Genomic DNA, 72,089 nt, shown 5'->3' with positions numbered 1-72,089 from the left:
ACATCCTTCTCTTCAGGAGTTGTACAACAAAGTCTAAAAGAAGCCTGGGTTCGCCCTCTCATAAAAAAACCTTCTCTAGACCCCACCTGCTCCAACAATTACCGCCCCATCACCACTGTTCCCTTCCTTATAAAAATCCTGGATAAAGCCGCTCACATACAAATCCAACAATACCTGAAAGGCAATGCCATCCTAAGTAGAAGACAATCTGGCTTCCGCAAAGGACATGGTACAGAAACCGCCCTCTTAGATCTAAAGAACCAAATAACTAAAATAATGGACATGGGCAAACCTGCACTCTTGCTCCTCCTCGATCTCTCCACTGCGTTTGATCTTGTTGACCATGATATTCTCACCTCCCACCTCTCCAACGCCGCCCAGTTCTCTGATAAGGCCACCTCTTGGATAACCTCCTTCTTAGAAGGAAGGGCCATGAAGGTCTACTCTGACCAAGCCAACGCAGACCCCATGACCATCAGCTGTGGAGTCCCCCAAGGATCCTGTACGGCCCCCACCCTCTACAACCTATTTACCAAACCCTTGTTTGACCTACTGAATGCGCTCGGCATAGCTTTTACAAACTATGCCAACGACACTCAAGTGCTCCTCCCACTCACTGGAGACTATGACCAGGATACCACAGCCCTCCTCCAAATCTATACCACCATTCAAACTTGGATGGCAATCAATGGCCTCTGCCTAAACGTGGACAAAACTGAGATTATCACCCTGGGTCCCAAGGAAATCCTCGACAAACTAAACAAAAAATACACTAATTTCACCATTGACAACATAATTATACCAGTCTCTACTGGTATAAGACCTTTGGAGTCTACTTAGACTCAACAGTCTCAATGACAAGACAGGTCAGCACCATCTCTTCTACCTCTGCCCACACCACAAAATGTATAACTGCAATTTAAACATTTCTAACCACCCAAAACTGCTTGTCCATAGTCAGAGCTACAGTTGGAGCCAGAATCGACTACTGCATCGCCCTTCTGGCAGGTACATCCACTAAGAACATCAATAGGCTCCAAATAACGCGAAATAACGCACTGCGTGTAGCTCTACAAATCCCCAAAAGTGACCACATATCCCACGCTAGATGTGAAGCCCACTGGCTTCAGGTCAAGGAAAGGATTAACTTCAAAATCCTCACCCTTATGCATAAATGTATCAATCTTTCCGCCCCATCATACCTTTCTGAAACTTTATCCAAAAACACCTCTACCCGCCCCACAAGAAGTCACCATGCTAACCAACTCTGCGTTCCATCCATAAAAAGAGCCAACGCCGGAGGCATCAGCTTCCCCCACATACCGCCGAAGCTCTGGAATGCCCTTCCGAACGCACTTAGAGCAGAGCCCTCCCTACTTGCATTTCGCAAATCCCTCAAAACGACACTACTCACATAACCTTATCCTCACACTGATGCCCCAGTCTCTTACACTGATGAACCCCACCAGCTGTAACATGTCTGCTTTCATGCTATCCATGGGTATTCCTATAACCTCTAAGATGATCGTCTAAGAATGCAAATTCTCCTTGCTTATACCATGTAACCTCAAAATATGTTGCAAACTGTAAATATAAATGTAACCACTATGACTTGCTATGTATCCAGACATGTAACCACTATGACTTCCTTTTTATCCAGACATGCTTAGATGTAACAGCGCCACGATGCCTCTGGGCTGCTGTGCGCTTTAAAAAAAATTTGAATAAATAAATAAAATTGCCCTATGGAAGTAACACAGGCCGCCTGTGATTCACTGCATTTTTCTTTTTTTTTTTTTAAGATTGCCCTTGTTTCTGGATTGGAGAAATACATTTACGTGCAAGTGTCCAGCCTATGCAAGCAGTTGTTTCTTGCTATTTCATAACTACAAATGATGCACACATTGCTGATTAAGTTGACGTTGTCAAAAGAGGACAGCATCCCTCACTTTGGCAAATAAGTTGTGTTAATTGAATGTCCGTGTGACAAGTCAGCGTTAGACTTTACACTGACCCATGACATGTTTACGACCGCAGCATTCCTGCAATCCTAACCTTACCGTATTGTATTACCTAATTATGATTTCCATCTTGAATGCTGCGAAAATACATACATCATGGTGTATATCTATCACACTTGTCAATTTATCTACGATTCATGCACGAGCCCAATGCTATCTGCCCAGGCTTTGTTCCTTGCTACAGTAATGGTTGACATCTTCCGCAGAGCCACGACGATTGGGTCATGCCCAATTATTTTCACTCGGACCCAGATGTGAATCGGATGTGTGTTGTGTGTCTCATCGCTGTAGACAACACAGCATCCCCTGCTGTCCAGACAAAACAGGCTTTCTGCTGTCACAGCTCGTGTCTCCTCAGACCCCTGGGCCCCGAGCGCCCTTATCTGGAATCCTGTATCGTCTTAGCCATGGCTCCGATTCCTTCAAGGAATACTATTTTCGGTCTGCAGTCGGTGAAGTCACAAGCAAGGAATGCCATGACTTGCGATGCTTTACCCTACAAGACAATGTTTCCGGCGTTCTCTGCGGAAGCAAGGGGAGACAAACAGCGTGTAACATTTCGGTTACAAAGCAGAACAAGGGGTGCATATTCCACGCACCCATCCATTCTCTTTAAAGATGCTGCCCGGTGGCATTTTGCGAGCGTCTGTCTGGCGGAATGGCCATGGGGGCTCTTTTTTTCTCTAAATAATAAATCTGAGCTGGGAAGCACTGGAGGCTCCAATTGCAGTGGATACTGATGGCAAACTTCTTGAATAACTGTTAAAACGATAGCAGTGTGAAAGTTAGTCTATTTAGAAGAGCTATATCAATTCTCTGGCGAGACTGGGACCTTCATATTCTGCACTAATCTTCTTTGCTACACAAACAGCTGCAAAGAAATAAACATGTTTTTAACATCATTCCATTTTAAAACATGAACAAATAAAACTCTGAAACTTAGGAGAGGACCCCAGTCCAAGATGGCAACCATACGCTCATTAACCAATCAGGGTCCGAGATCCCATATAATGTCCTCTGCAAGTAGTCCCTCATCCTCTTCTTTGCTGCTAATCCAGCTGATAAACTTCTTTCTACTGTCGAGCATATTCTATTATAAATGTGTGGCTACAGTATTGTTTCAATGTGTGTTGTGGTATTGTTTAGGCCTGGCGTGTATAACTTAGCATCAAATAGCTTGATTTCTGTGCCGAGCGCGAGTTCGCCTGGGAGCATTCTGCTTGTGGAGAGCGGTCAGCGTGAGCATTCACGTCACCGTGAGGAGCTTGCACTGACTGTGTGGGCGCGCTGCACTGGCACATTTTTTTCACTGGGTGCAGCACTTTAGAAACGCTAAGGAGTGGGGGCATGGACTGGCAGGAGGCTGATGTAGTCGTGAGACCCGTGGGCTCCTCAGCTTGGCCGTGGGCTAGGCATCCTCATGGTGCCCCACGACTACTATAGTCAAAGAATACAGTGGATCTGGCTGTAACACATCCATGACCAGATCTGGGTGATATTTCTTTTGGATTATCCTGCAGTGGCTGCAAGACTTCGCCGGAGCCCCCAGTCGAGGAGACGGCCTGCAGATCCAAGATGGCCACACACTCGCAGTGGCTAGCATGGGATGAGGCCTAACCGCCACCATATTCGAGCGGAAACCCTGGACCGAGTAGACAGGGGTGCAGCTCGACTCGCTTCCCCTCCCGGGGATCGAGATTGTCGGCTGGACTGATGGCAGGGCCTGGGCTGTGCAGCTGCCAAGACAAAGTGCTGATAGTGGTGGGGACAGAGGAGCACTCGATGACCCGCTGGGTATCTGTTGGGCGGCCCGGTGTCCTCAGTGGCCCTGCTGCTGCATGTGGGCCCCACCACGGCCTCACAGGATTATCGGTCTAGTCCCTTTGTTTGAACGCAGGCGGGCATGATCGCAATAGAGCCTGGGCTGACTCTGTGAGAGCCCATAACATAGCGATGCAGCACTGCAGTATCCGTCCATCCAGGGAGGGTGCCGGACACGGCGCTCCACTGAAGACTTGGTCAGCAAACTTGAAACACGCATTGCTGGCTGGTGCGTTTTATGAACGTGGAGGGCCCCCTGCGAAGTTCTGATTCAGTGGCGTGGCAAACCCAGAGCCACTAGTGGAAGTGATCCGTACTACAGGTGCCTCGCAGACTCGGAGACTTCCGTCGCCTTTCTGCTGTATTGATTGCTGGTTCCTTATAGATTTCGCTGTATTATTAATGGTGCTGCTGAAACTACTATCCTGAGCAAACTGGTTTCACCTGGTGTATGCTGCACACATAGAGTGCAAGCTGGACTTTGACAGAAAAGCAGGCTGTGATGTCTCTGGCTTGCTTTCTCTTCTGTTCTTCCCAACTATGGCCTGGTGTTAGCCCCCTCCTGCAGCTCCTGGACCCCTTTATATAGGTTTAATAAGGAGTAGCCAATCTCACCTCGACTATGAAATCTGGCAAGAATAGGGAAAAAGCAGTGTCTTCCATTAAAGACCTGCCACAACCATCTAAATCAGTCTTGGTGGGCTCTGCAGGTATGGCCCTGCCTCCCGTGTTGGATCACAATATGCAGCCAGCACTAAAGGTGACATTGCTCAGCTGCTGCAATATATGCAATATATCCAAAAGGAGATGGCGTCTACCCTGCAAGAACTGAGAGGGTAATTCCAAGAGCTGGCATAGAACGTCCAACATGCAGAACATTGACTGAATGACATGGAGATGGCTTTCTGTGACAAGGTTAATTACCAGGACCAGCTTCAGAAAAGGGTGGCAACGTTAGAGAGGCATAAGGTGGCTACAGATGAGCAATTTGAACTGCTCCACAAGAAATAATATTCGGCTTCGAGGTATCCCACGAGAAATCCTGGACCGGAACATGTAGCTGTATGTGGGCGATCTCTTTCGCAGCATCCTGCGGGTAGATGAGCAAGCAGATTTCACCATGGATCACACACACACAGTTTTTTCAGACTTCCAGCAGCAGTGCCAGAATCTCCTCCCTGATGTGCTGTCCAGAGTCCATTTTTTTCGAACCAAGGAACTGATCTTCCAGAAAGTCAGGGCACAGCGCACTATTAGGTTCAGGGGAGCTGAACGCCAGATATTTTAGGATCTGGCACAGGGGACGATCCAGAGGTGCTGACAGATGAAACCGCTCACTCAATGGCTGCTGAAAAAGGATATTCAGCTCAGGTGAGGTTACCCATTTCGTATAGTGTTCACCTATGAGGAGGCCCAACGCGAATTTCTGTCAGGGGCCACTGCAATGGAAAAACTGAGGATTCCTTCGTACAGAGCTTCAACTGTCACCTGAGAGGAATGGTCCACGAGACGCTCTAGGAAAATGAGGCAAAGGGATAATAGGCGGCTGTCTACGGACAGGCAGGAACGAGGCGAGAGCTCAGGCGGACCAAGATGACTGCTTAACACAACCCAGATGTCATTTTGTCACTGGTTTGTGATTGCTGCTGGCGAGTTGATCCACTGTTGTTGTTCTTTCTTGTTTAACTGATTCGTTAGAGCCCAAGAGGCTTTTTATTGCTTCTGTGTTCAAGGTTCTATGGGTAGGCCGGCTGGAGTACTCACCCCCATTGGGTTGGTTGGTGACCCGATGTATGTCCCATACGGGATGATTTTTTCCATTTGTTTCTTTGTTTTATATTTATTCTCTACAGCGCTGGGGCTATGGCCCTGACATTACTTTCTATCTAGGTGGTTCCTGTCATTTGGAAACTGATGCGTGTATGGGAAATGATTTCTCTACCCGAAACTGTGATGTATCTGTGATAAATGTCGAAGTGTATGTTGGAGATGTAAATGGTTGAACTCAAAGTGGTTTAGCTAAATGCACAAGGGTTGAATTCTCCCAGAAAGAGGACGAGTGTGATACCTAAGCTGCTTGAATTGAAAGCCAATGTCGTCCGGTTACAAGAGATGCATCTACTACAGACAGACTCGTACAGGCTCTCCTCTAAGTGGTTTCCTCGCCAGTGCTCTGCATCCTCCTTGACTAAACGTGCCGGTGGGGCTATTTTGTTTGCTCACTCCCTGAATTTCACCCTGGTAAAGTCTACTAAGGATCCGCAGGGGCAATATTTAGGTCTTCATATTCGTTTTGGGGATGTGGAACTTCTCCAGCATGGGGTCTGGCATGGATTCACATGCTCATGAATATTCCCCGTCGTCAGGCTGGGAATCCTCGGTAAAGAAAAAAACAGTTTCGTTTCTGATCTGACTTTCGTAGTAATAACCAATCACTGGTCTCTGCGTCATACTGACCACAGCCAATGACTGCCCTCTACCTAAGCCCCACCTCTGGCAGCCATCTTCAGATTTTTACCGCACGTTCATGTGTTGGGATCCTCGTGCTATTGCTCTCGAGCGTTAGTGCTATTTTTTTAACGTTTTTTCTCAAAAACTTAGTTTTTTCGGTCAAAAGAGCCTCAAGCTCCACCGACTCTCTATCCGATCAACGGGGACCCGTGTCGGATTCGTCTGCGCCCCTCAAGGGTGAAGATTCGTCAAGCTACGCTTTTGGAGGACTCCAGAAGTTTCTCAGGCCCGGTCATGGCCCAGGAGAAGGGAAGCTCGACGCCCGGAAAGCTGTTGAGGGTCTGCCCTGGATGCCAGCTGCAGAACGTCTTCAAGGAGGACGAACACTCTTTTTGTCTCTACTGCCTACATGAGGACAAGACGCACGTGGAGAAGGACTGTGCGTTTTGCGGCAACATGTCGGAGCGGACCATGAAGGACCGCCATCAACGTCTCGCCAACTGGCTAGAAGGGAAGAGCCCGTCCGGCGAGAAGAAGAAGAAGAAATCTGAGCGGTCTTCTAAGACCTTTTGAGGACGCCCCGGCGACGGGGGTCCAACATAAGGCCAAGCACCGCGAGTCTGCTGGCACCGGGAGCGCCGAACGGTCGGGCTCTACGGGCGCCAGGCAGGGCGCACCCTCCCCGGCACCATCAACCACGAGCCAACGCTCTGGGTCGGGTAAGAGGAAGGCCGAGCACCCGGCGAAGCTCCTGGAGAGGCCCCGGTCGAGCTCGAAGGCCCCATCGGAGGGGGAGCGAGGCGGTGTCCCCCCCCTCAAGGATAAGGCGGTGAGCGCACCTAAGGTGGTGAAGGCCTTAATCCATCCGGCCAAGCCCTCTATCGAAACTGTCGCGGCGGCCCTGGCTCAGCCTGTGCAGGCTACACCAGTGGTGGCGACCTCGGGGCTCAGAGTCTCCCTGCCACCTCGGAGGGAGTCCTCTTTTGTGCCCATCGATAGAACCCCCGTGAAATCCCCCGAGGGGAAGAGAAAGGGGGGGCAGGGCGTTGTCGTAGATTCGGCTTCAACCTCGGAGGAGGAACTGGTCGAGGTCTTAAGCCACGGCCTCGGCGTGGAAGAAGACCGGCCCGTCGGGATGGATCCCGACGCAGGTGACGACGAGGGTACCGACGGGGCCCCTGATCGCCCGTCGGATTCCCCTCTGCCAGCACCGCAAGACAACTCGGCGCCCATTTTGTTGGCTATATAGTCCTTATGCTCAGAGATAAGGACGAGACTACCGTTGCCGACGGAGGAACCTCTCCCGTCGGGGGACCCAGAACCGGGACCTTCTGGTGTTCCCCCTACTAAGAAAAGAAGGATCCACCCTCCACCTCCTTTTCAGCCGTCGCGCCCCGTCCAGCCCTCCTCCCCGTCCACCCGAGGGGATGATACGGGGACTGACACGGCAGCGACGGGTACGGACGACGAGGTATACGACGAGGATGTACCGTCGTCGCCTCCCACCAGGGCTTCTCCGCCCGACGAGATTGGATCGTTCCACTCCATGATCACCAGGGCATCCGAGCTTTTTCAACTCTGCCCTGAGGAGAAGAAGGAAGGTTTCCTTTATCAGCGGCGCGAGGCCAAGAGGAAGACGGTCCTCTCAGTGCCTCTATTGGACGACATTTGGGATGAGGGCCTCACCCTCCTCAAGAACCCTTCCACGACGCCAGCTAGAAGAGACCGGTACGAGAAGAAGTACCGGGTCCCGGACACGGCCCCCCTGTGCCTCCGGGCGCAGCCTACCCCGGACTCCGTCGTCTCCGCGGCGGCCAGGAAGAAAGCGGGGGGGGGGTGCGGCCTCCACATCGACTTCCCCACCGGACGGTGAGGGAAAGAAATTGGACGCTATGGGACGCAGAGTCATCTCGTCGGCAGCGACGACGATTAAAGCGGCCAACGCCTTGGCTATCGTGGCCCGCTACGACAGGGAGCTCTGGTACAAACTGGCTCCCCTGCTGGACTTCCTGCCGGACGACAAGAGGACAGAGGCCCTGGAGATCCTGCAGGAAGGTGAGGTGGCTTCGGACCACGCCATTACCGTTGCGACGGACATCGCCGACACTGGGTTCCGCCAGTTGGGCAATGGCGTTTGCCTTAGGCGGCGTGGATGGCTCAAGGCTACGGACTTCCGTCAAGACGTTCAGACCAGAGTCCTGGACATGCCCTTCGATGGGAATAACCTGTTTGGCAAAACAGTGGACGATTCCCTTCAGGCCATTAAAGCGGACACTGAGACGGCCCGGGCCCTGGGAGTTCTGCAACAACGACGGACGCCCTTTCGGAGCAGCAGAGGCAAGGGTGCCTCCAAAGGTTCCGGCGGCGGTTTCTCCACCTACCGTCAAGCGGCCCGCTCGTCGTCTCAGGAGGCCTACAGAGGACGAGGCAAGTCTGGCGGACCCCGCCGTCGTCGCCAAGGAGGTCAAGGCGGCAAAGCCTCGTCCAAGCAGGATTGAACCGGCCGTGGGGTCGGGCCCCCACCGAAGCACCCCGGTGGGAGGCCGGCTGGCGAGCTTCGTCAGCGTGTGGGAGTCCATCTCCACCGACCGTTGGGTGCTGGACGCCTTGGCCCGGGGCCACGCGCTCGAGTTCCAGAGAAGGTGCCCGCGCGTCCCCCCCGTGGCCAGGAAAGAACTTCACGTCCCTCAACTTCTCCTGGAGGTAAAAGCGATGCTCAGGAAGGGCGCCATCAAACTCGTCCCAAAGAGGCTTCGGGGCTCCGGAGTCTACTCGAGATACTTCCTCGTGAAGAAGAAGACGGGGGGATGGCACCCCATCCTGGACCTGCGACGTCTGAACAAGTTCATCAAGGCGCAGAAGTTCCGGATGGTCACCCTCCAGCACGTCCTGGGTCAGCTGGAGGAAGGAGACTTCCTGTCGTCGTTGGATTTGGAGGATGCCTACTTCCATATTCCCATCCTAAAGGGGCACCGAAAATTCCTCAGGTTTGTGGTCCAAGGGCGTCATTACCAGTTCAAAGCCCTCCCCTTCGGACTACGGTCGGCACCCAGGGTATTCACCAAGTGCCTCGCACCGGTGGCGGCGCAGCTGCGCCGCGAGGGGGTGCACGTCTACCCCTACCTGGACGACTGGCTCATCCGAGCCAAGACGAGGGAGCTCGCCGTGGTTCACACGGCAAGGACGGTCCAACTTCTCACGGACCTGGGATTCTCCGTGAACTACGCCAAATCCCACCTGGTACCCGCGCAAGACGCTCTGTTTCTGGGAGCGAGGCTCAACACAGTGTCCCTTCTGGCCTCCCCGTCGGAGGAGAGGACCAGGACCATCCTGGGCAAGGTGCAGCGGATGTTGGTGGCCGACGCGGCAAAGGTGAGGTCCATCAAGTCCCTCCTCGGAATGATGTCTTCCTGCATCTACCTCATTCCCATGTGCAGGCTCCGGATGCGCCCGTTGCAGGAGTTCCTGGACGCGCGCTGGATCCAAACGACGGGCAGCTTCGAGGAAAGGATCACACTCGACGAGAGTTTCCGACGAGCGATCCGGTGGTGGGGCACCCGCGCGCATCTGACAGCGGGCTTGGACTTCCAGACCCCAGCCCACCAGGAGACAGTGACCACGGATGCCTCCCTGGAAGGGTGGGGAGCGCACACCGAAAATCTGCACGCAAGAGGCCTTTGGCTCCCGACGGAGAAATCCCTACATATCAACGTCCTGGAGCTCCGTGCAGTGTTTTGGGCCCTCAGGTCCTTCCTTCCGTCCCTCAAGGGCTAGGTGGTGAGGATCTTCACCGACAACACCACCACCATGTTTTACATCAGGAAACGGGGCGGAACCAGGTCCCCAGCACTGTCCAAGGAGGCGCAGGACTTGTGGCATTGGGCCATCGCCCAAAGGATATTTCTGGTGCCGTTTCATCTGGCAGGGATAAAAAACACCATCGCCGACTCACTCAGCAGGGAGCTGCGCTCGTGCCACGAGTGGGAGCTAAGGCAGGATCTAGTGGATCGCCTCTTCCGACGGTGGGGCACACCCCAGATCGACCTGCTCGCGACGGCGACGAACTCCAAGTGCCGGAGGTTCGCCAGCAGGTTTCCCCAGGCGAGGAGCATGGGCGATGCTTTCTCGTTCCCCTGGGAGGGCCTGTTCCTCTACGCGTTCCCTCCTTTGCCACTGCTAATCCGGCTCGTCAACCAGCTCAAGAGGTCACGGTGCAGGATGATCCTCGTCGCACCTGCGTGGCCGAGGCAGATATGGTTCCCGGACCTTCTGGACTTGTCGGCGTCCCCGCCAATCAAGCTGCCGGTGGACGCGGATCTACTCTCCAGAGAAGGAGGCGCCATCCTCCACCACGACCCGAAATCGCTGAACCTGCAGGCCTGGCTCCTGCAGCGCTAGAGTTTGGAGGATACGACATACTGGCCGACTGCAGAGAGGTTCTTGCAAAGGCCAGGGCGTCCTCGACTCTTAAATGCTACGGACACAAATGGAAGAGGTTCTCTGTCTGGTGCCACGCACAGAAGATTAACCCTCTACGGATTACGGCCCCCCAAGTACTGCCGTACCTGCTGACGCTGGCCAAAGCTGGACTGGCACACGCGTCCATCAAGATTCATCTTGCTGCGATCTCCCAATACACCAGAACCACGGGGCGGACGTCCTTGTGGTCTCATCGTCTGGTGAAAGAGTTCATGAAGGGACTGTTCAGATCGTTCCCGCCGGTGAAGGCTCCGGCCCCGGCGTGGGAGCTCAACGTGGTGCTGACCAAGCTCATGGGACCTCCGTTCGAGCCTCTGCACTCAGCTCCGTTGAAATTTCTGTCGTGGAAAACAGCGTTTCTTGTGGCCATCACCTCCGCACGACGAGTGGGAGAGATCCAGGCCCTTTCCTGCAAGGCCCCGTACTTGACTTTTCACGACACGAGGGTAGTGCTCAGGACGCACCCCTCCTTCATGCCCAAGGTACCGTCGGACTTCCATCTTAACGAACCCTTGGTGTTGCCTGTGTTCTTCCCGTCGCCTTCGTCGCCGGCTGAGAGGACTTTGCACTCGCTGGATGTGGCTAGAGCGCTGAAGTTCTACGTGGACCGCACGAAGTGTTTTCGGAAGACGTCACAACTCTTTGTGAACTTTGGACCTGTCAATCAGGGGAAGGCTCTCTCGAAGGCTTCCATTTCCAGATGGCTCTCCGGCTGTATCGTGTACTGTCATCGGTTGGCAAACCGACCGCTGCCTGGCCGTCCGAGAGCCCATTCCACCAGAGCGATCGCAGCTACCACGGCGTTCCTATCTGGTGTGCCCCTGCTGGACATATGCAGGGCTGCTACGTGGAGGTCGACACACACCTTCACGAAATTCTACTGCGTCGACCGGGATTCTAGGGAGGAGTCCAGGGTCGGCCAAGCAGTGCTGCGCAACCTGTTCGCCTGAGGTGAGCTTGGTGAGGAGGTAAGATGCTTAATGTTGAGTTTGATGTGATGCTTAATATTGAGCCTTTGCCACCTCCTGTGGTTGTGCATGTGTGTACTGCTATGTATTCTTTATTCATGAGCATGTGAATCCATGCCAGACCCCATGCTGGAGAAGGAACAAGTTACTTACCTGTAACTGTTGTTCTCCAGCATGGGTCTGGCATGGATTCACATGCGAACCCTCCCGCCTACCCCTCTGCGGCTCTTCACTTGGTCATACTGCCACTTCACGTGCTTCTAAATCTGAAGATGGCTGCCAGAGGTGGGGCTTAGGTAGAGGGCAGTCATTGGCTGTGGTCAGTATGACGCAGAGACCAGTGATTGGTTATTACTACGAAAGTCAGATCAGAAACGAAACTGATACTGGTTTTTTCTTTACCGAGGATTCCCAGCCTGACGACGGGGAATATTCATGAGCATGTGAATCCATGCCAGACCCATGCTGGAGAACAACAGTTACAGGTAAGTAACTTGTTCCTTACTTTATTTTCTATCAATGGTCTCAATCAATCCCATGATGCATTTTACAACCAGCTGCTTCCGCACATTGCTCAGTTTCAGACGGGTGAACTTATAGTGGGAGGGGACTTTAATGTAGTGCTCGATGAGAGGATGGACAGGTCTGCTCTGACCAGGGGGTCTGATGCAACTAGATCGGACTCACTCAAGAAAGCTATTGAGGTCTTGCAGCTGGCAGACATTTGGAGATTACAGCACCCTTAGGAAAGGGACTATACTTATTTCTCCCACGTGCACCATAGTGACCCCTGGCTGCATTTCTTCTTAGCATCCCGATCCCTAGTCCCCAAAGTAAACGCTACCTTCATTGGATTGGCAATGATCTCGGACCATGCTACGATTTTGCTTCTGGTGGATGCTTTAACGATAGGGGCTAGGAGGACCTCGTTATGGAAAATTAATGCTTCCCTACTTACTGATGTAGCCTTTAGCACCGCCATCTCTGAGCGAATTGACTTATATTTTCAGGAAAACCTTACTGGGGATGTATCCATTGTGACTGTTTGGGATGCGCTGAAGCCCACACTGCGGGGAGAAATTATTAGCCTGCCTTCTGCTAGGAAGCCTCACTTGCGATCTCAGAGGGAGGCAGCTGAGATGCGTGTGCTAGAATTAGATTCCCTGAACAAGAGAGGGGGTTCCCAAAGGATCTATAGACAGCTTCAGGTGGCTAGATCAGAACTCAAGGACTTATGGGCATCATATATTTCTCAGAAGCTACTCCAGACAAAATGTTTCGAACCAACTCAGGAAAGTTCTGCAGAGATGTGTGCAGCTGTTTCCAGGGGAAATGTATAGCTGCGTTCCAAAATGTGCACTTACACTGAAAAGTGCCATAGGGATTTTCTTGCTCTCACCAACAGGAAAAATGCTATAAGAATGTATTTATTCAAAAGCAGAATGCGTAGGCGGCACTCACTGTCTTCAATTAGTCTGGTGAATATACAAATATGGTCAGGTGGAGCATGTTTTTATTCAATGCCCTTCTGGACACAGTTGGTTAGTGGAATAAACCCCAAAATGGGCAAAATATCCCAGAATAATCCTGAAATATCCATGTGTCAAAGTCCACAGCGAATAGTGAGATGGGCCTCTAGACTTGGGGCTGGTTCAACAAACTTGCATTTCTGTCAAGAAGACATCTGTTAATGCCAATTGATGGTAATGTTTTAGATGTTATTTAAGCAATAACCCCCCATCCGGGGTGAGGGCATTAACTGAAGTGGTAATGCCCCCCTGTAAGGAGCTTATTGCTATTAGTACCCCAGCCCAGTAAAAGCATTGTTGTTTCTGTTCCAAAACGCAATGGTTAAGGAACTGCACGTAGTCCCTTCTTCCTTTCCATGACAGCCTGTCAGAGATCAGGAGCAGACGCGCTGGGGACAGAAGTGTCCTAAATGGACTGAAAAGAAGGTAAGTGGGGGTGGGGGCAGGGAGGTAATTCTGTGGATGGGGTCGAAGGAAGGAGAGAGAGGGAGGACCACACTTAGCTCATTCCCCGGCAAGGGAAGATGGCGGCCTGCACCCATGAGGCGGCTCAAAGCGAGGGATTACTGCTGGTAATGCCCCCGTTCTGTCTCCTCATTTGCTGAGAGGCTTCCACACACACTCCCTCTGAGTACTAATGCCATTTAATCTGTGTTCTAAACACCAGTGCACATCAACAGTCAGTTGTAAATCTAATTTCTTGTTCATTGCAATTCTGACTTGCTAAGACAAGTATGGTGTGCTTGCAACTTGGAATTGTCCAGCAGGTATAGCAGTTGCCATCAGGTTAAATAACATTTTCTTTTCAACAAAATAGAGTTAAAAATGTACATTTCCCAACGGTCTTCCTAGGTTTAATGCCTTTTTTCATCAAGAAGTATGTATATATCGCAGGCACCTCAACCAATAACCTAAACAAGCTCCAAGTAGTGCAAAATAATGTGCTCTGTGCCGCCTTGCACATCCCCAAATATGACCATGTATCTCAAGCCAGATGAAATGCACACTGGCTCCCATTGAAGGAAATAATCAACTTCAAAATCCTCACCCTCACTCATAAATGCATCAATCTAGCTGCATCTTCCTATCTATCAGAAGCAACTGTCAAGAACTCCTCCAACTGTCCCAAAAGAAGCCACCATACTAACTAACTCTGCATACCCACCATAAGAAGAGCCAAAGCCGGAGGCATTGGCTCCCCCTCCCCCTCATAGCACCTAAGCTCTGGAATGCCCTTTCCAACTCACTCAGAGCAGAACCCTCCTTGTACACTTTTCGCAAATCACTCAAAACCACACTATTCACCTAACTCTCTACGTCCGCCCGTACCCTAACCACCTCACCCCCACCTTAAAGCTGTACTGTACTGTACTGAAACACAACATGTCTATATCACTTTTTTCTATTTATTCTAAATGTTCTTAAATGCAAATATCCATGTAACCACCATGCCTTCCTTGTAATCAGCAAGATTGCTATTTCTGTAACAGCACCACGATACCCCTGGGCTGTTGTGCTCTTTAAAAATATGAATAAATAAATAAATATTTCTTATGTTCTGAAATTAATGCAGTATAAGCATTTGAGGACATAGAGTGACTTCCCTACAAAATTGCACAGGGGAAGCATCACTATTAGTGTGCGCTGGCAACCAATAAATCGTACCCTATCAAAAACCACACATTTACAGTAGTAGTACATGCCACGTGCAATCGAGTGTATTTTGTGAACATGTGCATATCAAGGACTGTGTGTAGGCAATCACTGTGCATTGGTCTCTAGAATTCCAGTGCATGCACAATCTCCTTGGTTAATTTTAATAATGCTTTCCAGGGTTAGATGCATACTGTAGGCACATACACACGGGGTCTCTCCAGCCCAACAGGCCAAACCAGACTTAATATAGAAGGCCCCTGCTAAGAGGATGCCCTGCATGTACTCTGTTGACGGCTTGCAAAGACCAATCTGCAGTATTAATCAGGGATTCTCCCAAGTAAGTCCTGATTTTCACAATGTTAGTGCATCCCAGCAATCTGGCTCCACTCTTGGGGCAGTCAGGGTTATTAAGCGCAGCTTGCAGACACACATCAGTGAACAATATAGGAATGGCCATAAAAGTGTGCTTACTAAAAATATACTCTTTATGTAGAGTTGTGTATTAAATAAATATCAAAAGTAGGAGGCCAAGATGCCAGCCAGATGGGAGCAGGCGTAATGTCTGTGCCCTCCCTCTGGGCCCCAATAAAGCATTCTAATGATTCACATCCAGGGCCATAAACAATTCTACAGTGTCGGCGGAGACCCCCAGATGTGGATGGCTGTAAAGTGAAAGGTCGGGAAGAAGGGACCGCATAGGCGCCTGCCGCGCTGTGTCCTAGAGTAAGGAGAGACACCAGGGCCGGCACGCATACGGTGGCCGGCGGCGTGGCCTGTGTGTCCACCGGACACACCTGGGAAGCAGTGGCACACTCGCAGGAGAAACTAGGACCTGGACTTGCCGGATGTGGCAGCCTCAAGGTACGGCACTGTTGAAAGCAGGAGCCGGCAATGAAGCGAGAGCTGGTAGGGAGGCGGCCCACTCTGGGGACATAAGGCAGTGGGTACGGGCGCAGGAGATTGCGGCTGGGCTTAGCCCACCTCCCTGTATGCAAAGGTGAACTTGCAGAAGTGGTCCAATGGAGAAGAGGTAGGCTGGGAAGTGCAGAGCACGCACCCAGTGACTCGTGCCAATAGGGGCCGAGGGGGCCAAAGAGGACCAACAGCTATGGCCTGATTCCTGCAAAGAAGCTGGGGCACACAAGTACATGGAGGCCCTGAATACTTGGGATATTGCTGCAGCAGGAGCAGGCTGGTGCATGGGGAAGAGCTGGGGGCGCTGTTGATCGCAACCTGCATTTACAGTGATTGAGACTCCCTGAGCCACCCAGGAGAAAGTAGAGGAAATAGAGTGTGAACTCATGGAATAGGAGAAGTAGGTCAATGTGTGAATGTAGATAAAGGGCAGATTGGACTTGTGGTGCACTTTTCGGGGCTATTTAGGGGTGGTGTGAGACCAGGGGAGCGAGGAGAGGGCTCTGCAGGCAACAGTAGAGCCCCAGGGAGGTCCAGGACCAGCTGGGGTTTGGCTGATGCCATGCATGAAAATGAAAGTAGTCCAGGGGAGTTTGAGCGATACCCCTCCACAGCATCTGGCACCCAAGCCTCTGGAATGTGGGCTTCAATGTTTTTGGAGAAAGAAGATGGCTGGAGAAGGGGATAAGGGAAGACAGGGTCCCCCAGGATGCAGCCACTCAGCACTGCTGGATGAAACATGGTGGCAAGTAAAGACGATTTATTCCAATGTCTGAAAGATTTCCAGGAAAGAATTACATCATCTTTTCAGGACCAGTTTACGCCATTGAAAATAGAGATCAAGCAATCCCTCAAGGAGCTGAAAGCAAAATTGGGAAATTGATCGAGAGAGTAGATACCGCAGAAGGGGCTCTGCCGGACCTGTCAGATGATGCCAAAAAGATGGATGAAGCCTTGGATCACTTGGCAACTGGATATCCAGCGTGAGTATCTGGAGAACAGATCACAAAGATCGAATATCATGATTAAAGGTCAACCCAAAGATATCACAGACAAGGATCTTAAGGACACTGTTCAGCACTGCTTCGGGGAACTGATCACTGATCTCCCAGGCAAAGATATTGGCATAGACAGAATCCACAGGGTGGGCCCACAAAGATCCAAACCTGGGGCCAGACCTTGGCTGCTATGACATCATACGATCAGAAGATCATTTTGAGAGTGGCACGAATGGTGCAGCATCTAGCAGTGAATGGGACGGAAAGCTCCCTTCAGCAAGACCTTGCACACTCTACTTTCAAAAGAGAAGAGTGATGGGGCCAGCTACCAAATATTTTAGACTGAAAAACATCAGATACAGATGCACATTGCCATTTGGTTTATTATTCATGTGGGTGGCAGACAACAGCAAATTATAATGGTGAAGGAAGGGGAAAGCATCTTACAGCTCTCAAATGACGGCACAAGACTGAAGAAGCCCAGGAAACTGATGGGGCTGGGAGTGGGAACTTAACCCAAGGAAGGACAGAGGGAGTGAAGGTGTGGCATGACTGCGTGAATTGATGGTGAGATCGCCGGCCAAGGAGGTCCGGACATCTGACACTTGCAGGACTTGAGGGGATGATATTCAAAACTCAAAGAAAGTGTTTTTATGTTGAATGTTATCTTTTGCTTTGGTTGCAGGAATGGATAAGAGGACGAAGGAGGTAGAAATGTGTTGTATTTCAGATTCATGTTTGTTTGGAGTTTCCATGTATCTCGGTTCCCTGCCTGCACGAGCGAGTGGAATGTTTGTGTATGGCGTGTGAGGAGGATTCGATGGGAGTTAGAGAAAGGGGGAGGACGGCAGTGAACGAAGGAGAGTGGTAGTGCAGGGCGCTGGGTTAGATATGCATTGCTAATAAAAAGAAGTTATTCACCGCAAGTGTTGTTGTCGGCATACTTCAATTTGCGACAAGGAGCTGCCCGGCATCCTACGAACCCATAAGGAGCGAGAGTGGTTGCTCCGAGTGAACGCACACTTAGCGTTTACTTGTGCTGTACTTCTGCAGCTTCCAGGGGTTGAAGCAAGAATTTTGCAGGTGGCGCTTTCGCAGGAGTTTCATGTTTATGAACTAAAACGCAGATTAACATGTAGAAATCTGCTCAACGCATACGCTCAAAGTCGAAGTCCCCGCTTTAGAGTAAAGGACCCTCTAAAGCATCTCACGGTCACGTGACACGTGTTTGTACTGTACCAGGAAGTCAGGCGAGGGTGAAGGAAGAGTAGGGGCCTCTTCATCCTCGTCCTATTGGAAAAAAAAATTATCTTCCAGTGCATTGATAATGAAGAGATCTCAAACAAATGTTGGATGTTTATATTAACAAGGATATTACGAGATTGGAGAAAGAGAAGCTCAATCTATTGCAATCAGATTTCTTCTTGAACATTGCCAATATTATATTAGAATCCTTGGGTGGCTATCCGGGAGTTGATAATGCAAGGCATCAGTATTCAGCCACCAGCAAGCTTCCTGCCGACTCCAGGTCAACCAGTAGTTGCTTGGTCTGAGTGGAAAGAGTTCTGGTTGAACTATATTCAGACCGTAGAACAAGAGGGACTTACATCTCACAAGAAGAAGTTACTTTTGCTTCATGCTCTAGGTTTGGAAGGACAAAGGAAATTCAGGGAGTTGGCAGATTTACCGGGAGATGAAGCTGGTGATACCGATGAGCATGAGAGAGCCATAAGACAATTGGACAAATACTATGCTCCGGAGACAAATGTAGCCATAAACAAATACAACTTTTATACTAGAATTCAAAGGGAGCATGAACGTATGGAAGAATATGTATCGGCATTAAGGCTCTTAACGCGCACTTGTCATTTTGGAAATGGAATCACTCTTGATGAGTTGATCAGGGACCAGATCATTATTCATTCAAAGGACAGTTTAGTCCGGGACAGGCTGTGGATGGTAGGTAATCCGTCCCTGCCAGAGACTATTGCCATTGCAAAACAAGTGGAAAACAGTCATTGTGCTCCAAGGAAATGAGGAGCAAGAAACAGGAAATTGTACAGAACATGCAGCAGCAAAATACCAGAGCGGCACAAGAACCAGAGGAGCAAGGTTTGGTCAGCGCGCTACGAACCAAAGAAAGGATTAAAGCCACTGTGTTCAAAAGCAATAGAGCAAAAGGGTTTGAATACAGGGGAAATTCCTCTAGAGGGAGGAATTGGGGGAAGAATGAGCCTATATTTCAGAATGTTCAGACTAAAGATGGAGACAGGTGCTATAATTGTGGTAGGTTTGGCGACTATGTGTATACAAAACAGTGCCCGGCAATAGGGCAGACATGTGGAAACTGTGGTGTGAAGGGTCACTTTGCCGTCACCTGTAGATGAAAGAAGAAGGTTTCAGCTATTCAAGATGAAGAGGAGGAGTCGGAGGAGGAGAAGGTGTTCATGATCCGTGAACCGCCGGGTGGAGAATTTAAATGCCCGAGTTATGAGGTAATATTTGATAATTGGAAACTCAAGGTGAAGGTGGATAGTTGTTCACCATGGACTATCATCACTAGAAGAACCTGGCAAAACCTAGTGGCATGTGGTCTCAGAAGTAAGTTGAATGCATCAGATATAAATAATCCTGGTGGATTCGAAGGATCGAAGATTAAAATGATTGGATGGTTCTCAAGCATTATTCAAAACAAGGACAGGCGTGCTCAATGTAAGAGGATTCAATTCAGCACTACAGCCAAGTCAACGCCTAGTCTAGAATACTGAATGAAAACCCTTATTGATATATCTTTATGTCCAGTTCATGCGTTCTGGATGACTACCCCTATATAACACCCCTCTCTTGGAATCCTCCTGACCCCACTGAGCCAAGAAGTAGTTCTGTTTTGCAAATTAAAAGGTTTATTTGAGAAGTAAAGCAATATATATCTATCACACTTTATAATAAATTAATAATTGAATATCACACTTAATCTGATATGATAAAGATTAACAACGGAGAATCTGGCACTAGCACACTTCTTTATAATCACTAAGGAGTCGACATGAAATGGATAAGATAGCACACTGGTAAATAGGGACAGAAGAATAATGTGGAAGAGAATGTTTTATAGGGTTCAAGGAAATGCAAGGTTGAATGAATGAAATGCAGTATAGAAAATACTCAATATGATTTCAACAAAACAATGTAATCACTTTTCTCTGGCAATTCACCCCCCCTTTTATGCAATGCAAGGAAATGGAAGGAAGCACACAGTTCTCAGAAATGCAATTCAAATGTAATTCAGTTCACCCAGCAACTTAGACTACAGAAGTTGAAAACACAGGCAAAATGCTTTTAAATGTGCTGGAAATGAAGAAAAAAATATGCTAAAATGCTTTTAATTCCCTTTAGAGGTTCAGGGTGAGTGAAATCAAGTTAATATTAGCTCAGGCTCACTCTAGCAGTGATGCAGGGATAGTTTTTATGAGGCAAACGATTTTTTTTCAGAGGAAAGCAAAATCAGCTATCTTTTTGCAAGTGGAGAAATTTTCAAATCGCGGCAAAATTCGCGGATGCGTCTGGCGCGATTACAGAGGAACTACAAGGACTATCACTATCGTTTTGGGGTCCTAGGAAAGCCTAGGATCTCAGCTTCCAGATGAAAGTTACTGCAAGTCTCTAGCACAAACGGTCACGGGGATATGAGCGATTAAATAAAGGTCGTTTTTCAGATTTGAAATTTTAAAGTTCAAAAAGACAAGTGCAGCTTGCAATTAGTAAATGACAGGTGACAGCTATGCAAATGACAGGTGACAGTTAGGAGACAGTTCTACTTAGATTAAGCTAGATTGAATTATATTATTTTAACTAGGAGATTGGTTCTGCACAGTTTTCTAGGTACTCACACTATATTCTTGAGTGAAATGGGCCTCGCCATGGATCTGGTCAGGTTTTAGACGGGACTCTGGTCTCTGCACTTCACAGTGATCTGGGTCTGCTCTCTCTCTCTGGATTCTGAAGATTGAGGGATTTAAAGTCTGGATCTTTCTGCACAGCTTTCTCTGGAGATTGATGGAGGTAAAGTATGGATTTTCCCGGCAGAGCTTCCAGCTGCAAATGGATTTGAAGGTCCCTATCTGTCCTGTCTGTCTGCTTTTATGTGTTTAGAATGTGGGTGTGTTCTAGCATCACTGACCCTACCTCTCTCTCAGCTTCTAATTGGTCAAACTTCCATTTCTCACTTGATTGGGGGAGCTAAGTTGTGTCAGAGTGATGTCATTTTACAGCCTGCAGAAAGTCCACTCCTCCTGTCAACTTGCACACAATCTATATTTGATAAAAAAAAACATATTTGCAGAGGTACATATTGTTTTAAAATCATATGCACCCATCATGCATTACAGGAGGTATACCCTGTCCAAATCTGCTCTTCCTGAGGGCTTGCATTCAGAAATGGCACATATTTCACTTTTTAACTGATTTTGCAATTCCGGACATTGACCCAAATTTACACACATGTGCGCAAGGAGTATGGACATTAGTTGATGAAGTGTCAGATTTTTCACATGCACACATTTTGAGTAATATCCTCTTTTCCGCTAAAACCCCCCTGAACATGCCACCGGTTCTAAAAACCTCTTAAAATGTGGGCAGAAAAATCACAAGAATTATGGTGTCATTTATACAATTTTCACATGTCCGCTCCATGAGTTATTCATCTTTTTCTAAAACCATATTGTGGCTATAGAGGTGTGTCTTTTCATGTCACATGGTACAGAAACCAGTCTTTCCAGTTTCTGGCAAGCTCAGAGACCCTGCCCCTCCCAGCTTCTGCCAAGAGGAAGCTCCATTTACGACTCCCGCCAATAAAACATTTGCCTGAGTCAGGACAGGGCTTTGTTCAATTTCCTGCAGAGCCCAGGTAATTCAATCAGGGAAGTGTCATATCCCTTTTGGTGTGAGCAGCAAAAGGGCAGCTAGGCCTGGGAACACAGCTGTGACTCAAGTTTCACTCCTGATGGGGGTAGTTGCCAGGCAGAATTGGAATCTCTTTAAGCCAGTTTTTAGATAAAATGTCACTTTTTGTTTCCCAGTTTAAGTCAAGACAATTTTTTTACATATGCAGCTAGAATGCTGATTCTAAGTTCAAAACTATGACATTTAAACAATTGCAACCTATGTGACACTCAAAGTAGGTCACTCATTTCTCTTAAACCTTGAGATTTTTAATGTCTTTCAGTCCAAATTTACTTAAACTGCTGAAATCCCCAGCTCAGCCAGTCTTGTTATAAACCTTCAAGTCACTTCAGAATATAACTTTACATTGGATCCACCTCTCAGTAAGTCTTTCTTTGGCCTGTTTTGGGTTCATTTATTCAGTTTTCTACAAAAAAGTAAAATCTGGTGGTTTTAAAACGCCGGGTTTTGGATAGTGGTGAGTACTGGTACTGCACCCCTTTTTGGGATTTAAGAAAATGAATTCTCCACAGTTATGGGTTTGCTTTTGGCAATCAGCATTGCCATTCCCAATGGTTTCAGACTACTGTGTGGGTAGTCCAATGGTGGTTTTAGGCAGTGTCCTTCTGTGCCCATAACATCGGCAAAAATGAGTGGCAGCCTATTCTTCATGCATTTCCCTGTGCATTTTCTGGGAAGCTCTGGCCATCATGATGTTCTCCATGTCAGTACTGCACAGTTTTGAGGTATGGCTCGGATGCATGGGTAAATACATCCCACAAGCCCCCCTCTTGCGATAGCCATTCTATTTCGCGAATGGGACTCGCAAGACCTGGGATGTTTCCTCATCTTCTTCCAATAGATGGCACAGTTCAGCATCTTTTTCTCCATCCGGTCGGATCGATCGGTTCTCCTCGCCGGTCCTGATGGGAAAATTGGGCGGTACCCCGGGCCCGTTGCGTCTCTGCTCCCGGTCTCCGGATCGTCCTCCTTGTCCTGTCTCCAGGTTTTCTTTCTCCTAGGACGACAAAGGAAGAGCGGCAATACCTATTCATAGACGTTTTTCCACCACTGTTGAGATAGTGGGGCAGCCTATGCATTTCATCATAACGAAACATTACATTCTTATTTTGACAAAAAAAACAGTATAACTAAGAGACAGTTTCATGCAAATCACAATATTTTAGAGACTAGATGTGGTATGTTTTATGGTTGGAACTGAATTAGTCTGAGACAGTGCCCGCTAGGATTCCAGAGGATTCCTCCAGTTGTTGCAGAGTGTGCCTGGGATGGCAACATTTCAACTGGTTTATGTGGACCCACTTGTCTTCCCCCTCTGCCGAACCGCCTTTGGGGATGCGGATCTTGTAGGCCACAGGGGAGATCTTGTCGATGATCTCAAAGGGTCCTTTCCATGTAGGCAAAAATTTGCGCTGCGTGGCCTGGTTCCTTTGGAAGTTGTATAGATAGACCCGGTCCCCCACCTGATATTCCTTTCTGGAAGTCTTCAGGTCATAGTGGGTCTTCATGCTATCAGCCGATCTTTCTAGATTCCGCTGAGCATAAGCAAAAGCATGTTGAAGGTGTTTCCTTAAATTCTCCACATACTCATGAGTTGTGGAGGCATTTATCAGTGTCTGCTCTTGGGTCCTGTAGAGCAAATGCTGCGGAAGCACCATCTTGCGCCCAGTCATCAACTCAAATGGTGACATTTTGGTTGCAGATGAAGGGGTAGATCTGATGGCCATTAGGACCAGAGGTAATCGGATATCCCAACTTGGCCCAGAATCTGCCACAAACTTCTTTAATATGCTCACAATTGTCCGGTTATATCTCTCTACTGCCCCAGAAGAAGCTGGCCTGTAAGCAATATGCAGCTTTCTCTTGACCCCCAGTATCTCCCACATCTTTGTCATTACTTCACTGGTGAAGTGGCTACCTCTGTCTGACTCAATCCTTTGAGGTAGACCAAAACGGGAAAAGATGTGGTTAATCATCAAGGCAGCTGCCGTTTCTGCCTTGCAGTTTGGGGCTGGGAGACATTCCACCCACTTGGTGAACAAGCATGTGACAGTCAACATGTACTTATTCCCCCTAGCAGAGCGAATCACGGGGCCTACAAAGTCGATTTGTAAATCTGACCATGGCAGTGTCATCCCCCGCTTTTGGAGAGGCGCGCGGTGCGTGAGGGATGATGGCTGAAATTGTGCACACACGAGACACCCCTTCAAGTATTGGTCGAGGTCCTGCCCCATGTGTGGCCAGTATGAAACCTCTCTTAAGATTTCCAGTGTTGTGTGAAACCCCCTATGACCGGCGGTGGCCGCATCATGGGCGTGACTTAAACATCAGGCTTCGGAATGAGGTAGGAACCACCCACTGATCGTGGCCAGCTTTGGATTTCCTTACCAGCAAACCATCTTGGATTCGGAACATTTTTGGACATTTCATCAACACTCTTAGGTCCTCTTTCCCAATGTAATCGGTATCCGTCAGGGGAAAGTTCTCAGGGTCCTCAAGGTGCTGGTAAAATTTATTGGATCCCCCTTCTGAGCTGTAATCAAATCAGCATCAGGGGTCTCCTTACTCCATTGTGCAATTGAAAGGTCGTTGTGAGCATTTGTCTGGGACCTAGTGATAGCAGTGACCTGGATTTCCCCCAACAGGGACTCAATCTCAATTAGATCCCCTTGGATGGCCCCGGTTTTGGCCAGCTGATCAGCTAAGTCATTTCCAGTTTTGTCTGGTCCCTCTACTTTGGAATGACCCTTGATCTTTTTCCAATAGATGGTCATCTCATTCGAGGTGACCAGATCATCAATGTTTTGGATCAACTTCCCATGTTTCAAGGGTTTGTTGTTAGCACATAACATGCCTCTGGTTTTCCAATTAACCAGGTGCTCCACGAACCCGTTCCGTACATAATCCGAATCTGTGATTATGACCAGTTCGTGGAGTTGATGCTGGACAGCAGTGAGGATGGCCTGATGCACAGCCATCAATTCTGCCACCTGACTACTTCGGGGACCAATTTTGTATCCAGCGGAGGGTTCTGGGAACTCATTCACCCATGCATTCCCTACGCCGGCCACCAGTTCTTTCTCCCCGTTGTTGTCAACATGTAAGAGCATCCATCCACATAGACAGTGGGCATTCCCTCACACTTGTCCTCTTCAAAGACTTTGTGTGGGGAATTAAGGTATGCCTCTGTGTTGTCCTTTATTTTTAGACTCTCGTCCTCGAGACAGTTTTCTCTGGCACAATCATGCAAGTCAGCCAGACCTTGCGCGAGGGGACTCTTCTTGTTTTGGCCATATCTGACTTCCACAGGAAAGCCTTGCATTGACAGAATCCAGGAAGTAATTCGGGAATTACTCACATTTCCGGCCCGGATTCTGTCACTTTGGAGATATTGCAGAGGCTGGTGTGGAGTCTCCACTATGATGTGCTCCCCCTGGATAAACGGGCGGTAATTCTTCAATGCCCACACCGTCGCCAGGAGTGCCTTCTCACAATCGTTGAATTTCTCCTCCACAGAGGATAAAGTTTTGCTCGCATATGAGATTACTTTATTGACCTTGTCATGCTTTTGGTATAATACTGCCGTCAAGCACGTATTAGAGAACCCCGTCTCCAGGAAGAACTCCTTGTTTCTGACAGGGTAAGCTAGGCAAGGCGCTTGTGAGAGGCTTCTTTTGAGTTGTTTTACTGCCTCGGCTTGTTCTGGACCCCATTCCCACTTGACCCCCCCTTCAGGAGATGAATCAGGGGTCTGGTGATCTCTGCGTAGCCCTCAATGAACTTTCTGCTGTAATTAGTCAGTCCAAGGAGGCTCCTTAGTTCCCGCAGAGTTGTGGGGTCTTTCAGTTTCTGAAGTGCTTCCACTTTCTTTTCCTGGGGACAGAGACCCTGAGGAGTAATCTCATGCCCCAAGAAATTAACACGGGTTCTACACCACTGTGCTTTCTGAAAGGAAAGGTTTGCTCCGGCGGCTCTCAACTGGGTCAGAACATAACGGATCTCCGCTATGTGTTCCTCCACAGATGAACTTTTGATGAGGACATCATCTACATAAGCCAGGTTACCCCTTGCACCCATGTCGGGCATGGCCTTATGTAGGAAAATATTGAACTCATTACCGGAGTTAAGGTATCCGAAGGGCGTCCGGGTCCATGTATACTGTTGGCCCCCAAAGGTAAAAGACAGTTTGTATTGGTCCTCCCTACTGACAGGCACAGTCCAGTATCCATTGGTCAGGTCTATTGCAGTGAATACCTGTGACCCCTGAATCTGGGCCAGCCCTTGGTCAATGTAGGGCAGAGGCCATCGGGAAGTATGGACCCGTTTGTTGAGCTCCCTGAGGTCAGCGCAGAGTCTCCACTGGCCGTTTTGCTTCAATATTCCCAGCACCGGATTATTGAAGGTGCTGTGGACTGGACGGATTATTCCCCGGGACTCAAGGTTCTTAATTATTTCAGTAAGGGACTCCATTGATGCGAGAGGCAAGCGATATTGCTTCACAAACACAGGAGTCATGCCAGGGTCCGTGGGGATTGTTGTTGTGTGGATGTCAGTGCGACCACAGTCATATGAGTCTACCGCAAAGAGATCTTGGAAATCCAAGAAAACTTGTTTCAACTTTTGCTTTTGTTCCAGAGTCACACAGGCATCAGCTAGGTTGACTCTCTCTTCCACCATCTGCCTGAAGCCTGGAAAGACTTCTGGTTTGGCTATTTCAGCGGCCTCCTCCAGCTGGGTGGAGAAGTCCCTGGTCAGAGTGCTGATTTGGACTGGAGGCTTCAGGTGGGAAAGGCAGCCCTCATGGACCTGGAAAATCACCTCATCCCTCCTGAAGTCACAAGTCACATCTTCCTTACCATAGGGGCAGGAAGTGTACACCAGGAAGTTCCCCCCCATGCCGGGTAAAAATCCTGTCTGGTGTTGTGTTGTCATCACTGTCACTGTCAAAGCAGTCCTTGGGGATTGGCCCTAACAGTTCATTTCCAAGATCAATGGAGAAATGTCGGTCATCAACCGCCATTCCAATAATGGTGCCTGCGGCTAGAGTAATACTCTTTAAGTCGCTGTTATCCACCTCTATTGGAATGGTGTCATGTTCTATGTTGACTAATGGTGTTGGGTTTACCCCTAACCCTTGCTGTTGGAGAGAAGCATTTAGATGTATGTAAGCATCAGGGTTTTTCAAATGTTGTCCTCTTTTAACTTTCACTTCCAGGGAGAATTGTCGGGTCCTTTCTGGGATGGTGACTTCCTCTTTAATCTGAATTTCAACTGCATAAGGTAGCAATTGAGCTGACCTAAATGCTTTTTCTGGATCATCAAAGCCCATGGGATTATCCGCTAATCGGGACCAAGCTTTGAAGTTTATTAGGTCCAAACTAATGGCAAAGCGATTTAGAATGTCGCTGCCTAAGTAAAAGGCGGCAGGGACGTCTCGCACGACCCAACAATTATGGACAATGCTCTTGTTGCCAATGGAGATTTTGAGCATACACCTGCTTGGCAGGAGATGTTTGGAATTAGGGGCTTCCAGGTCCATTTCCCATTTGTCTATCAGTTTGAAGGTGGGAATGGCTGGATCTTTTGGGAGTTGGCGGAACATGGCTTCGCTGATGAAGCTCTTACCGTTGTTCACACACACTCGAGCGAGAACAGAGTCCTTCCCATCATTTAACTGGACAGGGATGAACAACTGCTCTCCAATTTGCTGAATATCAGCCAGGCTCTGAGCTGATTTCGCATCTTTCTGGACTATAGGAGTGGGAGTTTCAGATTGTGGATTAGTATAGAATCTCAGAGTGTTTCCTTCCAGCGTGGAGTACCACTTTAGACTGGAAGGAAGGTTGATTTTCAGAAATAGAGAGGACCCTGCATCACCAGTCTGTTGTCCTAATGCTATTACTGTCACGTCTGGAATTTGGCTATTCTGGAAGTGAATTTCTACTTGGTCAGATTTTTGTTCAACCATGTGGCAGGTGCCGTTTAAACTAACATGGTTGATACTCTGTTTTAATTTTATTGGTCGGCTAGTCTGGGTCCAGAGGACCTTGTTTACACAATCTATTAGGGGTGACAACCTTCTCAGGAGGTCATTCCCCAGTAAACAAGGGGTGCCCTCTGGAGTCACAACTATGACCGGGTGTTTCAACTTGTGTCGCCCAATTTTAATGTCCAAGTCTGCCGTCCCCTCGACGGGAATTTCCTTCCCGTCAAAGTTCTGCAGTTGTCCAGGAAGGGAGGTGAGAGGAATTTGGTAATTCTCTCCCCTTCCTGCATTCAGTTCGTCAAAGGCCCTTCTGGACAGAAGGGTAGCTTGAGATCCCGTGTCCACCAACGCTGAAATTGTACCCTGCCCCTGTACTTGTACCGGGGCATAGTATCTTCCCTCCTTCTCCTCAAGGGGGCACAGATAATGCACATTTTTGGACAACTGGTGGGCTAACTTTCTGGTTTTGGACATCGCTAGCGAAGAGATTTGGGCAGAATTCTGTGGAGAGCCTTGGGAATCTGAAAGAAAAAGTTGGCAACTGGAGATCAGAGCCATTTTGGGTTCCCCTGGCTCCGGTTCTGGGCCGCCCCCCCCCTTTTTGGAGGCAGTCACCAGGATGGGTTTGAACCAGGGGATTTTCTTGCTGTTGGTTCTGGGATGAGATAGTGGGCGGCGGTAGCTCAGTCTCCACATCTCCCCAGTCTGGATTTGCATCCCTAGGGACCCATTTTTCTTTGGGAGGAGTTCCCCCCTCTCTGAAGGAGAAGATCCTTTTCCCAGGATCCTCTGAGGATCCCTCTCCCTCAAATTGGAAGACCTGTACCTCCTCCTCAAACTGAGTCTGTTTGGGTCTTATGTTTCTCCTACCCCCCCTCTGCTCCTTAGGAGGCAGACTTTCAGGGGCAAGAGATTTTGTTTCCGGTTCCTGGGTTTCCAGGGGCTGTTTACAAGTGAGGAAGGAAGCTTCCTCCAAGGCTTTACACCCCCCTTCCCTTTGTGCCTCCTCCCTGGGAACCGGTGAGTTATCGGGGTGCTGCCCCCGTCATTGTTCTGGGGCACCAGGTCCAGAGTTGGGTGCGTTCTGCGCCGGCATGCCGGTCTGAGGGTTCTGCTGAGCCCTCAGTATGTGACCCAGATCCCGCGCCATGTTTTGAACCTGGCGCTCTAACTGGGAAACCCGCTCAGGCTGATACGGGGCCCTGTTTTCTCCCCTGGGCTGATCCCGGGAAGGGTAGCTGTCCCTCCTCTGGTAATACCCCGGGTTGGGAAGATTTGGGTACCCCTCCACCCTTGGCCTCCCCTCTCCCGGATTAGGTTGTCTGGGCTCAGGGAATTGGGGAAAGAAGGATGGATGATTTTGGGGTTGGAAATTGGGTGGATACCTGGGGAAAAAGTTCTGCCCAGGATTTGGAGAATTTCTGCCCTCCTGTGGGAAGTTGGGAGGGAAGTTCCCTGGGTTAGGTGCTTGGCTGGATCCCCCCCCTTGGGCTGGAGGAGTCCACACATAACCCAGGATGGGTCGATTTCCCTTGTAACGGGGACTTACATAATCAGGAGAGCGAGGGACCCCATTTGTGGGGCTGGCTCCCTGTCTGTGACTGGCCCGAGGACCTTCTGGGCCTAGCATTATTAGGTGCAGGTAGGTTTTTAGGCCCCCCCATCTCCAACTCTAAAACGGGGGTGACCTTTACCTCTGCCACCTTGGCAGCAGCAGGGGTGCTGTTGGCTTTGGGGTTTTTCTGAGCATTATTTTTGCTATCTACCGGTTTCTGCACCTCATAGATCCGGGTAGCCTGTTCAAGGACCCAGTCTAAAGATCTTTTCTCGTGAAAATCCCTCACGAGCTGGGTCATTATGTATTTGGGCAAGGCATGAAAAAATGTATTGATGAATTCTCTACTGTCTGTGCGCACCCTTCTGGTGGTCTGCGCAAAAGCACGTTTCAGTTCTTGCACAAATTCTTGTGGGGCCTGATCCTCCCCACATTGCAAATTGTAGGCTGCCTTGCGAGCCTCTTGAGGATTTCTATGAATGGAAAAATGTTTCAAGATGGCCGCCTTATAGGTGGACCATCTTAAATGATTTTGGTCCTCCAGCCCCGCAAAGAAACTGGAGTATTCCGGGGAGAAGGTCCACTTGACATATTGAATGCAGCTTTGGCTGTCCTTCAAATGGAAAGTCTCCATCATTTGCTCAAACAACTCTAAGTGCTCCCAAACAGAATACTTAGCGTTCTTATGGTAAGGCGTGATGACGCTCCTGATCGCCTTAATCTGCTTTAAGGGGTCCTTAAGCAAGGCCCTTTTTGCCTTATTGGCCTTTTTGGTTCGGGTAACTCTTGTCCATTCATCCTCTGACTCAGAGGCACTGCTCCCAGAGGTTCCCGTCGGATCTTCCAGGTTTTCCCGGATTCTGCGAGCCTGGGAATGGCTGGCAGAATGTGGGGACCTGGTCTCCTGTTTCCTGTACCGCTCAGAGGAGTCTTCAGATCCCTCCTTGCTGCCAGGATTTGCTGGGTACCCCCCCCACTGACCTAACTGGGCAGAGGTTTTCAGGATGCCCTTAATGGGCCTACTCTCCTGGGGTTCCCCACTGAACTGTACTGTACTTGGGTGCCCATACCCGGATGCCCACCCCTCCATTCCTGAGTGGTACTGGCCTATGAGCCCCATACTTTTAGCTGGATAGTAATCTGCCATCCCTGTGGCCCTGTGCTCATGTGCGCCAGGGGACATGGGGGTGGTAGAGTCCAGGGACTGCGAGAGATGAAGGCCCCTGGTGTTAGGGCTCCTGAGGTTATGGTCAGGAGTCTCTCTTTCCCAGCGGACCTCATCTCTATCCGCACCTGCTCCCTGTTGCAATGCAAGAGCCTGCATTTGTGCTTTCAGTTCCTCAGTCAAGGCCTTACTAGACTCTATCAGTCTTTCCTGCATCGCTACCTGTTGTTGGAGCCTATCATTGTGTTGACAGAGGGCCTCATTTTCCCTCTGTGCTTCCTGGTTGGTCCTGGAGAACTGGGCCAGTCTTTGCTGCAGGAGGTTTACCTCCTGAGTCCCATCCCTACCGGCCTGCTCCTTTCTTGCCAGAGCATCTTCCACCCTTCTGGTGTGCTCTACCAAGTTCTGGTTTTCTTTTTGGAGGTCACCCAGCCCCTGGAGGGCCAGGTGATTTTCTTCAATTTCCTTTTTTAAGTGGCAGACTTCCTGGCCTAAAGTGTCTCTTTCCTGACTGAGAGCCTGCATCTGTGCTGCCAGGTCGTCCCTCTGCCTTTGAAGGGCACCAGCTTTCCGGCGCTCTTCATCAATCTCTGCCTGGGTATCCAGGTCTTTCAGAATCAGTTTATTGCTTTCTGCCTTTTCCCTATCTAGGTGGCCTTGCAGGGTGACTACCTGCTCAGCACATACCCTGTTGAAGTCCAGTTGTTGTTCCAGCTTTTTCTGGCTTTGCAGTATGGAGTCCAAACCTTCTTGGTGTTCCTTCTGCAAGGCCCGAAATCTGGTATCCTGTTCTGACTTTTCCTTTTGCAGCACATCCATATCCTCCTTTATTTTAGTGATGTACTGTCTGGTCTCATTTTCTGACTCCTGGCTTCTGTGCAGCCTTTGCTCAGAAGAGTCCAGATCAGATTGGGCCTTCTCTAACGCCATCTGTTGCCTTTTTGCCAGATCATGGCCTTCAACACATTTATTCTGTATGGCTCCCATATATAAATATAAATATGCCGCTATCCTAACAATCTTGTCGTGTTCATCTTTGGCCTTAGGAGCCATATATAGTTCACTCAGGGCCACATGTAATGGACCCTGATCTCTCCATAAGTCTGACCCTGTTTCAGTGGCCTGTCGCGTGATGGCCTGCAACCAGGCCTCCTGGCCCTGCTCAGCCCATTCACCTCTCACAAATAACTTATGTAAGAAGTGCTCTCTGGCTATTTTCATGTCTACTAAGGTCGTCATTCTAGAGATTGGTCTCTGTCCTGACTTACAGAAGTTTGTATTTTATTTTTGCAGAACAGAACTTTTCTTGGAGTGTCCCTTTTGAGGAATGCTTTACAGCGTAACACAGCGTGGTGATCCGACCGGATATGTGTATCTGGTCAGCTGGCACGCTGTATTAATCTGCACAAATGGTAGATTTAACCCAAACGTCCGGCACGAGCCCCCAATTTGTAAGAGGATTCAATTCAGCACTACAGCCAAGTCAACGCCTAGTCTAGAATACTGAATGAAAACCCTTATTGATATATCTTTATGTCCAGTTCATGCGTTCTGGATGACTACCCCTATATAACACCCCTCTCTTGGAATCCTCCTGACCCCACTGAGCCAAGAAGTAGTTCTGTTTTGCAAAAATAAAATACAAAATTAAAAGGTTTATTTGAGAAGTAAAGCAATATATATCTATCACACTTTATAATAAATTAATAATTAAATATCACACTTAATCTGATATGATAAAGATTAACAACGGAGAATCTGGCACTAGCACACTTCTTTATAATCACTAAGGAGTTGACATGAAATGGATAAGATAGCACACTGGTAAATAGGGACAGAAGAATAATGTGGAAGAGAATGTTTTATAGGGTTCAAGGAAATGCAAGGTTGAATGAATGAAATGCAGTATAGAAAATACTCAATATGATTTCAACAAAACAATGTAATCACTTTTCTCTGGCAATTCACCCCCCCTTTTATGCAATGCAAGGAAATGGAAGGAAGCACACAGTTCTCAGAAATGCAATTCAAATGTAATTCAGTTCACCCAGCAACTTAGACTACAGAAGTTGAAAACACAGGCAAAATGCTTTTAAATGTGCTGGAAATGAAGAAAAAAATATGCTAAAATGCTTTTAATTCCCTTTAGAGGTTCAGGGTGAGTGAAATCAAGTTAATATTAGCTCAGGCTCACTCTAGCAGTGATGCAGGGATAGTTTTTATGAGGCAAACGATTTTTTTTCAGAGGAAAGCAAAAGCAGCTATCTTTTTGCAAGTGGAGAAATTTTCAAATCGCGGCAAAATTCGCGGATGCGTCTGGCGCGATTACAGAGGAAATACAAGGACTATCACTATCGTTTTGGGGTCCTAGGAAAGCCTACGATCTCAGCTTCCAGATGAAAGTTACTGCAAGTCTCTAGCACAAACGGTCACGGGGATATGAGCGATTAAATAAAGGTCGTTTTTCAGATTTGAAATTTTAAAGTTCAAAAAGACAAGTGCAGCTTGCAACTAGAAAATGACAGGTGACAGCTATGCAAATGACAGGTGACAGTTAGGAGACAGTTCTACTTAGATTAAGCTAGATTGAATTATATTATTTTAACTAGGAGATTGGTTCTGCACAGTTTTCTAGGTACTCACACTATATTCTTGAGTGAAATGGGCCTCGCCATGGATCTGGTCAGGTTTTAGACGGGACTCTGGTCTCTGCACTTCACAGTGATCTGGGTCTGCTCTCTCTCTCTGGATTCTGAAGATTGAGGGATTTAAAGTCTGGATCTTTCTGCACAGCTTTCTCTGGAGATTGATGGAGGTAAAGTATGGATTTTCCCGGCAGAGCTTCCAGCTGCAAATGGATTTGAAGGTCCCTATCTGTCCTGTCTGTCTGCTTTTATGTGTTTAGAATGTGGGTGTGTTCTAGCATCACTGACCCTACCTCTCTCTCAGCTTCTAATTGGTCAAACTTCCATTTCTCACTTGATTGGGGGAGCTAAGTTGTGTCAGAGTGATGTCATTTTACAGCCTGCAGAAAGTCCACTCCTCCTGTCAACTTGCACACAATCTATATTTGATAAAAAAAAACATATTTGCAGAGGTACATATTGTTTTAAAATCATATGCACCCATCATGCATTACAGGAGGTATACCCTGTCCAAATCTGCTCTTCCTGAGGGCTTGCATTCAGAAATGGCACATATTTCACTTTTTAACTGATTTTGCAATTCCGGACATTGACCCAAATTTACACACATGTGCGCAAGGAGTATGGACATTAGTTGATGAAGTGTCAGATTTTTCACATGCACACATTTTGAGTAATATCCTCTTTTCCGCTAAAACCCCCCTGAACATGCCACCGGTTCTAAAAACCTCTTAAAATGTGGCCAGAAAAATCACAAGAATTATGGTGTCATTTATACAATTTTCACATGTCCGCTCCATGAGTTATTCATCTTTTTCTAAAACCATATTCTGTCTATAGAGGTGTGTCTTTTCATGTCACATGGTACAGAAACCAGTCTTTCCAGTTTCTGGCAAGCTCAGAGACCCTGCCCCTCCCAGCTTCTGCCAAGAGGAAGCTCCATTTACGACTCCCGCCAATAAAACATTTGCCTGAGTCAGGACAGGGCTTTGTTCAATTTCCTGCAGAGCCCAGGTAATTCAATCAGGGAAGTGTCATATCCCTTTTGGTGTGAGCAGCAAAAGGGCAGCTAGGCCTGGGAACACAGCTGTGACTCAAGTTTCACTCCTGATGGGGGTAGTTGCCAGGCAGAATTGGAATCTCTTTAAGCCAGTTTTTAGATAAAATGTCACTTTTTGTTTCCCAGTTTAAGTCAAGACAATTTTTTTACATATGCAGCTAGAATGCTGATTCTAAGTTCAAAACTATGACATTTAAACAATTGCAACCTATGTGACACTCAAAGTAGGTCACTCATTTCTCTTAAACCTTGAAATTTTTAATGTCTTTCAGTCCAAATTTACTTAAACTGCTGAAATCCCCAGCTCAGCCAGTCTTGTTATAAACCTTCAAGTCACTTCAGAATATAACTTTACATTAGATCCACCTCTCAGTAAGTCTTTCTTTGGCCTGTTTTGGGTTCATTTATTCAGTTTTCTACAAAAAAGTAAAATCTGGTGGTTTTAAAACGCCGGCTTTTGGATAGTGGTGAGTACTGGTACTGCACCCCTTTTTGGGATTCAAGAAAATGAATTCTCCACAGTTATGTGTTTGCTTTTGGCAATCAGCATTGCCATTCCCAATGGTTTCAGACTACTGTGTGGGTAGTCCAATGGTGGTTTTAGGCAGTGTCCTTCTGTGCCCATAACATCGGCAAAAATGAGTGGCAGCCTATTCTTCATGCATTTCCCTGTGCATTTTCTGGGAAGCTCTGGCCATCATGATGTTTTCCATGTCAGTACTGCACAGTTTTGAGGTATGGCTCGGATGCATGGGTAAATACATCCCACATCAAGTGAATGTCTACATTGCAGAAAAGGGTGTGAATGTAATGGGTTGGAGAGACCAAGCTGGTTTGAGAATCAGATTGGATCCATGTGAAGAAGAGAAAATTCTGGTTGTAAATAGTAGTCAAGGACAAAGAGACAAAATGACAACGAAAAGGAGTGAAGTCCAACCGAAGTTAGGTTTGTTAAAAGATTTTGCACACAGGATCCGATCCGCCTCAAGAAGGGAGCATTGCCAGTTAAACACTTAAAGTCCAGACCCATTCCCTTTGCCATTGCCGACAAGGTTGAACAGGAACTGACAAGCTTAGAGTCAGAAGGAGTTATTGAGAAGATTGAATCCTCAGAGTCGGTGAGCCCCATCGTGGTTGCATTAAAGAAAATGGCAAACCAAGGATTTGTGTGGATTTAAGGGATGATAACAGGAACATCATAACTGATACTTTTCCTCTTCCTATAATATCTGAGATGTTGAATCGTATTGGGAATGCTGATTTGTTTTCCACATTGGATCTTTCGAGTGCTTATCATCAGATATCACTCATGGAGGATTGTAGGGACATCACAGCGTTTATTACTCCGCATGGATTGTATAGATATAAACGCATGCCTTTTGGTTTAGCATCCGCAGCGGCTGTGTTTCAAAGGGTTATGATGCATGTTCTTAGAGGATTGAATGGGACACTTGTATATCAGGATGATATTATTGTATTTGGTAGGGGTTCTGAGGAGCATGATAAAAGGTTGAAAGAAGTGTTGAGGAGATTGGAGGATGTTGGGTTGAAGATTGAACAAAGTAAATGTAAGTTTGGAGTAGAAGAAGTAGAGTATTTGGGACACACTGTTAATGGTAAAGGATGCAAACCTATGTGGGATGCTATGAGGCCAATTGAGGAATCACCTAGTCCCAATAATAAGGATGAACTCAGATCTTTTCTTGGGTTATGTGAATATTACAACAGATTTGTAAAGAATTTTGCCAGTGTAACAGAACCTTTGAGAAAGTTGTTAAAAAAGGATGCTAAGTTTGAATGGAATGACGAATGTAATGAAGCAGTAAATTGCATAAAAGGAGAGATTTGTAATTCTATGGAATTAGGAGGATTTGTGTTTGGAAGATTAACCAAGGTCACGGTGGATGCCAGTGGGAAGGGATTAGGGGCAGTTTTGTCCCAGATAAATGAGAACGGTAATGAGAGGATAATCAGTCATGCCTCTAGAGCTATTTCAGAAACAGAGAGTAGATATTCGGTGATTGGGAAAGAGTTGCTAGCTTGTTCCTGGGCAGTAAATTACTTTATTAAGTATCTGTGGGGAAGCAAGTTTTTGATACACAGACTAATCACAAACCCCTGATTGAAGTTCTTACAGTGAGGGGAATGTGTAAAGCTTCGCCTAGGTTAGCAAGATTAAGCCTCAAGCTGCAAGACTACCACTTTTTGGTGAAATATGTGCCGGGCAAAAGAAATGTTGTTGCTGATTACTTGTCACGCTTGCCTTTAAAGAATAACGAGACAGAAGTGGAGGTAAATGAAGAAATGGTAGAAGTTGTTTTTGAGGTAACTTCCAAAGAAAGGACTCACTGAATGGACAGGTTTTATACACACTTGGAGACAAGGAAGGCTGATATTAATTAGTCAAAGCTAGAATTGGTCAACAGTTATTTACGCTGGCCGCTCTGCACGCTCCGAATAGTGGCCGAGATGGTTTCCTCTGAGGCGTTCCCACCTTTCTGGGCAAGTTTGCTGAAGGCAAGATCATCCTGGCGGAGATTTTAACCTTGCGTGGGTTCCTCATGATGACAGAAGCCCGGCAGGGCAAAGGTATACGTTAGCCCCATCTAAGGCACTGAAATAAAGGTGTGAGAGACTGCCTCTCCGGTATGCCTGGAGAGTGTTGAAGTGCGATGAAAAAGGGTATGCCTATTACTCACATGTACATTGCACAATCTCTAGGATTGATTATATTTGTGTTGCTCCCAGCCTACTAGTTAGGGTGTTGAATTTGGAACTAGGATCTATGTCGCTCTCTGATCATGTCCCTCTGAAAATTACGATTAGTTCCCCCAGGGATGGAAGGAAAATGTGGGGATAGGGATTCCCCAATGACATCTGAAAGGATCCGGTCCTCACAGAGATGGTAGGAGAAAAAATAGAGCAATACTTTGGATAAAATGACACTCTGGAAGTTAGTCGAGCAACGGTGTGGGACTCCTTTAAGACTGTGCTGAGGGGGGAACGTATTGCGATAAAGGTCATGCTGGAAAAGCATTTGGCATGGTTAGAGAGGGAGCTAAGTGTGATTAGGCAGACATTAGTCGTAAAACAGACCAAGGAATTATGTAGGACTTTCCAACATACTCGGGGCCAGCTGGACTTACTCCGGACTCGCGGAGCAGAGAAATCCCTTCTATATGCGAAGCAAAGATATGGGGGCAAACAAGGCTGACCACCTACTGGCCCGACAGCTCAAGGAAAAGTCAGCAGTTCAAACTATCCTAAAAATACAGGGCAAATGGTAACCGAAAGTGAGGCTATGGTAGAATCCTCTGCAGTTTTTTAATGGAGCGGCTTTACACGTCAGACTCCCCTGACGAGAAGGGGCAGAAGACCTACCTGTAATCAGTGCAGCTACCTCAGCTAACAAGCTCGGAGAGGGAAGATCCGGAGGGAGACATCTGAGAAGAAGAGGTGGAGGAGGCGATCAAGTCTCTCCCCCTCAACAAGTCACTGGGACCAGATGGAAATTCATCCTTGTTCTGCAAATAATTTAGATCTAAACTTGCGCCTCAGATGACACGCCTGTTTAATACTTTCAGGACCACAGGGGTAATCACCAGGTCAATGGAGGATACAGAAATTGTTATTTTTCCAAAACCCGTTAAAGACCCAACCAACTGTGAGGGGGCGCTAGAGAGCCCAACCAAGATGGCCGCAGGCCCGTGAAGCTCTCTAACACCCAACAAATCCGGTTTCATCTGTGGCAGTTCCTGATCACTGTTCACAGAATGAAGGGTGAAGTATGAGATGTAAAGGTGGCGTGCACCACTGAAAACAATCCTGAGGAGAATCGGAATCGGAAAGCCTGCGAAACAACCGTCTCGCGGAGACCTGGTGAGTGCATAGACACAAACTATGCAGCCGCTCACTTGGGCAGAGGCGCGGAGAACAATCGGTCCTGAGGAGAAGTCGAGCAGGGCACCAAACCCACTCATCAGATCCATTGACCCCGCTATCCCTAACGGAAACATCCCGCCAGGAGAAGCCCTGGCAGCCCCGATACCGAGGCAGTGATACGCGGCAACACTCTCTGAGCAGACAGGACCCCGAAGGGGTAACCGCACCAAGTGGTGGTGTCCCGAGGCAGAGTCACACAGGTATGCTGGGGAAGTGGAAGACAGAGACCCGGAGCGACACCCTCAGAATATGCCAGGTGGTTCCCATAGATGCCCAATCAACACACTGCCGGACGTCCAGTGCGACAGCCAGGGAGAGAACTCGCCGGCGGCTAACCGTTTAGTGACCCAGATCCTTCGCAATGTGACACAATAAAGACAGGCCACGCAGCCCATGACACAGCAGGAACCCAGAATAGTAAGAAATTAGGACCTGGCCACGAGAGGAGACGTTGCAAACACACAAGCACTATTGCCGGTGACAGCGAGGTAAAAGCATCATTTGTACCGAGCTGAGGGAAAGACACACAGCGGGTAATTCAGCCGTGAATCTCCCCTCTACATACACGAGCAGTGCAACCCTCTAGTGATCAGCATTGGCACACCCTGCTGAATCCACCAGATTAAAAGGCCCCTATAATAGAGACAGCTGCCTGGGTGGTGGGGTAATGTGACGCTCATACCTCAGGAGACGTCGGAGAAGATTCCACCCGAGAGGCAGTGCGGGCTAAAAGGCCAGGAGGCCGCAGCCGCACCGAGCCTGACATATCTGCCCAGGGGCTTGGGATCAGGAACACGGAGAGAGCGGAGGGAGGAGATCTGGTAAATCTGACAAACCCCCGATCAGCTGAACCAAATGTGTACTGCATCCTTCAATATGTCCAAATCCAACAAGGGGAGCAAACAACAAACAAAATTTCAGTTTGAAACATCAATACAATCAAGGAGCTCCAAGGTCATGGATGAGTCGGCAGAGCTCACACCATCGGAGCCCTCCCCAGACCCAACAACCAGGCTACAAGACATTAAAACGATGATCACACAGCTTCAGTCCGGCATACAGATATTCAATGGCAAGTTAGAAACACTGACTTGCAAAGTGGACTTTATGCAAGTTCGACTTGATAAACATAGGGAGAGACTGGATGAGGTCGAGGGCATAACCCTGAGGGTGGAGGAGGAAGCAGCCTCCACCTCAAGAGATATGAGCTATGTGAAGAGGGCCCTCAACAAACTCTTAGAGAAGTAAGATGACCAAGAATCCAGATCAAGGGGAAATAATATCATAATTGTGGTATTATCGGAATACACTGATCAGAGGAATATGGAGACCCTGGTGGAGGAGATTCTACGAGAGGCATTGGGCCCGAGGGGTTCTCTCCATTTTGCATCATTGAGAGGGTGCACATGATCCCCAGCGGGAGGAAACCAATCCCAGGGCCCCCGATCCCAGATTGCACTCTTGTTAAATTTTCGAGACAGAGACACGGCTTTACGTAAGGCCCGCGAGAAAGGTTTAGTTACCTACAAGGGTGACATAATAAGGCTATTCCCAGATTTCTCGGACAAAGTACAAGCTTCCAGGAGGACGTTTATCATCATCAAGAAAAGGATGCGGGACAAGGGCCTGAAATACTCCTTGATGTTCCCTGCTAAACTAAAGGTCGAACATGAGGGGAGAGTCCACTTCTTTCATGAGGGCTCCTCCTTTCTTGAAACATTGCCAAGATATCCGCGGTGACGAGAGAATGATGAATGAATGGGTGCAAAAGAGAGCTGCGCTGAATAAGGTAGCATGCCACCTGTGGTTCTGAATCATGGGAACCACTCCATCCTGGGGTGTATATGTGGGTCGGTCTTCTAGCCGCTTCATGAGCAGAATCACTATTTATGGTTAACTGGGGTATAATGGCACTGGAATATTGGGGTGTTCAGCGGGGGAAGGTGGGAAGCTCTGGGGTTGGAATGGGGGTAGGGAGAGTTACTACCACTGACAAAACGGGATTGTCGGTAGGGAGGGGCACATTGATACAGTCAACACAAATTCCGGTCACAAAGCAGGAAGGCCAACACACACCATTAAGCACAAATCAACCACACTGGGGTTGTGGGACATACTATGGTGGGAGCAGGAGACCCAGATTTCTTATGCTACACTTAGGTTCATAACTTGGAATGTACGGGGGCTTAATTGTCCCTCTAAAAACCGGAAAGTCCTGCAATACATGAGGCGTCACCAGGTAGATGTTGCCTTCCTCCAGGAGACACACCTGACAACTGGGTCGGAATCCAAATTCGGGAAAAACTGGGGATGTCACAGGTATTTATCCTCATTCTCTTCATACGAGAGGGGCGTGTGCATTCTGATACACAGATCTGTGGGTTTCCAATTTACCAATATCTTAAAAGATCAAGAAGGCAGAACCCTAGTGGTTCAAGGGGTTATCCAAGGGCGATTATACACGTTGATTAGCTACTATGGTCCTAACCAAGATACTACTGAGTCCCTAGAGTGGATTGAGAGACAACTGGGAGACATACCCGAGGGGGAAATAATATAGGCTGGTAATAGACCCAGCTAAAGACAGTGCGAAGGGAAATCTGCACCCGAAACCGAGAGGTTCCAACAAACTCCGGGGAATGCTCAAGGTCTGAGAGGTGGGGTATATCTGGAGAATTAGACACTCAGAGGTACGTCAATACACTCATCACTCTGCTCCCCACAACTTGGCAGCGAGGTTAGACTTCTTCCTCACATCCCAGACGATCTTAGGCCGGATCACCAGTGTAGACATTCTAGCCCGGACATTGCTACTCACTGCCGGGATAGCTGGCCGGGGAGGAGACAGACCGCGCTGGAGGTTTAAAAGTGAGGGGCTCAAAGACACAGTCTTCTGTGAAGAGCTGACAACAGTCATAGACTCCTATTTCGAAAACAACGAGGGGTCAGTGGAATTGGTGGGAACCCTATGGGAGAGATTTAAGTGTGTGATCCGGGGGAAATGCATAGCGAGGGAATCCGGGATTATAAAGAGGTGACAATTCGTGCCCTACAGGAAGCTGCCCCCAGCCCTACACCTACCCAACAGGCGGTCTTGATGCAGCATATTCAGGAGTTTCATTTCTTGGCGCAGAGGGAAATAAAATTCCTGTGGGACAGGGTAACGCCACGACAATATGGAGAAGGCCAGGCACCGGGCCACACTCTGGCCAGAGCTACTAGGCTCGAGAGTCAAGGGAACAAAATAGTCGCTATTATCGACACCAATGGGGTCGACCAGTTTGAAGACCAGAAAATAACCCGGGAGTTCCACAAATTTTATACAGACCTGTATTCCTCTCAACCCCACGCTCCTCAAGCGGGTATCGACTCGTATCTGGATGAGATAGGGCTTCAGTGGTGCATGGATGAGCAGAGAGAGTGGCTGAGTCGACCAGTGACATTGTCAGAGGTTATAGACGCTATCAGGGCTTTGCTGTCTGTCAAATCCCCCGTACCGGATGGCTATACGGCCACATTTTATAAATATTACGCAGAGAAACTGGCCCCTTACTTGCTGAAAGTTTACCAGCAAGCCGTAGAGACGGGGCGGCTCCCCGAGTCCATCTGGGAGGCGATAGTGGTAGTACTACTGAAGCCCGGGAAACCCAGCAATGAATGCTCGTCATACCGGCCTATATCGCTTATAAATCATGATAATAAGATTTTAGCACAGATCCTAGCGACCAGGCTGTCGCCACTGATGCCAATGATGGTCAGAGCAGATCAGGCTGGCTTGATCCTGGGCAGATCGACATCCTATGGCCTGAGGAGAATGTTTGGCTTAATCGTAGCATTACCTAAAGATGAACCAGTGGCGGCAGCTCTGCTGGACGCCACTAAGGCGTTTGATTCGATCGAGTGGTCGCTCTTATTCTCGGTCCTGCGCCGCATGGGCCTGGGAGAACCGTTCATATCCCTGATATCCCTATTATATAAAGATCCGGTGGCCAGAGTGAGGATGAATGGACAGGTGACCGATCCGATGAACTTCGGGAGGGGAACACTTCAGGGCTGCCCGCTATCTCCCCTCTTGTTCGCTTTGGTGATAGCGCCAGTAGCGGAAAGGATTTGGGAGTTGCACATACATAGAGGGGTCCAGCTATATAATCATAGGGTGGTGATAACGCTGTATGTGGACAATATGGTTCTGTTTATACGAGATCCCATTATCAACCTAGATCCTCTTATGCGTGAAGATCGGCAATATGGCAAGGTGTCAGGTCTGAAGGTGAATGCCAGTAAATCAGTCATATTTCCCCTTACCGGGCGGTGAGACACTTCCAAGATAGTTGGGGCTTCCAGTGGGACCTATATTAGATGAACTACCTGGGGGTAACTATCGCTAGGGACGAGGAAAGAGTATATCGCTGCAACTATGTCAGAACATTAGAGTCGGCCAAATTGGCCATGTCTCGGTGGTACAACCTCCCACTCAACCTTTATGGAAGGATATCGGTGGTTAAAATGACCATACTACCCAGATTTCTGTATATATTTCTGAACACACCAGTGGTGGTACCTAAGGGCTACTTCAAAGAACTCAGATCAGCCATAACACAATATATATGGGCAGGCAAACAAGTAAGGATATACTGGGATAAACTAACAGCACCTGTGCGCAAGGGTGGCCTGGAGCTACCAGAATTTGAACTGTATTACTGGGTGGCACAGGCCGGATTCATGCTGTACTGGAACGAGGCCGATAGAGATAGGAGGCACGTGGAGGCCGAAAGAGCGCTGGTGGCCCCAGCACTGCTGAGATAAATAATCCTTACGGCCACTAGTAGGCCACGCAGACCCGAACATATGGTGGATCTAACATGTAAGGCGTGGACCTTGTTGGAACAAAAGGACAGGGGGGACATACTTTACTCACCCGAACTTCCAACTACATTCATACCATACATTCCCCTGTCTAGTGAGATGAGATATGTGGCACTAATGAAAAGACTGGGACTAATGAAATTTGAACAGCTGTTTCCCGAAGGTACGTTCATAACGATGGAACAGCTCAAAGAGAAGGGGAAATTATCAGCGCTAGATATCTTTCAGTATTACAGACTGTGAGTAGCCCTGCAACGCATGTTCCCATCCTTTCCTGCACAACCCCAGACCACGAAGATACTTGACGGTATGATACAGGTGACCATAGGACACCGGATTGTATCCACACTCTATGCCGAGGTGCTTATTAATAGGTCAACACACTCCCTCAGCGCCAAGACAACCTCGGAACAGACACTGGTGAGAGAAATATCGGAGGAGACATGGGAATACTGTTGTGGAATGACCGGGAAAGGGGCTGTTTGTACACGATTCAAATTGATTCACTTCAAGTATTTACACCAATATTACTACACTCCGGCTCAGCTGAAGGGATTCTACCCACAGGCCTCTGGGAAATGCAAGAGATGCAGGTATGACGGGGCAGACTTCCTTCACGTGGCATGGGAGTGTGGTGTAATCAGACAGTACTGGGAACAAGTGTTTGAAGTGCTGGGAGGTGTTACCAGTCTGGAGATGATGCCCAATCCGGTCCTTGGCTTACTGGGATATACCAAGTTGATACCTAGAGGTGCCAGGAAACTGGAGGGGTTGCTGTTAATACTAGCAAAGTGAAGAGTAGCAATGGTGTGGGGAGGTGGGCAGCAACCCATGGTTGAAAAGTGGTTCAGGGATAGCCTGTATTGCAATGATATGGAAACAAGATGGGGCAACATGCAGGGAAGCCGATGGGGAGATAGGCGAATGTGGGACTTGTACACGCAATATCTGTTGAATCTGCACGAAGACGGTGGCGATACAACACCATCTCCCACTGGGAATACTTCAACTAGCCCAATGGGAAGTTAACACTTGCGACTTGGTTGGTACCCCTCCACGGTGTGAGGGCTGCCAATTCAATAGAGACTGTACTGAAGGTATACATGAATACCTGTAACGTATGATGGAGCACCTGCAAGGAAGCGGTCACGCGGCCCGATGCCAGGGACAATAAACCTGCACCCACAGCGCAGAGACAATTAAGGATTGTGTGTTGTGGACAGCCGAAAGATGCTTATGGCATATAGCCGATGTGTTTAACTGTATCAAGGGGGGAGGGTGGGAGGAAGGAAGTTGTGCAGTTACAGCCATTTAATATGTTAAATACCAATAAAAAGAGTTAAAAAAAAGACCCAACTAACGGTGGGTCTTATAGACCTATAGCTCAAAGAATATAGACGCAAAAATGTATACAAAATCTTGGCAAAGAGATTGACTCTGATGCTCTCTGAGCTGGTGGCCCCTGACCAGGCAGAATTTATTCCTGGGAGACAGACTTTCAATAATATCTGAAGAGTCTGCCACCTTATAGAAAAGATAGAGATCGACCGGTGGTCATGGTTGCATTAGATGTCGAAAAGGCAATCGACCAAGTTGAATGGTCGTTCCTCTTTTGGTCCCTCACTCGCATGGGATTTGGCCCAAAATGTTTGCAACCAAAAAGAGCAATCTATTTTTCGTCCTATATAAGGCTAGCTATTAACGGATATCTCTCCTTGGAGATTCCCCTCACCCAGGGTACGAAGCAGGGTTACCCCCTTTCTCCGATACTCTATGATCTATTTCTGGAAACCTTCCTGTAAAGAACCCGAGCTGCTAGTGTTGTGAACGGGATTAAGTTTGGAAGGGATACGCATAAAATAATGGCATATGCAGATGATATGCTGCTGACTTTAACACAGCCAGAAACATCGTTAGACCCTTTAGGGGTGGAGCTGGAGAACTTTGGCAAGGTGTCAGAACTGAAAGTAGCCATACAGAAATCAGAGATATTGAATTTATCTTTGGAACCCAAGTGGAGAGAGTGTATCCAAAGCCGAGTGCAGTTTAGATGGGCTGATGGGGGAATAAAGTATCTGGGGGTAACTATTATTAAATCCCTGGATCAACTATACAAGGTAAATTATCCAGCTCTCTTGCAAAAAGTAAAGGCAGACACGTTAAGATTGAACTCCCTAGCTATATCTTTGATAGAATGAATTGCCTCTGTAAAAATGGTAACCCTGCCCAGGATGCTATATTACTTTTTGGCTCTCCCCATTCTCCTTAACTCCTTCTTCAGGTCCCTAAATAGGATAATCTCAGCATTCATATGGTGGAACAAGTACCCCAGAGTTGTGATCAGAACCCTGATGGCTGCGAGAGATGGGGAGGGGGCTGGGAGACCCTAGCTTTTTAAAGTATTATGAGGACCAAATTAAGTGTAATTAGGGAGCATCTCATAGGGGACGTGTCCAAAATCTGAGTACGCATGGATAGGGCGGTGGCTGTGACTATGCTGCTGGGTGCCTTATGGTTGGATAGGGTGGATAGGCTGTCCAATATGTTCATAAACTGTATTTTGTCAGTGGTGGTGGATGTATGGGACTCTCTGGTGGCACATGGAGTGCTGTCGACCACTCCATCTCCCTTTACCTCATTATTATGGAACCCACACTATGTCTGCATACCACTCTAACCTCCATACCCAATTATTGTCTAGCAACTCTATCCCCCTACTGATACTGCCTTCCCTACCTACTCAAATTAATACACCCCTTGCCTGCATACCTCCACTCTCACTACCCCATGCCCGTCTTCGCTCCAATCACTCGACACCATTCCTACCTACCCTGAACACTCTATCCCAAGTTTCCCTAATCTCTCTATCCACCCTTCCCCACCCCTGCCTACTACCTCCCACTCACCTCACCCCACCCCTACCTGCTTCCATCCCCCATGAGCCCCATTCCTGCCTACCCTTACTCCCTCCCCAATCTCTGCCTACCCCAACCCACTTTACTCCTGCTCCCCCACCCACACTAACCCACTCCATGCATGCTAACCCATGCCAGTTCACTCACCCTAGCTCTGCCCACCCTACCTCAAGATGGCGGAATAGGTGCCTCAGAGTCACGATCAGGACCTGGGGGTACCTAACCTTTTGAAGTATTATGAGGCGTCCAATTAAAGGTAAATAGGGAGTGGCTCATGGGGACATGTCCAAAATCTGGGTATGCATGGATAGGGCCACGGCTGTGACTTTGCTGCAGGCTGCCTTATGGTTGGATGGGGCAGATAGGCCGTCCAATATGTGCTTAAGTCACATTCTACCAGCAGTGATGGATGCATGGGACTCTCTGGTGGCAGGCGGAGTGCTGTTGACCACTCCATCTCCTTTTACCCCATTTTTCTGGAACCTGCAGTTAACCCAGGATTAGAGACAGGGGCGTTCCAACAGTGAAAGAAGGTGGGGTATATAAAACTAGGAGATATGTTTGTGGGCACTGATATAATGAACAAAGCAAACACAATTTCAGATTGAATGAAGGTGATAGACACCAATACTTTCAGTTATGATACTGGTTGGCTAATTTGTTGCTTCAGGTGACAGCGACCAGACCACTTACACCTTTTGAGAAATTCATAACTATCCCACGATGGTTAAAAAAAACCTAATCTCCTCCCTTTATAAGCTAGTGTTGGATGACTCTGCACACCACAGGTGGCCCTATATGGCCAAATGGGATGTAACATTGGGAAGTGAGATTCCGGAAGAAACAATGGAAATGTGTGTGGCACAATGGACCCAAGTTAACATGCTTGATTCAGTTGACAGAGGCATGGAACAGAGCTATATTACAGTGGCATTATACACCTGAGGTGCTGCACAAAATGTACCCAAACACTTCACCAAGCTGTTGACTGGGATGTAAGGATAGGGGTCATGGGCTCACATCTGGTGGGACTGTCAGGTGATCCTACCCTTCTGGCAGGATGTCGTTAAGCAAATGGAAGCCATACTTGGGATCAGCAAAGATCTGGCACCCAGGAATGGATGTTGGGTTATACAGCAGACTGTTTAATGTCTAGAGAGCAAAGGAAGGCATTCATGGTTTTGTTAATAGCTGCTTGGTTGGCCATGGCACAAAAACTGGAAGCAAAGTAAATCCCTGATGGACTATGACTGGCTCCAGAAGGTCTGGAAGTTCCTTGCCATGGAATTTAGGCGGGACTGGGGCGGAATTGGGGGTTGGTCTTGGAGTACCTGAAAAGTGATTTTAAAATGCACTGGTGCCCACAGAACTTAAGGATAATGGACTTCCTGTGATAAAAAGACACTTTGGGAGCTGGGCTCTCAGGGGGTGGGACGGCCTCTCCTCTGAGAGGGGGGTAGGGTGAGGGGATGGGGGGTTTGGTGTGTTCTGTTTTGTTGCCTGTTTTGCATAATTTGAAAAATCCAATAAACACAATCTTAAAACAAATAAATGTAAAAAAAAAACAGGGATGTAAAAAATAAAGAATGCATTTAGTAAACAGCAAAGTGTACCTTCAATTACCAAACTATAATCGTAACAGGTTTTCTGAATGGTAAGTAAAATATTAAAGTATGTATAGTTAGATAAAAGAGGTTGAACGGTTTGTCCATAGATATTAATGCGATAGTCAGTAGACAGCTCCATTTATCGTAAAAATGCTGGCATTACCAGAGTTTCTCAAGGACTGCAGAAAACAGAACCTTCAGCTGGCACCAATGGGAGGACCCCACGGGAGGAGATATAGACCTAACTTGGACACCAAAAGGTTCTATAAAGGAAGTGTGGGCTACATTGATCCACTCAGCAGTACTCCCATCCATAACAAAGCTGCAATTCAGCAGAAACAGCAAAATGGCTGTGCTGGCTCCTTTGAGCACCCCTGTCTCACATCAAAACTGGGTTTCGCAACTACAAAAAGATGGCTGCACCATCTTGCCAAGCACATATTGGGCAGGATGGAAAAAGGGGGCACACAGAAAAAGCCTGCCAGTGTGTTGTTTACATGTACAAAATAAGGGGAGTGAAAAAACAGCGCTGCTTTGCTGCATACCCAAAGTTCCCATTGAAAAAGGGAAATATTTACATTTAAAATGATGCAGCTCTGATGCTCTTTTCCTCTGATTCCTCATCACAATACATTAATTAATAAGACCCTGCCATGCATATTCACATTCACATTTTGCTCCAATAAACAAGAGCCATATCCTGGAATGACAGGCTGTTGTTAATATCTGAAGAAAACAAAATAAGCTTTACTTCAGCTACACAGGAAATGCTTTACTTTTGGGCTACAAAATATCAAAGATCAATGCATCAAAAATGCCCTGGCTTTCTGAGCCTATGTCAATTTCAGTGCATATGTGTTTTAAACCCATTGCTGCATACAAGAAGCTAACTCTGGCTACAAAACAATGTAGGAATTCAGAGGGAAGCCTAAACTGAATTTGAAAGGAAAATGCTAGCAGCCCCACATGTTTAAATGTACTTTTGCAAATAAAGAAAAATACTTGTTTAAAAGTGTATGTTGGATAAGGCCTGCCATTATCTTGCAATGTGAAGGGGTTTGTGCTGTGATATATATGAGAGATCCTATTCAACAGGCTTTATTCTGATTCTGATTTCTAACAAAAATAAATAAAATAAGGAATTAAACTGCATTGGCTGGATTTTGCAAGCTCCAGAACAGGTGTTTGCTGCTGGCTAAGCTAAGGCTTCCCTCAAAAGGGACCACCATAAACTTCCAGGACACTTGGCTGATAGTTACTAGGGTGTAAATCTTTGACCAAGACAAAGAAAGTTTACACACTTTTGTCTCGGCTGAGGCCTTCTACAATAGAAATTCTGGGACACGAGTATGTGAAAAAGAAAATCACACCTCCCTGTGACTTCTACAAGAAGCTTCAAAGAAAACCTCCATGCCGACCCTGGGCTAAGGGTGGTAGTCTGGAAAGACATGAACATATTTGGAGGACAATGCTGACCATTCTGTTTAAACAGCTATTTTATTAAGAAACTTTTCAGACTTTTATCTTGGCAACCAGACTTTGCAGGAATGTAAAAAGTTAACAGTCTTAATGTAATTTTGTGGGTTTTAATTTAAGACATTGTAGCATTCTCTGCCATATTAAGAACAGCAATGGCAGATAATTGGGTATTCTAATGAAAGTATACATGATGCCCTTGCATGCCCAATGATAATTTATACACCTATTTAAAGTTATAGAATTTTAGGCTGAATATTACACACTAAAAATGAACAACATTTTTTAGAAGGGCGAAACAATGGGGATCATTCCGAGTATGGCGGTAGGGGGTTAACGGCACCGGTAAGGATGCCGGTGCCGTTAACCCCCTACCGCCGCATTCCGAGGTCTCTTAACGGGCCCCACTAGGGCCGGCTGGTTTTACCAGCCACCCTTAGCGGGACCCGTTAAGGGACCATGGAGCTAATAACGGGCCCGCAATTGTGGGCCCATTATTAGCTCCTTCCCCATTGCCATTGAGCCCTATGGGGAATGGTTTTCAAAATGGGGATTTACCGGGTCCGCATAGGTCAGAATGTCCCGGTAAGTCCCCATTCCAACTACCCGGACCCGAGTTTGGAGGCAGCCATGGAGCTAATAGCAAAGAGTTGCTTGGAGAGTAGAACAAAGACAAAAGTCAAGATAGGGTAGACTATGGGCCTCATTCCGAGTATGGCGGTAAGGGATAGCGGCCACCGGTAACGAGACCGGTGGCGGTAATCCCTTACCGCCATACTCCGAGTTCCCTCTGCGCCCTCGCCCTTAACGCCTGCTTTGAGCAGGTGTTAAAGTCGAGGGCGCAAAGGGGCCTCCAAGCCAATAACGGTGACCGTAATGAACGGTCACTGTTATTTGCATCTTCCCCATTCCCATTGAGCCCTATGGGGGCTCATTTGGGAATGGGGAAGAGCCTTGGTGAATGGGGAATTACCGCCCCGCCAACCTTGGAATGGGGCGGTGATTCCGCCATCCACCAAGGCGCTGCCGGTCCGGGTACGGCGTCAACCAAGGCGTTAATAGCGCCATTGGTTAGCGCCGTACTCGGAATGAGGCCCTATGTGTCATGGGATGTGGGATACTCACAGTCCACTTTTGAATCTGGGACTTTGGAGAGTCAACCGGTTCTGGTCACAAAAGATTCTAGTCACCGGATAGCGGACTCTCCTGGCAAAAGACAGCTAGACAAAGGTCTGGTCACCGGATAATCAGGACAGCTGGATGGCAGGGTTGCAGCAGGCATGCAGCTAGTTGGCAAGAAGCCGGTCTGGTTTCAGGATGCTTCCCAAAAGAAAACCACAGCTTCTCCCATTGGGTATTGGGTGCTAATAGCACCATGGCTGCCTCCAAACTCGGAATGACCCCCAATGTCTTACAGACAACCCTATCCATACCATGATAACTTGTATAGACTGTTCAAATTCTCTGTGCACCCTGTTCTTGTTTTCTATTGTTAGCGCAAGTCTTTCATTCATCTTCTCGAATAACTCCTTAGTCATATTTTCAGTAATCAAACTCATTTCGCCATACGGTTGTATGGTGGGGTGACAAGGTTGACGGCGCGAATCAACCTTGGCTCTTACTGTGTCCCTCTTTAACAATATAGTCTAAATAATTTAGTTTAAGTAAAATTTGCCTTTCTTTCAAAACCGATTTTCTCATTTTTAACTGCTTTATTTTCCTAAAAACAAACCTCATTCTAGCTTCCAAATCTCTCTCAATTCACCAGCTATACACCGCCTTCCACCTCTCCATTATCAATGTGCTGTGTATCTCTTCCCCTGCCAAAAAAAACGCATTCTGATTCAGTGTTTTTCACCCGTTTTTTTGAAAAACTGTTTTTGACATTTAAAGCTGAAAAAGTGTAAATGCAACTTTTCCACGTGTGAATCCGGCTGCACTGGGTTTTCAATTTCAATCTGTTTTGTGAACTGTATGCTTTTGTGATACTTTGCCTGATGGTTGATAGTGAAATAACATCCCTAAAACTGTGATAAAACATATGCATATCATTATTTCAGCACACATATAATTCATTATTTACAAAATCTGAGTGTCAATTTAGGCCTTTACAAAAGGTTTAAAGTTCGTTTCTACCTCTTATTCTGTGAGGGAAGGTCGGATTTTGATTCTGTTTGCTGTCCCTTGTCCCGGACTACCTGCTGCTTCCTTCTATCCAGAATTATTTGTGGGTTGAGGGAACATTGCAGGGGAAACCTTAACTTGGGTGCTAGCTATCCTAATTCAAAAAGTGCTCCTATTAATTTGTGCTTTGGATATGTTTTACTAGAAGGTTAATCAAGTGCATTGCTTTAATTTCCATTGTGATTATCACCCCATTGGTGATTGCTTCCCAATATTACAATTTGTGTGATTTTTGTGAACTTTAAAAATAAATAAATATTGTATTTTCACCAACCGGCCTGGTTCATGGTCCATTGTGACCCGGGGTATTTGTACAAGGGGGTGTGAGACGGGCCGGGTACCGGCCCAATTTGAATTAGTTGAAATTAAAGAAAAAGCATTCCTATTGAGCACCACATTCCAGGCTAAGACCAAGTGCCTTGGTCCAGTGTGTGATGCCCGATTGGAATCCTTAACAAATTGGGGGCTCGTAAGCCAGGGATTGAGTTTGTTTATTCACCCGTGACAGCCTAAAACAGCAGACAAACCTTCAAGGTAGGGATACTTTGGGTGGTTGGAATACTGGGTTACACTTTAGAAGCGCCTCCCCAAAACAAAAATCCTAAATACCAGGCCTGTGTATAAAATTAAAGCTAAATCAACCCTAAAAATAGACAAAAAGCAATAGAATACTGATTACCCTTCTATAAATAAATGAATAGAGAAAGAACACTTTCCAAAATGGCCACAGTAGAGATCAACATAGCTATGGAGCACTTTCTGCACAAATTATTTATCAGGGGGGAATGGCCAGAACAAGATGAAAAAGTCTGGCTAAAAGAAATAACGCAACAGGTCACCGCCATAGACATGGACACATGGCAGGACGGTGCCTATTACACCAAGCACTGAGCGAGTTATACATGACTCCGAAAATTAAAGAGGAGCAGAGTAAAATTGTCAAAATTGTGGCAAAAAAATTAGCGGAAAAAAACTTGCAAAAGAGGCAGGATTCTGAGGCAGAATCTAGAAATTACATAAATAAATTAAAAGAGGACTTGGCTCTCCAACAGCAGAATAATGTAGACCAAGAGGCCCAAGTAAATGCTTTAAGAATGTAGTGCCAAGAAAAGGTTGACTCCTTGGAAGAGGGTCAACTGAAATTAGAACAACAAGTAAGATACAATAATGCCAGTACAGAGCAAATGGCCACTTTACAGAATCAGATAAAAAATTGTAGAGGAAAATAATAAATTAATTATGAGAGATCTCCACTCTCAGATCAGATCTGAGAGACCTCCACTCTCAATCAGAATTTGGTGAGGAGCACCAGAAATTAGGCGCCATAACACAACAAAGAAATAACCTGGCTGAACAAAAGGGGCACCCTGTATCAGGAGAAATAGGCCCTATACCAGGAAATGTGCAGTTTAAAAATCAATCTGGAGAAAAGGGAGTCAGACCTTCAGGTAGGGACTGGTATAAAAGAAGAATGTGATAAAATAATGGGACATAGGAGACAAAACGAACTCGAGTTAGCAGGCCTTAGAGCAGAGGTCTTCAATCTGTGGGGCGCGTGATGCCTGGCGCAGAAGAAGAGTAACGCTTTTTTTTTTTTCTGCACTGAACTGAGCATGTGCAATGGGGAGCCACTGGCTCCCATGCACATGTTCAGCCAGTGGGATGTGCTGGGGGCGTAATAAACGCAGCCTGGACGTGCGCTTTCCTGCATTTGGATCGCGCGTCCAGGCTGCGTTGTGGTGTCCTGTGTTCCTTGCTCCTGCTGCCGCCGCCCGTGAGAGTTAAGTGACCCTTTATTTACAACGCGGCTCCCCCGTGGCAATCTGTCACGGGGGAGCCGCGTTATTAATACAGTACCGGTCCCCCCTTCGCCTCTCTCCCCCTGCGTCCCGCACATTAGGGGGCATGGAGGAGAGGAGGTGAGCGGGGGACCAAAACTGCTCTGCCGGTGCTGTATTAATAACGGAGCTCCCCATGGCAGATTGCTGTAGCCCAGCAATCTGCCATAGGGGAGCTGCATTATTAATACAGCACCGGCAGAGCAGTTTCGGTCCCCTGCTCACCTCCTCTCCTCCATGGGGCATGGAGGAGAAGAGGCGAGCAGGGGACTGAAACTGCCCTGTTTTTTTACAACGCGGCTCCCCCATGGCAGATTGCTGGAGCCCAGCAATCTGCCATGGGGGGGGTAGCAGCAGTATTAATGCAGCACCGGTCCCCCAGGCACCCCTCTCCCTTTGCAACCCCCCACATTAGGGGGCATGGAGGAGAGGAGGCGAGTGGGGGACCAAAACTGCTCTGCCGGTGCTGTATTAATAACGCAGCTCCCCCATGGCAGATTTCTGTCTGCCATGGGGGAGCTGCGTTATTAATACAGCACCGGCAGAGCAGTTTTGGCCCCCCGCTCGCCTCCTCTCCTCCATGGGGCACGGAAGAGGAGAGGGGAGCAGGGGACTGAAACTGCCCTGTCGGTGTTTTTTACAACGCGGCTCCCCCATGGCAGATTGCTGGAGCCCAGCAATCTGCCATGGGGGGAGCTGCGTTATTAATGCAGCACCGGTCCCCCAGGCGCCCCTCTCCCTCTGCAACCCCCCACATTAGGGGGCATGGAGGAGAGGAGGCGAGCAGGGGACCAAAACTGCTCTGCCGGTGCTGTATTAATAACGCAGCTCCCCCATGGCAGATTGCTGTCTGCCATGGGGGAGCTGCGTTATTAATACAGCTCCGGCAGAGCAGTTTTGGTCCCCCGCTCGCCTCCTCTCCTCCATGGGGCATGGAGGAGAAGAGGCGAGCAGGGGACTGAAACTGCCCTGCCGGTGTTTTTTACAACGCGGCTCCTCCATGGCAGATTGCTGGAGCCCAGGATCTGCCATGGGGGGAGCCGCGTTATTAATGCAGCACCAGTCCCCCCTGCGCCCCTCTGGAACCCCCCCACATTAGGGGACATGGGGAGAGGAGGCGAGCAGGTTTTGGAATTCTGAAAAATTGAATAGTCATGCTGTTGATGAAGGGAACGCTTTGAGCGGGAAAAGCAGAATAAATTCTGTTTCTTCTTGAAGCCCATCTACAAATCATTTGAAGCGCTAAGAAGTTGATTATTTACCTAAAAATCCTTACAAAATGTATGATATATTTCATTCAAATGTATCATATTGTGATGATCGTTACCTCTCTGCTTTAATGATCCTTACCTCTTTTGAGAATTTACTCTGAAGAAGTATCCTAGTGTGCAGGGCACGGGAATATCTTTTACTCTTGGAGACCATTTCTTGTGACTTTTTTGTATTTACAATTTTTGTGCCAGGGTTGTTGTCTTCACCCCTGCACCTTTATACTTCTAAAATGTCTTTATCACCTTAAGCAATACTTTCTTTTTTTCTTAACAAGTGGTGTGCAATTTGGACAACAGCAGCTTCACTCCCCCACCCCATGCCCCATGGAGAAGAGGAGGCAAGCAGTGGAGTACCTTTGCTGAAAATGTTGGAGGGGACATGACATCTGCTGAAAAGTTTCCCCAGCTAAATGAATGGGGATAAAATGGTGTGCCATGAAAGTTGGGGTGAGGGGGACAAACACCCCTGTCCCCTCTAAAATTGGCCAGTGCCGTTTGAGAGTAGGTAGGAAGGGCGTCTGGGGGACAGGGCTGGCAGCGACATGCGGTTCATGTATTTGAATCAGGGATTTCAAACTTATCTATTTCTGGGGCTGTACCTATCTCTGATGCATTTTACCCAAGAGCTGGGTTTAGCTCCTGCTCATCTAATCCTAATTTGAAGTCTCAGGAAGACCCATATATCCTTGTGTAACTGTTCTGTTTTCATTGCAGCAGCATTGCTCCATGTAACCTTGACTAACTGTTCTGTTTTCATTGCAGCAGCATTGCTCCATGTAACCTTGACTAACTGTTCTGTTTTCATTGCAGCAGCATTGCTCCAAGCGTCAGTCTATCAACCAAATCACCTGTGTTCCGGCAAGAAAAACCCAGTGAAGCACTTGCCCAGTCACGCAGGTAAGGATTAATTTTCCTTGTGTGCCATTGGATGAGTACATATGCTGATGTTTTATATCCACCCTGTGCAGGGTTGCATGCACCTCCAACCTAGTCCGGGGCCAGACTGCAAAAAAAAATTAGAGCTAGGCCTGCATGATCTGAATAGTAATTCTTCTGAGGTTTGTACCAATGTATTTTAATCCAACCAGTGTTTTTGACCCATTTTTTTTGTGGGGCTTCCCTCCCCCACTCTCAAGCTTTTCAGACTGTTTTTTGCTGAATGTTTGCTTTTTAAAAATCGCCTGTGCTTTTTTTCCCACCCCATATTTCTGACCCTTTTTTGCATGGGGTGTTTCCCACCAACCCCAACCTTTTCACATGGCTCAGTTTATCTCTTTGCATGTGGTGTTTGCCATGTTTATGCTTTTTTGGGGGTGCATTTTTACTTTTTTAAAACCGTTTGCAATGTTTTGACAGGTTCAGGCTCCTTTTCTCGATGGATCGTTTTCTAGTGCCCAAAGATGGTAGGGATCTGAAACGTAAAGCAGAAGGAGAGGAGGGAACAGACAAAAGAAATGCAAAAAACACGGAAATATGATCACTCTTATTTGGACTTTGGGTTCACATGCATCACAGTCGCTGGGGAAGTGAAGCCGCAATGTGTGATTTGTGGTGCTACATTAGCAAATGACAGTCTGAAGCCAACAAAATTAAGGCGGCATTTGGAAACCAAACATGTCGATTTAGCAAAAAAGACCAGGGATTTCTTTGTACGGCAGCTGCAAGGCATGAAAAAGCAAAAGGAGACTGTTAAAAGTGTGGCATCTGTACCTGCAAATGCTTTGAAAGCATCTTACCACATTGCGTACTTTCTTGGCAAAAACAAGAAGCCTTTTACAGATGCTGAGAAAGTGATTCTCCCAACCATTCTCGCTGTCAACCAGGTAATGCTTGGTGAAAGTGCAGCAGAGAAATGCAAAAGTATCCCTATGTCAGACACAACAATTTGCCGCCGTATTGCTGACCTGTCCTCTGATATCAGTACAGAATTGATATCGTGCTTGAAAGACAGCCAGTTCGCCCTACAGTTGGATGAGGCCACTGACATATCAAAAGAAGCTCAGTTGATTGCCTATGTGAGGTACTGCCATGGAAAGGAGATGTTGGAGGACTTCTTGTTTTGTAAGCAAATTAAGGGCAGAGCAACTGCACCTGAACTCTTTGAAATTTTAAACAACTTCCTAAATTCCAACTGCCTAAAGTGGGAGGCGTGTGTTGGTATTTGCACGGATGGTGCTCCTTCAATGTGTGTTGCTAGAGCTGGGCAAAAAGCAAAGGTATTGGCAGTAGCTCCACATATTGTGTGGACACACTGCATGATACACCGAGAAGCTTTGGCTGTGCGCAATATGGGGCATGAACTGACACAGGTTTTGACTTCTGTTGTAAAGATCGTACATTTTATTAAGATGCACCCCACAAGAGCCCGTCTGTTTGCCACCTTATGTGCAGAAATGGGAGCTGACCATAATGCTTTGCTGTTTCACACAGTGGTCAGGTGGCTATCCAGGGGAAAGGTTTTAAATCGCATCTATGAACTCCGAAACAAAGTGAGACACTTTCTCCTGGAGTTAAACCAGACAAAAGCAGAGCCTTTGTGTGATCCACGCTGGCTTATACTGTTGGCTTACCTTGGCGACATCTTTGAAAAGCTAAATTTTCTAAACCTCTCCCTGCAAGGCACAGAAACCACATCATTTGCCATGAATGCAAAAATATCGGCATTCAAGAAGAAGCTGGAGCTTTGGAGGAGGAGGGTTGATATTGGCATAGCCGATGCGTTCCCATTATTAGAAGATGCTCTTGACGGAGACGGAGTATGATCCTTCATGTGTTTCTGAAGTAATTGGAAACCATTTAACTGCTCTCAGAACCAGTCTCGAAAAGTACTTTCCTGACGACAATTGCAACATGAATGACTGGGTGGTTCAGCCTTTCCTAGCTGATGTAGGAGCCCATCTCCCAATACAACTCCAGGAGGAACTAATGGAGCTCCAAAGTGACCGCCTACTAGAGAGCCAATTCAGAAAATTGTCTTTGGGTGCATTTTGGCAACATGTGTCTGCAGAGTTTCCAACTTTATCGAAATGTGCAGTCAATGTACTGTTACCTTTCAGCACCTCATACCTGTCTGAAATTGGGTTCTCTGCACTTGCAGCCCTAAAGACAAAATATCGGTCAAAGCTGGAGGTGGAAGAAAGCCTGCGGTTGGCTATTGGAAAAATGTAACCCAATATTGACAGGCTGGCTGGTGAAAGGCAGACCCACCCTTCACACTAGTTCTCCAGTATGCCACTGCCCAACTTGCAAGTGACAGCATTGACAGTACGTTGTTGTACTTGAGAAACAAATTGTTACAGCACTTGCATAGCAAATGTTACTACAGGACAGCAATATTGGGTGTTTTCGTTTTTGTGAAATAAATATGCAACACTATTTTTAGTTGAGTCCTCTGTATTGTAGCAAAATCGGAATGCTTTGCTCACAAATATTTGTCCTCTAATCTGATTTGAATCATTGCAAGCAATGATTTTGAAACAACGTGGTGTTTGGCATTCACTCCTTCGTTAGGTGCACCATTCTACTCCAGCGTGCGATAACCGTTCGCAACTGAGTACAATTTTGGAGTCCATGTTTATAGGGGGGGCCTGGGCCAGAGAAATTTTTCTTAGGGGGGGCTCGGGGTCAAAAAGTTTGAAGACCACTCCCTTAGAGGCTTTAAATGTGCAGAAAAGGGAGGTTCACCTCCTACAACACAAATTGGCTCAGGTTGCCCAAACTCTACAGGCAGCACAAAAAGATAATGAGGCCCTCTGTGAGGGGAATGTTGGACTCCACAAACAAGTGGTAGCTCAAAAGCGGGTCATAGAAGCCAGTAAAACCCTTATAGCCGAGCAGAAGGCTCAGAGCTTTGCCTTTTATCAAGAGATAGGGGCTGAAAAGGAAAAACTAGCAAGGCTGGACAGAGAGTATTCTAGATCTAATAGCAACTGGAGGGACCCTGAACAAGTGGAGAGGGACAGGGCAATCCCTGATCATAGTATGATGATCTCTATGCCTAGGGACTCAACTCCATTTAATACATTGAACACTGCTGACTTCCTGTCTACTGGTTCACAGGGACCAGAAACCATAATGCCGGCGGAATTAAATAGGTTTAGTATGATTGATCTGACAGGTCAGTGCCCCCATAAATTGATGGACGGGCGTCCCAGTATAGATACCAGAACATTAAGGCTGATGTCTCTGACAAGGAAGTCTCCTATGAGGCGAAAGTCAGGGAATTAGAGCCTCCAAAATACAAACTTTCAAGGGACAAGTTGGTTCAATTTGTAGAACATTTGAATGAAATAAGGCCCAAAAAGAGCATTTTAAAGACCTCCACCCAATGAGGGCAGTGGGGGGGATCCTCCGCCAACCCTGGAAGTGCCACCGGGGAGTAAGCCAAAGAAGGCAAACCACCTAAATAAAGTTATGGCAAAAGACCCCATTAGGCAGATTAAGGCCATTAGGAGTTTCATAACTCCATACCACAAAAACGCAAAATATTCTGTCTGGGAACATTTGGGACTCTACGAGCAAATGATGGACACTTGTCACCTTAAAGACAACCAGAACTGCATAGAGTATGCAAAGTGAATGTTCTCACCAGAGTACTCCAGCTTCTTTGCTGGACTGGAGGACCACAACCATTGAAGATGGTCCACCTGCAGGGCAGCCATCTTGAAACACTTTTCCGCCCACAGAAACACTGAGGAGGCTCGCAAAGCAGCCTACAATTTGCAGTGCAGGGAAGATCAGGCCCCACGAGAATTTGTGCAGGAGCTAAAACGCACCTTTGCACAGACCACTAGGAGGGTGCGCACGGATAGCAGGGAGTTTATAACTACCTTCTTTCATGTGCTCCCAAAGTATATTATGACCCAGCTGGTGAGGGATTTCCATGATAAAAGATCTCTGGACTCGGTGATCGAGCAGGCGACCCGCATTTATGAAGTCCAAAAACCTGTGGAAAATAAAATCAGACCAAAAACCCTAAACCAGCCAACACCCCTGCTGCTGCTAAGGTAGCAGAGGTGAAGGTTGCCCCATTTAAGACCTAGAAATGGGGGAGTCTAAAAATGTACCAATCCCAAACCAGAAAAACCAGAGGCCAAAAAGGCCTTCAGGCCAATCACAAACAGGTGGCAATCAGGGAGGTAATCCCACTAATGGGACCCCTAATTCTCCTGAGTATATCAGTCCCAGGTACAAGGGCAACCAACCTATCTTGGGGTATGTATGGACTCCTTCCACCCAAGGGGGGCCCCGCCAGGTAAGTACACCCCCAGGAAACTTCCCTCCTAACGTCCCTCAGGAGGGCAGTAGCCCACCAAATCCCAGGTTAAGTTTCTTTCCCCAGTACCCTCAAAACCCCAACCTGCAGGGCAATCCTCCCTTCTTTTCCCAGTTTAAGGAGCCCAGACAACCCAATCCGGGAGAGGGGAGGCCAAGGGGGCAGGGCTACCAAAATCCACCATCTCCAGGGTCCTACAGGAGAAGGGATAGTTACCCTTCCCAGTGAACAATCGAGGTATGAGCAAAGACCCCCGTACCAGTTGGAACGGGTGTCGCGCCAGGTCCAGAACCTTACCCAGGATCTGGGTCGCATGTTGAGGGTTCAACAGAAGCCTCAGATGAACATGGCGGCCCAGAACCCCATAAACCAAGGGTCTGGCACCCCAGAACAATGACAGGGTGAGAACCCTGACAATTCACCGGTTCCAGAGGAGGAGGCACAGGGGGGTAGGGGGTGTAAAGCTGCAGAGGGAGCTTTCTTCCTCACCTGTGAAAAGCCCCTGGACACCCCAGATCAGAATAAAAATCTCCTGCCCCTGAAAATCTGCAACCCAGGGAACAGAGGTTGGGTAGGAGAAATAAAGACCTCAAAAAGGCCCATTTTGGGGAGGAAGTTAGTGTCCTCCAATTTGAAGGGGAAGAATCCTTAGAGGATTCTGGGAAAACAATCTTCTCCTTCAGAGACGAGGAAGTCCTCCCAAAGAAAAATGGGTCCCGAGAGATCCAAATGAAGACTGGGTGGGTGTGGGGACTGATTCAGAGTCCCCCATCCCTGAACCCCAGAATTGTCATCCTGAGAAGGAAATAGTAATGGAGGTATCCCCCCCACAAATTGATTGTAGTAACTGCCACCCGGTAAGCAGGGGCAGCACAGAGCTAAGGGAAACTGGGGGTTCCAAAATCTCCACTATTTCAGAATGTCAAATTTTTATTACAGATCCCCAGACACTGACACAGAAAGTTGTCCAAAATGCCACCGTGTCAGAGCCTAAAATAAAGAAATAGACAACCCAGCTTGCCCAAAATGCACATTACCATTGCCCACTTGAGGAGAAGGAGGGTAGATTTCATGTACCCGGTCCAAAAGAGCAAGGGCAATGTACATTTTCAGCACTAGTGGACACGGGATCCCAAGCCACTCTTCTGGCCTTTGAGCAGCTAAATTCAGGAAGGGCAGAGAGATAACAGATCCCTCTCACCCCTCTTGCTGGACAACTCCAGAACTTCGGCAGGAATTAAATTCCTGTCGAGGGGAGAGCGAATTTGGAAATCCAAATTGGGTGACGCAAAGTGAAACACCCGGTCATAATCGTGACTCCAGAGGCAACACCCTGTCTATTAGGGAATGACATCCTGCGCAGGTTGTCCCCCCTAATAGACTGTGTGAACAAGGTACTCTGGACTCAGACTAACAGGCCAATAAAATTAAAACAGAGTGTCAACCATGTTAGTTTAAATGGCAAATGCCACATGGTTGAACAAAAACCTGATAATACTGAGTTTCATCTCCAGAATAATCAAACACCGGACGTGACAGTAATTGCTGTAGGATAACAAACTAGTGATGGGAACTCCTCTCCATTCCTGAAAATCAACCTTCCTTCCAGTTTTAAGTGGCATTCCACATTGGAAGGAAATACCTTTAAATTGTATACTGATTCACAATCTGAAAATCCCAATTTTATAGTCAAAAGTGATGAGAAACCAGCTCAAAGTTTAGCTGATATTCATAAAATTTGAGAAACGTTGTTCTCCAGCATGGGGTCTGGCATGGATTCACATGCTCATGAATATTCCCCGTCGTCAGGCTGGGAATCCTCGGTAAAGAAAAATCAGTATCAGTTTCGTTTCCGATCTGTCTTTCGTAGTAGTAACCAATCACTGATCTCTGCGTCATACTGACCACAGCCAATGATTGCCATCTCCCTAAGCCCCGCCTCTGGCAGCCATCCTCAGATTTTTACCGCACGTTCAAGTGTTGGGAGTCCTCGTGCTTAGCTCTCGAGCTTTTGCTGCGTGTTTCGCGCTTTTTCAGGTGAATTTTCACATTTTTCAGTTAATCGAGCCTCAAGCTCCACCATTTCTACTCCCGTTAACAGGTACCCGTTGCAGGATTTTCCTACGCCCCTCAAGGGTGAAGATTTCGTCGAATCAACCTTTTGGAGGATTCCAGAAGATTTGCGGCCTACTTCGAGATGGCCCAGGATGCGAGTTCGTCACCCGGACCCAAGCTGTTTCGCAGCTGCCCTGGATGCGGGCTGCAGAATGAGTTTAAGGAGGACGAACATTCGCGATGCCTCTACTGTCTTCATGGGGACAAGACTCATGTAGAGAAGGACTGCCAGTTCTGCAAGAACTTGTCGGAGCAGACCATGAGGGACCGTCTATCCCGTCTCGCCAGCTGGTTGGAGAAGGGCTCAACGGGTGAGAAGAAGAAGAAAGGGTCCGAGCGGGCTTCTAAGGCCTGTGCGGGTGCCCCGGCGACGGAGGCCCAACACCAGGCCAAGCGACGTGAGTCCGCTGGCTCTGGGAGCACCGAAAGGTCGGGCTCTTCGGTCACCAGGCAGGGCACACATTCCCCGGCACCGTCAACCACGAGCCAGCGCTCCGGTTCGGGGAAGTGGAAGTCCGAGACCCCGGGTAAGCTTCGGGAGAAGCCCCGTCCGATCTCGGGAGAGGGGGAGCGAGGCGTCGCCCCTCCCCCTAAGGAGAAGGCCCAGGACTCACCTAAGGTGGTGAAGGCCCCTACCCAGCAGGCAAAGGCCTCTATCGAGGCGATCGCGGTGACTCTGGCCAAGCCGGCAGAGACCCCGCCAGCGGAGACTGCCTCCGGGACTAGAGTTTCCCTGCCGCCAAGGAGGGAATCCTCTTTTCAGCCCATCGTCATGGCCACCATGATGGAAGAAGCGAGGGGGGGCACGGTAGCCTCCTCGAGCTCGGAGTCAGCCTCGGAGGGGGAACTGACCGAGGCCGTGAGGAATCTCGAAGTCCAATTCGAGAAGGTTCAATCCCGCAAGGAAGATCCTCGGGAGATAACCGAGGAAGACGACGATGGCGAGGAAGAGCAGCCTTCCCTTCCGGCGCAGCCGGAACCTAGGCCTCAGGATAGCTCGGCAGCCATTTTGTTTGCGATCCAGTCCTTATGCTCTGAGATAAGTACGAGATTACCACGGCCCAGGCCGGAGGACCCGCAACCTTGCCCGTCGGGAAGTCTTCAGAACAAACGACGGAGGACCCAACCCTCTCCTCCACTCGCCCCCGTAAGGCCTGCAGTTCCCTCCTCATCCTCTCACGAGTCGGGAGATGACGGTGCGGTGGGCTCGACGACGGGTTCTGAGGGCGGCGGCGACGAGATTGGCTCATTCCACGCCATGATCGCCAGGGCGTCCGAATTGTTCCAGCTCTGCCCGGAGGAGCAGAAAAAGGAAGGTTTCCTCTATCAGCGCCGGGAGGCCAAGAGGAAGACTGTCATCGCGGTGCCTCTAATCGATGACATCTGGGAGGAGGGCCTGTCGGTACTCAAGAACCCCTCCACGGCACCAGCCAAACGGGACAGGTACGAGAAGAAGTACCGGGTCCCCGAGACCGCTCCCCTGTGCCTCAGGGCCCAGCCAACGCCAGACTCGGTCGTCTCGGCGGCGGCAAAGAAGAAAGCAGCCGGGTCAGGAGCCTCAACGTCGAATTCCCCTCCGGACGGCGAGGGAAGGAAGTTGGACGCCATGGGGCGACGGGTCATTTCGTCGGCGGCGACGACGATCAAAGCGGCCAACGCCCTGGCGATCGTGGCTCGTTACGACAGGGAGCTCTGGTTTAAGCTGGCCCCCATATTGGACTTCCTACCGAACGACAAGAGGTCCGAGGCCCTGGAAATACTTCAAGAAGGCGAGGTGGTGTCGGACCACGCCATAACGGTGGCAACCGATATTGCCAATACCGGGTTCCGCAGCAGGGCAACGGAGTTTGCCTACAACGACGGGGTTGATTCCGGGCGACCGACTTCCATCAGGACGTCCAGACCAGGGTGTTGGACATGCCGTTCGACGGCAGCAACTTGTTCGGGAAGGCGGTGGACGAATCCCTCCAAGCCATAAAGACGGACACAGAGACGGCCCGCGCCCTAGGAGCCCTTCAGCAACGACGGCCCTTTCGGAGCTCCGCAGGCAGACAAGGGGCCTCCAAGGGATCCAGCGGTAGCTCATCGTCCTACCGCCAGGCGGCATGCTCCTCGTCTCAGGAGGCCTACAGGGGTCGCGGCAGGCAGGGAGCGCCTCGCCGCCGCCGGCAAGGTGGCCAGGGCGGCAAGGCCACCACCTCCAAGCAGGACTGAACCGGCCGTGGCCTCGGGCCCCCACCGGAGCCCGGCAGACGAATTTCGTCGGCGTGTGGAAGTCCATCTCCACCGACCGTTGGGTGCTGGATATCCTGGCAAGAGGACACTTTATCGAATTCCTGAAGAAGTGCCCTCACGTGGCCAGGAAGGAAAATCACGTCCCGCAACTGCTGTTGGAAGTACGGGGCGATGCTCAGGAAAGGCGCCATCAAGCTCATCCCGAAGAGGCTCTGGGGCTCCGGGGTGTACTCAAGGTGCTTCCTCGTCAGGAAGAAGACCGGCGGCTGGCGCCCCATCCTGGACCTTCGTCGTTTGAACAAATACATCAGGTCACAAAAGTTCAGAATGGTCACCCTCTAGCACGTGCTGGGACAGCTGGAGGAAGGCGACTTTCTATCGTCGTTGGACCTGGAGGTTGCATACTTCCACGTTTCCATCCTCAAAAGTCACCGAAAGTTCCTCAGGTTCGTCGTCCAGGGACGCCACTACCAATTCAGAGCACTGCCGTTCGGATTGAAGTCGGCCCCCAGGGTCTTTACCAAGTGCCTAGCACCTGTGGCGGCGCGGCTGCGCCTGCAGGGGATTCACTTCTACCCCTACCTGGACGACTGGCTCATCCGCTCAAGGACGAGGGAACTCACCGTCGAACACACTGTGAGGACCGTCCAGCTACTCACAGACCTGGGATTCGCAATAAATTACCCAAAGTCCCACCTGGTGCCGTCGCAGGTGGCCCTGTTTCTGGGAGCAAAGCTCGATACAGTGAGGCGCCTGGTGGCACCTTCGGAAGAACGGACGAAGACCATTCTGGGCAAAGTGCAGCGCCTGCTAGCCACGGACGTGGCCAGGGTGAGGTCCATCAAGTCCCTCCTGGAGATGATGTCCTCTTGCATCTACCTGGTGCGCCCTCTTCAAGAATTCCTCGACGCTCGTTGGATGCAGGCGACGGGCACCTTCGAAGACAAGGTCCTCCTCAACCAGGTGTTCCGGCGGGCGATTCAGTGGTGGGGCGTTCGAGCGCACCTCACTGCTGGCAAGGACTTTCAGACGCCGGCGTACCAGGAGACGGTGACGACGGACGCTTCCCTGGAGGGTTGGGGCGCCCACACCGGAGATCTCCACGCAAGAGGCCTCTGGCTCCCGGAGGAGAAGCTCCTGCACATCAACATCCTGGAACTCCGAGCCGTGTTCTGGGCTCTCAAATCGTTCCTCCCGTCGCTCAAGGGCAAGGTGGTGCGGATCTTCACGGACAACACCACGACAATGTTTTACATACGGAAGCAGGGAGGCACCAGATCCCCAGCCCTATCCAAGGAGGCACAGGATCTGTGGCACTGGGCGGTCGCCCAGGGGATGTTCCTGGTTCCCTTCCACCTGGCAGGAGAAAGAAACACCATCGCCGACTCGCTCAGCAGGGAGCTGCGCACGTGTCACGAGTGGGAGCTGCGCCAGGATCAGGTGGATCAACTCTTCCGACGATGGGGCAAACCCCAAATCAACCTGTTCGCAACAGCGACGAACTCGAAGTGCCAGAGGTTCGCCAGCAGGTTCCCCCAGCCGAGAAGCATGGGGGATGCGTTCTCGTTCCCCTGGGACGGCCTATACCTGTATGCGTTCCCTCCGTTGCCGTTGCTGCTTCGACTCATCAACCAGCTCAAGAGGTCCCGGTGCAGGATGATCCTCGTCGCACCAGCGTGGCCGAGGCAGATCTGGTTCCCGGACCTTCTGGACTTGTCAACGTCCCCACCCATCAAGCTGTCGGCGGACGCGGATCTTCTCTCCAGAGAAGGAGGCGCCATCTTCCACCACGACCCGGCGTCGCTGAACCTGCAGGCTTGGCTCCTGCAGCGCTAGAGTTTGGAGGGTACGATATACCGGCCGACTGCAGAGAGGTTCTTGCAAAGGCCAGGGCGTCCTCGACTCTCAAATGCTACGGTCACAAGTGGAAGAGGTTCTCTATCTGGTGCCGAGCACAGAAGATCAACCCCCTACGGATTACGGCCCCTCAAGTGCTGCCGTACCTGCTATCGCTGGCAAAGGCTGGGCTAGCCCATGCCTCCATTAAGATTCATCTGGCGGCAATCTCCAGATATACCAGAACCACAGGACGGACGTCCCTGTGGTCCCATCGACTGGTAAAAGAGTTTATGAAAGGACTGTTCCGGTCGTTCCCGCCGGTGAAGGCCCCGGCCCCGGCGTGGGAACTTAACGTGGTGCTGACCAGGCTCATGGGGCCCCCATTCGAGCCGATGCACTCCGCACCGATGAAGTTTGTGTCGTGGAAGACTGCATTCCTGGTGGCCATTACCTCCACACGACGAGTGGGAGAGATCCAGGCACTATCCTGCAAAGCACCGTACTTGACTTTCCATGCCTCGAGGGTGGTGCTTAGGACGCACCCCTCCTTTATGCCCAAGGTGCTGTCGGACTTCCATCTTAACGAGCCCCTGGTGTTACCTGTTTTCTTCCCGTCTTCTTTGTCGCCGGCCGAGAGGACTTTGCACTCGCTGGATGTGGCTAGAACGCTGAAGTTCTACGTGGACCGCACGAAGAGTTTTCGGAGGACATCACAGCTGTTTGTGAACTTTGGACCTGTGAATCAAGGGAAGGCTCTCTCGAAGTCTTCCATTTCCAGATGGCTCTCCGGCTGCATCATGCACTGCCACCGGTTGGCTAACCGACCGCTGCCAGGCCGTCCGAGAGCCCATTCGACCAGAGCGATCGCTGCTACTACGGCGTTCCTATCTGGTGTGCCCCTGCTGGACATCTGCAGGGCTGCTACGTGGAGGTCGACGCACACCTTCACGAGATTCTACTGCATCGATCGGGATTCCAGGGAGGAGTACAGGGTCGGCCAAGCAGTGCTGCGCAACCTGTTTGCTTAAGGTGAGCCTGGTGAGGAGGTAAGAGATGCTTAATGTTGAGTTGTTGTATTGCTTAATGTTGAGCCTTTTGCCACCTCCCGTGGTTGTGCATGTGTGTACTGCTATGTATTCTTATATTCATGAGCATGTGAATCCATGCCAGTCCCCATGCTGGAGAAGGAACAAGTTCCTTACCTGTAACTGTTGTTCTCCAGCATGGGTCTGGCATGGATTCACATGCGAACCCTCCCGCCTACCCCTCTGCGGCTCTTCACTTGGTCATACTGCCACTTCACGTGCTACAAAATCTGAGGATGGCTGCCAGAGGCGGGGCTTAGGGAGATGGCAGTCATTGGCTGTGGTCAGTATGACGCAGAGATCAGTGATTGGTTACTACTACGAAAGACAGATCAGAAACAAAACTGATACTGATTTTTCTTTACCGAGGATTCCCAGCCTGACGACAGGGAATATTCATGAGCATGTGAATCCATGCCAGACCCATGCTGGAGAACAACAGTTACAGGTAAGTAACTTGTTCCTTCATCCCTATTCAGTTAAATTAGGCGAAGGAGTCTGTTCTCGCCCGAGTGTGCATGAACAACGGTAAGAGGTTCATCAGCAAAGCCACGTTCAGGCAGCTCCCAAAAGATCCAGCCATTCCCACATTTAAATTGATCAATAAGTAGGACATGAGCCTGGAAACTCCCAATTCCAAACATCTCCTACATAGCAGGTGTATGGTCAAAATTTCAATAGGCAACAAAAGCATAGAACATAATTGTTGAGTCGTGCGAGATGTCCCTGCTGCATTCTATTTAGGCAGTGACATTCTTAATCAGTTTGCCATTAATTTGGACCTGATACATTACAAACCCTGGTCCCGACTAGGGGGCAATCACATGGACTTTTATGATTCAGAAAAAAGCATTTCGGTCAGCCCAATTGCTACCGTAGGCAATTGAAGTTCAAAAATGGAGAAGAGGTCATCATCCCAGGCCAGGCCTACAGAATCTGCATCCGCAAAGGAGAACTGACAGAAGAGAAATGGGTGCATATTAATCAGTTAAAAAGCTGTTACCCTAAGCACACTTTGCAGGTTATTGAGGAGCCAAGAGAAAATCAAAAAGAGGAGACATCTGGAGAATAAGAACAAGAAAACAAAGAACTAGAAGTGGACAGATAGATTCATAGGTAGAATTATTTAACAGGAAGTATTTTTTTCCACATTGTCAGGACGAAAGGGATTCCTCAAAACTTCTAGAAAAAACAATCTGTGTCTTGTAAGTGAGCTTTTGTCTTCTTATCTGAATATTGTCCTTATTGCAATGCATGTGTGTCCCACTGCTGTCAACCTTCCCGGAGGGCAGTCAGTGGGAAAATGTAGTAACCGGCTTGTGTTTATTTCATAGATTCATACTGGTTCCGCCCATTCATCACCAAGGAGGACCTCCCCGGGGACCGGGAAAGGAAAGAGCCAAGGAAAATCTGGGGGTGTCGCTTAACACCGCAAAGGAAGACCTCAGGGAAAGCGGTGGGTGTCCTTTCACGCTCCAACGAGAGACAGCGGCAGGATCGTGTCGTACTGCTCCTTGACGGAAGGACTCCTACCTGATGAACCAAACTTTGACCTACTGATGAAGCCCACTTTGCCCCACTCTCCCTCCACAAGGATCTCAGAAGAGTCGGGGGGGGGGATTTGTGGGCTACATTGACCCACTCAGCAGTACTCCCATCAATAACAAAACTGCAATTCAGCAGAAACAGCAAAATGGCTGGGCTGGCTCCTTTGAGCACCCTTGCCTCACACCAAAACTGCATTTCGCAACTACAAAAAGATGGCTGCACCATCTTGCCAAGCACATATTGGGCAGGATGGAACAAGGGGGCACACTGAAAAAGTCTGCCACTCTGTTGCTTACATGTACAAAATAAGGGGAGTGAAAAAGGAGCGCTGCTTTGCTGCAAGCCCAAAGTTCCCATTGAAAAAGGGAAATATTTACATTTAAAAATGATGCCGCTCTGATGCTCTTTTCCTCTGATTCCTCATAACAATACTTTTACTAATGAGACCCTGCCATGCCCATTCACATTCACATTTTGCTCCAGCAAACAATAGCAGTATCCTGGAATGACAGGCTGTTGTTCAGATCTGAAGAAATCAAAAGAAGCTTTACTTCAGCTACACAGGAAATGCTTTACTCTTGGGCTACAAAATATCAAAGATCAATGTGTCAAAAAGGCCCTGGCTTTCTGGGCCTATGTCAATTTCAGTGCATCTGTGTTTTAAATCCATTGCTGCATGCAAGACGCTAACTCTGGCTACAAAACAATGTGGGAATTCAGAGGGAAGCCTAAACCGAATTTGAAAGGAAAATGCTAGCAGCCCCACATGTTTAAATGTACTTTTGCAAATAAAGAAAAATACTTGCTTAAAGGTGTATGTGGGATAAGGCCCTGCCATTATCTAGCAATGTGAAGGGGTTTGTGCTGTGAAATATATATGAGAGTTGTAAGGATAGGGGTCATGGGCTCACATCTGGTGGGACTGTCAGGTGATCCTACCCTTCTGGCAGGATGTCGTTAAGCAAATGGAAGCCATACTTGGGATCAGCAAAGATCTGGCACCCAGGAATGGATGTTGGGTTATACAGCAGACTGTTTAATGTCTAGAGAGCAAAGGAAGGCATTCATGGTTTTGTTAATAGCTGCTTGGTTGGCCATGGCACAAAAACTGGAAGCAAAGTAAATCCCTGATGGACTATGACTGGCTCCAGAAGGTCTGGAAGTTCCTTGCCATGGAATTTAGGCGGGACTGGGGCGGAATTGGGGGTTGGTCTTGGAGTACCTGAAAAGTGATTTTAAAATGCACTGGTGCCCACAGAACTTAAGGATAATGGACTTCCTGTGATAAAAAGACACTTTGGGAGCTGGGCTCTCAGGGGGTGGGACGGCCTCTCCTCTGAGAGGGGGGTAGGGTGAGGGGATGGGGGGTTTGGTGTGTTCTGTTTTGTTGCCTGTTTTGCATAATTTGAAAAATCCAATAAACACAATCTTAAACAAATAAATGTAAAAAAAAAACAGGGATGTAAAAAATAAAGAATGCATTTAGTAAACAGCAAAGTGTACCTTCAATTACCAAACTATAATCGTAACAGGTTTTCTGAATGGTAAGTAAAATGTTAAAGTATGTATAGTTAGATAAAAGAGGTTGAACGGTTTGTCCATAGATATTAATGCGATAGTCAGTAGACAGCTCCATTTATCGTAAAAATGCTGGCATTACCAGAGTTTCTCAAGGACTGCAGAAAACAGAACCTTCAGCTGGCACCAATGGGAGGACCCCACGGGAGGAGATATAGACCTAACTTGGACACCAAAAGGTTCTATAAAGGAAGTGTGGGCTACATTGATCCACTCAGCAGTACTCCCATCCATAACAAAGCTGCAATTCAGCAGAAACAGCAAAATGGCTGTGCTGGCTCCTTTGAGCACCCCTGTCTCACATCAAAACTGGGTTTCGCAACTACAAAAAGATGGCTGCACCATCTTGCCAAGCACATATTGGGCAGGATGGAAAAAGGGGGCACACAGAAAAAGCCTGCCAGTGTGTTGTTTACATGTACAAAATAAGGGGAGTGAAAAAACAGCGCTGCTTTGCTGCATACCCAAAGTTCCCATTGAAAAAGGGAAATATTTACATTTAAAATGATGCAGCTCTGATGCTCTTTTCCTCTGATTCCTCATCACAATACATTAATTAATAAGACCCTGCCATGCATATTCACATTCACATTTTGCTCCAATAAACAAGAGCCATATCCTGGAATGACAGGCTGTTGTTAATATCTGAAGAAAACAAAATAAGCTTTACTTCAGATACACAGGAAATGCTTTACTCTTGGGCTACAAAATATCAAAGATCAATGTGTCAAAAAGGCCCTGGCTTTCTGGGCCTATGTCAATTTCAGTGCATCTGTGTTTTAAATCCATTGCTGCATGCAAGACGCTAACTCTGGCTACAAAACAATGTGGGAATTCAGAGGGAAGCCTAAACCGAATTTGAAAGGAAAATGCTAGCAGCCCCACATGTTTAAATGTACTTTTGCAAATAAAGAAAAATACTTGCTTAAAGGTGTATGTGGGATAAGGCCCTGCCATTATCTAGCAATGTGAAGGGGTTTGTGCTGTGAAATATATATGAGAGATCTTATTCAACAGGCCTAATTCTGATTTATAACAAAAATAAATAAAATAAGGAATTAAACTGCATTGGCTGGATTTTGCAAGCTCCAGAACAGGTTTTTCCTGCTGGTTAAGCTAAGGATTCCCCCAAAAGGGACCATCATAAACTTCCAGGATACTTGGCTGATAATTACTAGGTTGGAAAACTTTGACTGACCATGGCAAAGAAAGTTCACATACTCATCAGACTTTTGTCTGGGCTGAGGCCTTCCACAATAGAAATTCTGGGAGACGAGTATGTGAAAAAGGTGACTTCTACAAGAAGCTTCAAAGTGAAACTCCATGCCGACCCTAGGCTAAGGGGGTAGCTTGGAAAGGCATGACCATATTAGGAGGACAATGCTGACCATTTGTTTTAAACAGCTATTTTATTAAGAAACCTTTCAGACTTTTATCTTGGCATCCGGACTTTGCAGGAATGTAAAATGTTAACAGTTTTAACGTGATTTTGTGGGCTTTAATTTAAGACATTGTAGCATTCTCTGCCATATTAGGAACAGAAATGGCAGATAATTGGTATTCTAAGGTAAGTATACATGATGCCCTTATGGATTTCAATACTGACATGCCCAATGATAATGTATACACCTGTATAAAGTTATAGAATTTTAGGCCGAATATTTCACACTAAAAATGAACAAAAATGATTAGAAGGGCGAAACAATGTCTTACAGACTGCAGATTTGGACTGGCATGTTCTACAGGAAATGTGTAAGCTATTTATGACATTTGTTAAGATGCCCCAACTGTACAAAGGTGCCATCTATGGCAAAACTGGATTTTAGCTAAAGTAACTTTGGAAGGTTCTGGACATTGTGAAACTCACATCATAAATCTGACACCATGCCTTTGAAACCCAACCAGTTCAGAGCAAGGCGTCAACCATTACTCCTGACCAATCCAGTTGTTTAGAGGCGTGCTTAGCTAAGCCTTCCCCACCACATCATCTGATGATGTCACTATGCTTTATAAATAAGAGTGGTTGACAGCACTCTAGACAGACTCTTTCCTGAATTTCCTGCGCCAATTATTTGTGGGTTGAGGGAACATTCCAGGGGGAACC

Source organism: Ambystoma mexicanum, chromosome 8 (assembly GCF_040938575.1).
Source record: "Ambystoma mexicanum isolate Mex_15411 chromosome 8, UKY_AmexF1_1, whole genome shotgun sequence".
NCBI lineage: Eukaryota > Metazoa > Chordata > Amphibia > Caudata > Ambystomatidae > Ambystoma > Ambystoma mexicanum.
This window is presented reverse-complemented; position numbering follows the sequence as displayed.